Consider the following 71,621-nt stretch of genomic DNA (forward strand, 5'->3'; position numbering starts at 1 on the left):
GTCCCTCTGTACAAAAAGGTTGTTTGTGAGGATGCTGATCCCTCTGACATGTTAAAGCACCTTGTGAGAGATGCTGATGCTCTCCCACAGCAGGTTCAAATCTAAATGGGACTGTCAACCACCTACACCCAACCGCCCATGTCCAAAACGCGCTGAGCCACCTGGTTTATAGTATCCAGCTTTGACACTAGGGATTGAGTTTTGCTGTTCCTTTGTCTTTATCGAATCAGGAACTATTTCTGCCGTTGCAGGTGTGTGGCCGGGAGCCCTTTCCGGAGCAGCATTTAAGTTACAGATGAACATCTTCTCCACGGCAACCACGCTTCTTAGGTAACTTATGGCCTTGGTGATTTACAGCCCCGTCACCACCTTCTTCCATTTGCTTTATTTCTCCTGCCACTGGCAATTTTCTTCCTTGAAGAAAGGAGATTTATGCAATTGCCTTTTTTTTTTTTCTTTTTTCTTTTTTTTCCAGTATAAGTTTGTCAACCTTCTGACCGGTTTTGACCAAACTGAGCTTTTGGAAACTCAAGGTCTGCCAAGTTTCACGGCAAACAGCGACTGTGTTAGGAAAGAAAAAACCTTGTTAGTGCCGTGCCCGGGAGAAAGGCAGGGAAATCTCAGCCCTTATCAGAGCTGTTTGGCTTCCTTGGCGGTGGAAACAGTGGGCAGCTGGCCAGCCCCTGAACCAGTCCTGGCATGTGCTGCTCTGTGCCCAAAATTAAAGTCAAAACAAAGTAGATTGGGGACGTAGAAAGGAGCTTTGGGTATATCAGAAGTCAGCCTTGGAGATAGAAAAGGAGAGGGGACTGTGTGTTTATCGCAGCAGAGAGGTGAAGGGAACGCCTGACACAAATCCACACAAAAAAAGGAGCTTAATTAATTTTCTGTTCATAGAAGAATTTCTCTCTGAACACAGTGAAAGATTCACAAAGAGAGTGCTGTGCTGGCTGAATAGCCTGGATCTGTTTCCAGGTACAACATGCCTGGAACACCTCCTTATCTTTCGAAAATATGATGGTAATCTGTTAGCAGCTCTGCATTGTCTGCAGCGGGAGTCTTCTCCGTTGTATCCACTCCATGACCGGCTTGAATCTCAAACTGATGGAACAGCGGAGGGGGGGAAAAACCAACAAAAACCCAAATAAGCTGCATGTCTGCTCCAAGCTGGGAAAAACAAGGACAGACGAGGCAAGAGGAAGGTTTCTGTGAGCCCACATCTATCATTCCTGGCAGGAGGGCTAAGTGATGGGAGAGGTGTCTCACCTGGCCGGGGACACCAAACCTGTTGAGGTGGGAGACGTGCCCAAGACGCTGAATCACAAACACCCGCGGCACCGAGACCGTTTTGGCCTGTAAGATGGACAACACTGCTGGAAAGCAAGAGCGTGTGTTGGTGAGGTGGGACCTCACGTAGAAGGGGTCTGCAGTTGAGGTGTACGGGGGTAGGAACAGGGAAAAGTATCGAAAAGTGGAAGTGAAAAGAACCAGAGCGTCTCCAACAGACTAACAGCAAAGGGGGAATGGAGCTTTTCACCCAAAAAACCCCAAAGGATAGCCCTTAAACGCGCGTCTTGCGGCTTCCATCCCTGGAGGGGTTGAAAATACAGAGATGAGGTTCTCAGGGCCACGGGTCAGCGCCAGGGGTGGGTTGTGGTTGGACTCGATGATCTTGAGGGGCTTTTCCAACCAAAACGATTCTGTGATTCCCACTCGTCACATCGACAGTGGCTGAAAACAGGTATTCGGGTCTTGGATTTCGGGTGTGGGCACCTCGAATGGGGTTCGGCTGCCTCATTTGGTAGCGATTCATCAAGAGTTGCCCCGAGTCTGGAGCACAAGTGTGATGGGAGCGGCTGAGGGAGCTGGGGGTTCAGCTGGAGAACAGGAGCTGAGGGGAGACAGGGACACAAAGAAACGGCCTCAGGTTGCACCAGGGGAGGTTGAGGTTGGATCTGGGGAACAGTTTCTTCCCCAAAGGGCTGTGGGGCATTGGAACAGGCTGCCCAGGGCAGTGGTGGAGTCACCATCCCTGCAGGGGTTGAAAATACACACAGATGAGGTTCTCAGGGACATGGGTCAGTGCCAGGGGTGGGTTAATGGTTGGACTCGATGATCTTGAGGGTCTCTTCCAACAGAAATGATTCTATGACTCTATGACAGCCCCCAGTTGTATTGGAGGCCGCAATTCCCCCTCAGAGGAGCTGGAGCGAATGGAGAGAAGGGAACGGAGCTGGGGAAGGGGCTGGAGCACAAGTGTGATGGGAGCGGCTGAGGGAGCTGGGGGTTCAGCTGGAGAACAGGAGCTGAGGGGAGACAGGGACACAAAGAAACGGCCTCAAGTTGTGCCAGGGGAGGTTGAGGTTGGATCTGGGGAACAATTTCTTCCCCAAAGGGCTGTGGGGCATTGGAACAGGCTGCCCAGGGCAGTGCTGGAGTCACCATCCCTGGAGGGGTTGAAAATACACAGAGATGAGGTTCTCAGGGACACGGGTCAGTGCCAGGGGTGGGTTATGGTTGGACGCGATGACCTTGGTGCTCTTTTCCAACCAAAATGACTTTGTCATCCTCTGAAGGTGCGCACTACTTTTTCTCAGCTCCCACCCGCGCGCGGAGCGGAAGGATACGAGGCCGGGCGCGGCGCAGCCACGACCAGCCAGTGCGGCTGCGCGGCCGCGGGTCACACAACCCCCACTCCCCGGCTCCTGTCGAGATCAACCACCCCTAGCGGGCGCGTGGCACAATGAGTGACAGCACCGCAACCAATGAGCGGCGCCTCCACGCCCCCGCCGCGCGGGGCACGCAGCCCCTCCCACCCGGCTCCATCTCCCTTCGCCTCGCTTCTTTTTTTTTTTTTTTTTTTTTTTTTTCCGCCGCGGGCACTCGATTGGCGCCTCGATCCGCCAATCGGCGGCGCAGGCCGGGCCTCCCCTCCCTTAGCCCAATCCCCGCTCTGTCTGTTCTCAAGTGACGGGCGCCGCAGCCAATGCGCCGCCTCTCCGCCTCCCGCCGGGGGCGGGGCGCGGCGGCAGCCAATGGGCGGTGCGGAGGGCGGGCGCGCAGGGGACGGCAGCGCTGAGGGAGGAGGCGGCCGCGCAGCTCGCCGAGGAGGAGGAGGAGGTTGGTCCTGGGGCGGTTTCGGCGGGCGGCTCGGCCGCGGGAAGCGGGGGAACGCCGGGCGGCCGTTCCGTGGCGACAGGGAGCCCCACGGGGTGTGGAGGACGCCGGGCCGGGGCGGGGAACCGGGGGCGCCTCCCCACGCCCTACACCCCCTTTGTTGTGGTGGGCCCGGGCGGGTCGCGGCCGGGGGAGCGGGAGGGAAGGGCGGCGGGAGGCGGAGGGGCCGGGTTGGGGCTGGGGCTGCGTGAGGGGAGTCGGGGGTGGTCAGTGTCACCCCCCGCCGCCCACACGCTGGAACGGCTGCCGGGGGAGGGTGGGGAGGGTCGGGTTGTGCCTCACCGTTTGTGTGTGTGGGGTAAGCGGGGTTAAAAAACAATAAAGTTCTGCTTCTTCCTCTCCCCACCCAGCTCTGCCCTTCTTGCGGAGCTCAGGTGTGCTGGGTTGGTGGAGAAAGTTTAGCAGCGAGTTGTAAAGAAGCGTCGAGGGTCGCAAAGCTTCGCTTGAACCCTTTTGTCTGGTCCTGTCGTGGTGCAGAGACACGGGTGTGAAATACACGCTGCCTACACGAGAAACGTCCGTGCGAATGGGGATCAGTGGTTTTCTTCATGGCTCTGGTTTTGATGATGTAGCTGTCTCTATGCATTGTAAGATGTCAACAAACACGATCTGTTAAGTGTTTCATCTACCCCGATAAGTAGAAGTTGTGTTGTGATAAATGCAAATAGTCGGTGTTCTGCAGAGTTGTAGAGTTCCTAGTTGCATTTTTTTTTTTCTCTGTTGGGAGTGGAAGGGAAGAGAAATAGTGACACTGGTATTTTTATTTTTCAGTCCTCGCTCTGGGGAAATAAAAAAGGGTGAAGAGCCCTTGTGATAGTCTTCGAGAGCTGTTGAATTGAACAGGTGGGATTCAGACTGCAGCCTAGTCTAGTGTCTTTTTGGTTGTCCATCGCCGTTTTTGACTAAAAAAACCCCAACAAACGTGTGTTGTGCTCTTTTCAAACACTTAACAAGCAAGTGGATAGCATTAAGAAAAAGTTTTACATGCTGGATTTACCAAATGAGTATTTCTGAAGATGCTGCAACCGGTGTATATGGGGTGTAGAGCTCATGTTATCACAGCCCATGGTTATAAACGAGTCAGATTCCATCTGTAGCAAGAAGTTTATAATGACAGCTTATTAGGAGACCGCACGTAACAGCAGGTTTGTCCGTTCTTAAGTGTTCCTTTCTTAGCCTGGAGAGCTGTACTTTCAAACTGATTCATGACATTATTTCTGTGGGGGCTGGATTCTGTAGTGAGAGACTGATTCGTCTTTACTCTGTTCTCCACACTGAAAAAAAGGAGAGAAAAAAAAAAAACCCAAACAAAACCTCTTGTTGTTAAGGCTTCTCTTAGCAGAACAAGGTTGTTTTTTAGACATTCCAGTGTTTTATCACAGTGTTGGAGCTTGCATGGTGTGTGAATAGATTTTTTTGTGTGTGTGTGTTCTGAAGTGTAGCTTAAAAACTGTAGCATTTACAAAATGTAGGGAGTTAGAGAGGAATAACAATATAAATGAAGAGGAGGTTTTTGAAGTTGCTTCCCCCCATTTGTTTAGCACTATCCTGATGAAAGATAACATTAGTTACAAATGCCTTTAAAGAGAAGGAGGTGAGGATCTCATTTAAAATGGTTTAAACTGAACTCGAAGATGAGTCTAAGCATACATTTAAGAATATATTGGGCTGTTTAAAAGAGCAACCTGGTAGTTGATTGTTTTTTGCGGTTGTGTGGGTCAGACTCAGAGTACCCTGACAGTCACCAAAAAGAACAAAAATGTTTGAAGTTACAGTTTTCTTCATGGGAAGAGCTGGATGTGTGTAATATAATCTTGGAGAAGAACTTGAAAAAAAATGAGCTTAAAAAATTGGTCTTATAACTGATCTCTTCTTTTTCTTCCCCCAGAAGTTAGATTCATGAACAAAATCAAAGAAGTTTGAATTACGCAGTGAATCTCCAAATGAAAGGCGCTCCTGAGTCCTCCATTTTCCTGTTACACTTGATCTTTCAGAAGTGCTGAGCACCAGTTGATATAATTGAATTTATTGGAGCTTAAAGAAAAATCTCTGCTTCTGAGAGCAACTTTAAAACCCAAAACTTGTTTCCATCTCTCTAATCCCTTTCCCACAAAAGTACTGGGAGAACAGGCTTTGTAGTAGGTTCTGGATAACAATGAATCTGAGCTCTGCTTGAGACTGAAGAGAATTCCTCAGTTTTGTTTGTATAAAGAACAGTACGCAAAGTTTTAATTATTATAAAAAGTATTCTAGAGTTTTCAAATGTATTCAACGCTGCCTTAATGATTGTGCATGTAAATGCCCTGTAATTGAAAGCATCCATTTATGGGCCTGACTTGCTAAGTGAGCTGTAAATTCTGCTTTTCAGATTGGATTTAATGACTTTTATCATAAAGCCACAAACTGGTTGTGAACTGTGCTGAGAGGCAAACAATACCTAAGCTTACTTTGCCAAAATATTTGTAATTGTTGATTTGTTAAACTGAATTGCTGCAGGTCATGCGATGGGATTAGGTTTTTTGTAATAGAATGGAGAGTACAGGCAGCCCTGTGTTCAATCCTCTCTGGGCCAGAAGAAATTGGCTACTGCAGAAAACCTTCCTAAACACTTTTCTCCACTTCTAGGAGAGAAACTGTGTTACAGGCATTATTCCAGATGATATTTTATTACGATTATGTGCTTTTGACAGCCATAGTGTGAAGTAAGACCAAGAAGAGACTGCGGGAGAGCAGCTCCTGGGTTTCTTATCAGTTTAGTCTGGGACTCAAGCTTGATTTAATTATGCTGGAGCAATATGAGCTTAACATAAGACGCTCTTTGGTGCAGAGTGAACTCTGCTTATCAGGGAGGCGGGGCGGAGGGGGGGCAGGCTGGCTTGTTTGAAGAACATTTACCTTAGGCCTGTATTGAAAGTGAACTTGCATTAACTAATGGTTAAATGCAATTGTTTGTAGTTTAAGAAAGTGGAGAAGCTGCTAAGCTATACAGAAAAACTGAAAGAGCTACCTGCTAATCAGTTCTGTGAATATTCCTGTCAGATTTAGCCCAGGAGTAATTTTATTTTCTAAAATAGTGGAACTGACACTTGCCTGTTACACATGGAAGATTTTAGTGAAAACAAATGAGGTGAGAAGGGCTTCAACTGCTGTGGTTTGAAGTGCTTATTCAGTGCTTTTGTGGGGCTATTAAGATATTTTAGTTTTAAGGAGCAATATTGTGAGGTTGTTCATAATACTAAGTAGGTGGAAGAAGTTTGGTGGTTTGCAGAGACAGCTGGATTGACCGACTGCTGTTGTGGTAATTTTCCTCTTTTGTAATTCTAGGAGAGTTGCTAAAATACATTGGTCCTATTAGTAGTTTGATCAAAGGTCAGTAAAATTAACATCTCTTCTTTCTCATGTCTCCAGTTGCATGCAATTTTAGTATACCTTGGATACATGTGTTACAGTGTGCTAATTTTCTAATAGCAATGTAGTTGTCTTTATTACTTTTGTCTGTAATTTGCAGCAGTCCTTAGTAATTGAAGAAAAATCCAACTTCTGAAGCTTTCACAACACCACGATCAAGGTTCTTTTAGTTCTGTGTATGAGAAAGATGAATTTTCTCATTTGATTCATAAACAAACTTCATTAAACGAGTGAGAGGAAAAAAACCTGCTTACAAATTAGGTAGGTAATTCTGCTTTCAATGAGCCATGTAAAGATAATACAGTTACACAGAATTTCAAGATGCAAAATAAGCCTAAAAATTCCTGTGGAAATTGAGTCTGTAAATAAGCACGTTACAAAATCCTCATGCTAAAGCTGACCCAGAGGAAGAATTTTCCTCACTCCTTTCCCCCCAGATGACAGGCAACCTGCCTTGAACTTCATCAGCTCATGTCAAAGCTTCAGGAAAGTATGGATGTGGCTGCAGGTTTGAGCTTCTCTACTATGACAAAACCAGGTCTTTTTAGTATGTGTGTGTGTAGGGGAAGAAGAAAGAATTATCTCTTCTGAAATCTCAAAAGACAGTTTTTGGAGGGGGTGTGGTTGCAATAGAAGTGAAATACCTTGTCTTGTCAGTTCCACTGAGTTATTTAACTAGAACGTATCCTAAGTGAAAGGGAAAAGACTGGCTTTGATTTTACTTCTAACTTCATAGAGAATTCAGGTTCCCTGTGAGTTGAGATTGTGAACATCAGGAAAACTTTCTCAGATTCTGCTGTGAATAAACTGTCTCCTCGTTGTTTGGAATAACACAGCCTAAAGTATCCAGAAGTGGACCATAAATTAGTTTTACTTCTGTCCAATGCAAGGTGACATACTTGTTTTATCATTTCTATCGGTCTTAATGACTTTGGGTTAATACAGAAGACGTATGCAGTGCTGCATAAGCTATGCCCTTTAAAACTTCAGCTCTCAGTACTGTTTAGCCTAGCATAAGGTCTTGGTACTGCCTTAATTAGATGGTGCTTCAATTAATGTTGCCTTATTCTGAAACCACTGTTATCATAGGGATGCCTGTGAAGGGAAAGGGTGGATATTTCCTCCTCTCCTGAAAGATCTGAAATATTGTGCACTGGGTGAAATCAAAAAAGAATCTTGTCCAAATTCCAGGACTAATGAAAAAAAAACATTGCCTTCTCAAAAAAATCACAAAACCGGGACTAAAATAGGGAGGAAATGAACTTGTAGACTCTCTCTCAAATGCCACAAATTATTTTCCTCGATCTTCTTTCCTCGGGAGCTTAACTTCTGTCCTCTTTATTCCAGAAGAGCTCTCGCAAATGAAATTTCTCTAAGCCAGAATACTTCTAGTAAAACCAGGAGAGATCAGATTTCTTTATTTCAAGTTTTAGATAATAAGCAGACTGATATGAAATATGTTGCATGAGGCTTTGGAATAAATTAGCCAGAAATCACTTGATATTTTTGGTAGCACCAGTGTGTTTGTAGGGCCTTACAGATGCTCAGGAAAGGAGAATTTCCCTTGAAGATTTTAGTCTGCTTAGCATGCTGCCCTTAAGGTTTTCTTCATCTTTTATGCTTAGTTATTACTGGGATCATGGACTTAATATTTAATACTTGTTCCAGAGAGCCACAGTAGAATGGAATAATAGCAGACATGACTCAAACTGTGACTTTAAAAGTTGCCAACTATGACACCGTTTGACCAACTAATGAAACACGTGCGCATCAGGAAGCGGAGATACACGACGGGGTCAGAGATGAAACAAATACCACCAAAGTTAGGCAATTTGTAAATTTTCCAGTATTAATCCGTTGGGAATAACAGCACGTGCTCCCTGTGTTCCAGCAATCTGGAGAAACACTTGGAACTCTCTGGGCAACAGAGTGAGTCCTCCTTTGAGTATTCGGAGCTGTATTTTTAAGGCATAATCCAGAGAACATGGAAGGGGGTAAAACAGTGGAAGTTTTTTTTGCTCTGTATCATACTGCTGCCTTGATACTAATAGTTCAACTATAGTTGAGCTCAGAAAGGGGTCTCAAAAATCTTCTTACAGTTACTTACAGAGTCCCAATATGTTGATACGTTGTAGTGGGAATAGTACATAGGAAGGTAAAAGATCAGATTTGGGCTGTGATGTTGGGCCTCAGTAGAAGAGAATGAGCAAAGGAGAGACAATGCAAAGAATAAGCAATGGCAAGGCACATTTAGTGTCCTTAAAAGCAAAGGCTGTAAATGGGTACTTGTTTTTTGGAGATGGTTAACTGTAGACTAGAAGGAAATCACAAAAACTATATTGCAAGGAGGAGGGGATGTTACATATTAAGCATGTATTTAATCTGTGGCCATTTTAGCAATGTGGAAATGTTTTTGGCAATGTTGGCAAAGGTTGTTTTCTGGGTGCATTTGGGGAAAAAGCAATCTTTTTTTTTGTGGATGAGGAAAGTGTACATGGAAAAAGACTAGAGGAATGTTTTTAGTAAGAGGCTATTGTCAAAAGACAATGTGTGAGATGGTGCTTCTTCAGGAACAAAGATCAAAACTCTTTATATTATTGTATCAATTTGAAGGCAAAAGTTACAGGTGATGAATTGAAACGGGATTTACTGGTCAAAAATGAGCTGCAACAGTGACTCCTAAGCCCCTTAGTATAAACATGTTTCCAAGACCATCTAGGTGGATGCCTTCAGAACCCAATGCAAATTTTTATTTGAGCTCCTGCCAGATGTTCAGCAGCAGGTACATGCTGTCCCTGTTCTATCTCCAGATTCCTTGTGAGGTGTGGATTTCTTTGTACTTATAATGTTGAGAGCTTTAGGGTAATATATAAGTGAAAATATAACCGTAGACTGATAGAATTTTTCTGTGGTCTTTAGATCAGTCCTTATGCAATATCTTCAGGGACTTGTAATTAAATGGAGGTAGTAAAGCTTTCAGGCTTGAGATCTGACCAGAGGAGCTTCCAAAACTGTATGAGCTGCGTTCAGATACTTTCTTTGTGACAAAAGGCTGATAGTCCTCTCTTAGAGAGAGGGATGTGATTCAGATGTACAGAATCCTGAAGCTTGTGGACGACATGAATACACACAGTTCTTTAGCAAAGCTTGCAGTGGTAGAACAAGGGCCACTTTCTGATGCTAGAAAGAGATCAAATTAAAACAGCTAAAAGTACTTACTTAGGCAAGTGGGCAGTTAAGCTCTGGTGCTGTATGCCGCAAGAGGTTGTGGAAGCTGGTTCAAAAAGTGGTTAGATGAATTTGTGGACAGCAGGTCCAAAAATGGCTATTAAAGGGAATAGGTAGGAATGGAGGCTTTAATTTCCCACTGGAACAGTTTAAGATGCTGAAGAATTACGAGGAGAATGGGCAACATATAACAGCCAGTTTCATGCATTTTCCTTGAGCAGTGAATCCTTTTGCCACCTTTGGAGACAGGACTACCCAATAGGGTATTTCTTCTTAATTTCTTTCTTGCTGCATTTTCCTTGCGTAATTTGCATGGATAAAAATTGCTCAGAATTCAACCTAACTGTGCCTTGTACTTTGCAGTGCCTTCTCTAGGCTTGGAGCAGAGTGTCACTTTTGCAGAAATTAAACTGGCTGAAATATTCTCCTGTGAGCACTCATCACAAGCGGCTGAAGTATTAAACCAAGTGAAGTCCTGCCCTACTTGTGTCACATTCTCTCTGCTCAGCCTCTCAAAGATATGGGGCCAATACGGGAAGAATTTAGTGAAATTCTTATTGATACCCCTGGCAAATCCCTGACATGGCAAAACAATAGCTAGAAGGAAAAAGTTAGTTTAAGCTTCTCAAGACTTCTAGTCTGCAGCTGTGGTGTATGTTGATTTTTTGTTTATTTTCTTTGATTTTTTTTTTAAACAGCTGCTAAGCCGCAATAATAATTGTAATAAAGGGCTCTTTAAGCGTGTCCCTTTATTTTTTATTTTTTTAAAGCTGACCAACCTGTGCTTTCTGACAGCTTCTGCAGGAGCTGGATAAGCAAATCTCTGTAGGGGAACTGGTTAAAACGAAGTATAATATTTGGAAATTTCAGATTAGTTATGTCTGCATGGACAGTCTTTTGGAAATGGGAAAAGAAAGATTTTTTTTTTTTTGCCTCTGAGTATGTCAAAATAGTATGGGAATTCAAATATAAAGGAAAACTGAGATGTATGGGATTTCTAAATTTTCTTCCCTGCTACAAGACTTAAAATATGCATTCGAAGCAGGAAAGCAAATCTTAGTTTTAAAAAAAAATAAAGCACCAGAGAATCCAGATAATTGTATATAGATCAGTGTTACGTCTTTAGGGAGAGAATACTGCAAAATTGGACACCTCATCATGAGGGGTATTTTAAAGCTGAAAAATTAGATAAGAGCAATGGGGATGTTTCGATGGCCTGGAAGAATAGGCAATTTACCCTAGTGGTAAATGAGACCCTTCTGAAGTGCGTATTTTATAAGGCTGACAATCAAAGGAGTATTCTGGGGAATTGAAAGGTGTCAAATTTGAAGCTAAAGAACAGGAAATATGTATATTATATGTCAGTGAGCTTGGCAAACGGGAGAAGAATTGGTGTGTGGATAAGCAATGATACTAGGACTTGGTGGTGTGTGTCTGTCAGCATTGAATTCATGGTTCAGATATTAAACCACCAATTGGTGGTGTTCAAAACGGGATCTATTCTGCGGAAGAAGTTATCGTCTTTGGTTTGGTGTTTTTGAATTTCTTGCCTCTGAAGCATCTCACGTTGGCTTGTCTCAGACAGCAAAGTCTTTTTATAAAAGTCTGAGTGACTGCGGTTCCCTCAGGGAAAAACAAAACAAAACAAGACACCCCAAACCCCTCAGTTAATTAGTTTTTACTTAGTTATCTACCCGAGTCTTTCTGGAAAGGTGTTAGCACTGGTGCCGAGGTGGAAAGAAAGGATGGAGACCTCGGCTTCTTATGGCCAGAAGCTGTTGTGTTGGCTTGGCTCCCCTCGAAACTGTACCCTGAGTGTCCTAGTCAGTGTTTAATTTGAAAAATTTTGGATATTGAGTTTATTTTTCTTGTGTTTGTAGCAGCCAGGGGTCCTGTGCAATGCTTTTGTGATCTACAAAACCTGTAGTCTGAAATATTTGGGACAATTATGTAATAATGTAACATTACTCAAAGAATGAAAGTTCTTTTCATATTATAGTTTTGTGTGAAAAAGCTTTGACTTTTTACCAAAGCCTGTACTGACAGGACAAGGAACAAAGGTTTTAAACTGAAAGACTAGGTTTAGATTGGATATAAGGAAGAAATTTTTTACTAGGAGAGTGGTGAGGCACTGGAACAGGTTACCCAAAGAAACTGTGGATGTGCTATCACTGGAAGTGTTGAAAGTCAGGTCGGACAGAACTTTGAACAACCTGATACAGTGATCCATGGCAGGGGGTTGGATTAAATTATTTTTAACTGAAACCGTTCTATGGTTCTCTAATTTATAACAGATTTTGAATGAGTTATATCAAGTTACCAGTGTTAATCTTGAGTCCTTGTTAATTGGAACCTCTGTCTCCTCGACCTCCGAAAACTACAATTCTTGCTTCAGTCATATTTTTAGGTGCTCTCAGCAGCTCATTTTTGGAGGTATATTTTAGTTGAAACTGAAATGTCATTGCTGCTGAATGTTCTGTTTCATGGAAGTTGGAAAGTTATGATTTAAAGTTACCTGTAGAATAGAATTAGTGTTCGTTTGACCTGTTGGTCCTCACTGAAACTGTGAAGACATGACAAGGCATAAATTAGCCATGAACACTGTAGCCTGAAGTATCCCAAATAATCCATGCTGTTTTGCAGATGGAAAATTTCAGTAAAACGAAGTTGTTACATTTTAGGTAGAAATGAGGCATGTGCCTCTACACGATAGGGAAACTCTTGTAAGCTGCCTTCAAATCTCAAATTAAGTAGCCTGAAGGTAGTGTTAGCTCTTAGCAAAACCAAAATATTTTCAGCTGACCGAACTAATTTATACAGCTTGGAAATAAGGTAACTTTCTGGAGTTCAAATACCCATTTGCTGCCTGGAAATAAGGTTGTTTTTGACTTCAACCCATAGGGCCATTATGTCCTCAAGCAATTTCTAACAGCTCTCTGCCTGAAATAATACAGTTGATTTGAGGCTTATGTCTTAATACCTCAAACTAGCCTAATAGAAGCTGCAAACCAAGATTTTAAAAAAAAATTTTTTTTTGCCTAGATGGCTATCATTTTTCTTTAAAATGATTTGAAGTGCAAATTGCAGTGAATGCTAAACATAGCCCAAGTTTCGGCATCCCTTCTAATCTTTCATTTTATATAAACATCCTGATCAGGTAGTTGATACTATCAAAATTAAAAACAAAGTTGTACTACTCAGGTGCCTGCAAACTAAGATTTTAAATATCCTTTAATGAATTTTGAAAGACTTGATGATTTTAAGTGCTGCCATTTGTGAAATTTCATTTTCTGTAGGCCGTTGAACTCTAGAGTGAAAGATGGGAATAAGCTTATTACCAAATTTATGAGAGAACTTCAAATCAGTGTCCCCAGTGAAATGAAAGTTGGTAGTTATTTAGAATATGACAAACAATGAGAAAAGGCTTGTGGAATGGCTGCCTGTCGGAAGATTTCTATCAAGCCATAATGACTAAATGACATTCGAAGTGCAATTTGGCTTGCTAAATTAATTTGGAGATGGGCAGAATGTGCATATATGTGTATGCAATTTGTCAATCATGTGTGGAAATTTTTAATAAATGGCTAAAACGAACCAGCCTAGGTGCAAAGTTAGACTCAAGTTAACTTCTGTGATTTCTGGAGTTGACTTTAGGCAGGAAAGACTTGCAGAAAAATTAAATGTAATCCAACAATAGCCTTAACTGTTGAAGAGTCTGCTGCAAACTTGCATTTTAACTTTGTCTTCATCATGGTTCAGAACTTCACCAATAATTTCTGAACTATTATCTGCCTTGTTTTGGGTTGCAGTGTCCTGTGGCATTTGGTAATGAAAGGTCCTAAGCAAGGTATTAATATTTGTTTCATGTGAAGCCTCAGTGCTAATGTGTCTGTTTTGGTTTGTGTTTTTAGGGATCGGACAGGAATCTCTAATTTATTGCTTGCTGAGCGTTCTGTCTGCTGAAAGTCATGTCATCCATATTGCCATTCACTCCACCAGTGGTGAAGAGACTCCTGGGGTGGAAAAAATCTGCTGGTGGCTCTGGAGGGGCTGGTGGCGGCGAGCAGAACGGTCAGGAGGAAAAGTGGTGTGAAAAGGCAGTGAAAAGCTTGGTCAAGAAGCTGAAGAAAACAGGACAGCTGGATGAGCTTGAGAAGGCAATTACCACTCAGAATTGCAATACAAAATGTGTGACAATACCAAGGTAAGTACTGTTGTGTTTGAAATTGTTACAACCATTTAAGAAACAACTAGATGGATATTTAGGCCATCCTGTGAACAAATGACTAAAAAAATATCAGTTGCATGCTTTTTGTTCTTTAAAACATGTTTTGGTTTTACATAGTGCTTGCTTTGTAAAGTCACAGTTTCTAATGGTAACTTTACATTTCAATTTTCATTACGATGTGGATTCCAGTTTGTATTGTATTCTGGTGGTGCCTAGCACGGCTCTTAGTTTGTAGCTCTGCCTTATGCTTTTATTTAATAACCCTGTCTGTAATCGGGGGGGCAAACTTTCATCTACACTCCTTTAAAAAAAAAAAAAAAGACTAGTTTTTCCTTGGTCAACACTTCAGTCATCTAATTATTTTCAGTTATATATGGTAGTTTTATTTTAAGTTGTACAACCTGCATCCATTCTCCCTTTTGAAGGGGAATTTTCTCTTTAGAGGCAGATTGCCTGAAGACCAGTTTATTTACTGTAATTATTATTTGTTATTGGTTAACAAAAGTGCTTTTTATTTAATTACCTGGAGTATTTCTAGAACTGCTCTTCTGCTTCTGATATGTATATACATCTAGGTGAACGACTTGCATTCTACCCCTTTGAATTTCTCAATTCACAGCAACTGCTGTGTGAGAGGCAAGGGTTATGTTTGTAAGTATAATGCAGTCTGCTCTCGATTCACGCCGTACAGAAATCCCACTAAGGTGCGTGTGTAAGCTCATTATGTGTGACATAAGTGTGTTTTTCTAGGAAAATTTAGAGGATCTGGTGGCACAGGAATATTCTGGGCACTTAGCCCATTCACACTTATAATACTTTCTAGGGGAGAGAAAAAGCATCTGGTTTATGAACTTAATTTCCCTATTAGCGCATTCATCCCAGCTACTTTTAAACTTTGCATTAATCATAGCGCAAGCTAGATTTGACTGGTGTCAGTAATGATTTCCGTATATCAGATGTGTTATAGCTGTTAGATCTGATAATGGTTTTAGCATTCTCTTTTAGATTTGACACAGCTTTCTGGGAAAAATCATAAGTACATTGCGAATGAATGACGACTTGAATTCCATTCTCTCTCCTTTCTGTTCACCTTTTGTTTCCTATGCTGCCCTCTGCTTGTATTTTCTTCCCTAGAGCAGTCCTAAAATTCTCTGGGTTTTCCTTCTGCTTTCTTCCTTTTGCCAGCTGGAAAAAAAATTGGAAATAAAATATTTGAGTTTTCTTGTCTTAAGTGTATACCAGTAAACTGAGATTGGAACCTGTAGGGACATGGACTTTTTGAGTTGACATGTGATGAATCTATGATTTTTAGCAAGTATTTATCATGACAGAGACAAAATGCTTAATTGGAAGGTGTTTCATATGACAGAAGGTCCATATGTCATACAGAGCTTCACTTGATATAAAATGTATATCTAACTTTTAGACCTCTTGGGGAGGCTTCCTAGAGCTCTCCTGCAGAGGTACTGGGGCAGTAAATGTTATTACTTCAGGAGAATTGTTGTTTAAATTTAATTTTGAAGATGGTGTTGGGAGATACAAACTAAATGCCAATTTATCATTTTTTTCCTAGTCCACTTGTCGTCTGTATTTGACTATCTCCTCCCACATGCGTGACTGTTTTGCGCTAGGGTAGATATAGTAAATAATTCTTTAAGACAGACTATAAAACTCGGTTTTACTCTGTATAGGTTCCGTGTTGTGACCAGCAATCCTTGCTGGGCTGTGATGGGCAATTTTCCTCTACCCTCTAGTCCGCTGTAAAAAGGACTGGACCTACGCTTTATTTTTCTTTACTACCTTAGTAGAAGCTGGTAGCTTACAGAGCTCTTCACGTGGTTTTGACTATTACACAAGGTTTAAAATTAAACTAAGAAATGGCTTCAGTATTAAGGGGTGAGGCTTGCCAGCAGCGCTATACAGAATTCTTGAGTTTCATAGTTGGCTTTTGGACTGTTCATATAATTTCACTTTGACAGCAGTAATCCGGGTTCCCAAGAAAGAACAAATGTCAGCTCAGTACTGTAATGACTTCTGGAGATTCTTGGTCTTGGATTTAGTAAGTTAATGAAACTGCTGCTTGAGACCAACTTTAATGAGTGTCTTTAACGATCTGCGGATCAGCAGGGCTAAATAATAAAATGCTGAATTTGAAACTTTTTGTTTTCTTCCTAGTCAGCAGGAAGTTTGAGGTGCTAAGCTTCTGAGATGTGGGTCTGATGTGACCGACCTTTCCATGTGTTCTGCGTGGGGAGGGTTTTGTGTTTGGTTTTGTGTGTGTGTGTGTTTAGCCTTAGATTTAATTACTAGTACTGTTTAACTCAGTGTAGATATTACCAACTGTTGTGAGATGCTTCTGTTTGCAACTGCTGCATTATTCCCTCAACGGAAGTTTCAGTTGTGGTTTCACAAAATTCTGGTCCCCTTGGAGATTTCCAGTGAATTTGATACAGTACTTTATACTTTTTCATCATTGAAACCTAAAACAACTAAACGCCTACAAGCTTTTTTTTTTTTAAAGAAATTGAGAGCAAAAATTGAATTAAATTGCCCCTTAAGAAATCTGAATATTGTCATTGATAACCCTGCTGCGATTGGGATTGTTCCGCTTCTGCGCTGTTTGTCCAGGTGACTACACGTTCAGTGAGGCTCATACTGTGTGTACTATGCAAAAGCCGCTCGTTTGGTAATTAACACAATGTGGGCTAATAGAGGTTCTGAGAAAGCAGAGGCAAACAGATGGAGTGGGTGTTGGCATCGCGCAGCGGGGGTGCTGAGCTCTTCATAAGTGGGTCAGTAATCTAGAGCAGAGGCTAAATAAGTACAGAGGTCCTTTTGACGCTGGCCCTCTAAGTAATTTGTAGTTATTTCGCTGAATCCTTCCAGCGAGCCAGTGGGATTCTAATCGCATAATCCCTGTGTATCCTGAAACTAAATGTTGGCACGTGAGTTCACTTTTCTAAAATATATGATGAATTTGGTAGATTTTAAGATGCCGTCTTTGCGCTCTCCCTTGCAGTTTCAACACAAATGGAGCACAAGAAGGAGTCAGTGAAGAAACAGAGCACGAGCATCCATCTATAAAATAATTCTTTGAAGGGAGCAGTTTCTTCCTTATTAGCATGGGTTATTCTGTTGAAATAAATACTTTGTAACTAGGGATAGCTAGAATCAAGCCTTTAACAAACCGAACCATGTCGTGAATAGTCAACAGGCGTATTCATAGTCTGTCTACATTATTTAAGAAGTCATTTCAGTGGTGACAGTACAGAATATTGGAATCCAAAGTAGGGAAACACAAATCACTCATTTCAGTGTCCCAGTTTTTGGTGCCATCAGCTTTTCTGTCTTAAAAAGAATACAGTCATGCTCCATGCTTGCTTCTTGCTGCCTTTAAATGAGACCAAAATGCACTTGTTTTCGTAAAATGCCTGATACTGTACAACTAACAAGAGTTTAGTGGGAGTAGGTTTGGGATAATGCTGACCTGGGACGTTGTAGCTCTTCTATTTTGAAAACGTTAAAAAAAAAAAAAAAGCTAAGGGAAGCATTGAGTTTTAAGACTCCTTTGTGATGTTTTAAGTTTCCTCTAGAGCATACATATTTGAAATCTAATGCAGAACTGTGTCCTTCCTAAGCTGTCCATCTATATCCAATGTTGAATTCTGCTTCCATGCCACCATTTGGGAAATTCGACAACTGTGGTATGGTCTGTTAAAAGATGCGTCTGTAACATTTATTTTTCTCTTCCCAGATGTTTGTGTACTCATCTCAGTACTGCAGAAGGGTTTGACACAGCATCAAATGACTTCCTGATTGCTAACTTAAGAAACTTTCTTCTTGAACAGATGATTTTTTTTGTTGATCTTAGTAGTAGTAGTTACATTATAGTTATTACATAAACTTTTGATATCGTGTGTGGAGTGGTACTTAATGCCTGAATCTGAGCTTTAATGGGAGTTTATACAGGGGAGTTAAATTTTATCACTACTTTATATTAGAGGAAACTACAGCGCAAAAGCAGAGCGATGTCGAAGGTTGATGAAAAGTGATCTGGCAGTTCACTGGCAGAAATAAGGTTTTTAGACCAACTTCCTGAAATCCCAATTCAGAGAATCTTTGCTGGAGCTCTAATGCCATGCAAGTGCTTTAGATTCTTAGGCGAAAAGCAGGGGCTGCTTCCAGCGCAGAGAGAAGGGTAATTCTCCTGTCAAACTCTTGCTTTCCAGCCTGCTGTGCTATGAGAGTTTTAGAAAGTATTTTCTGAAATATGCTTTTTCTTGCTTAACAGTTTAATATGTATGTAGAAAATGTAGTCTTACGTGTGCCCTCTGTCCTCCTTGCTTAACATGAGGACAGCATCCCTGTGCTATGTTTCCTGTTTTTCAGAAGCTTATTTTTGCTTTATTTTCTGCAGCTGCCCAGTTCTGACTTAAGTGAGAGTGTGAGAGGGGCTCAAATCCTGCCATTGTTTTTCGAAGAGTGTAGCTGATTTGTGGGACTTACTGTCAACAGTTAGACTTTGGAAGCATCTGGCTTCTGCTTCAGAAAAGTTGAATTCTGCATTTTTTACTATCCAGAAAAGAAACCCTCCAATGGGTTCCATGGTTTTGGGGATATGGAAGATCTTCAGGGAGTGTTGGAAATGTGAAGCAGACAGCTGCAAGTGAAGTGGTTGGTTGACGTTGAAAGTAGGAGCTACTTACTGGCCAATTTCACTATTATTGCTGTTTCTTTGAGCTTGTTAGGATGAAATGGTAGTATTTTAAAGCCATACCTGTTGCGTATCTTTCACTTCAGCCAATAGTGAAGGTGGGTAACTTTTTAAACTGCTGTTATGGAATAAATCACACCCTGATTCTCCCAAAGAAATAGCATGCTGGTGGTATTTAAGCATTGTGTTCAGAATACCTTTTTAATATTTTTTCCTTAAGAAAGTAAAAATGTGGTAGTATATATTGACTGCTTCTGAAGGCTGTAATGTGGTGGGTTTTTGTGAAGCAAAAATCTACAGGAGTTTCTTTTCCATGTGATTTCTGAGTCTAAAAGACTGTTACTGATGTTAAAATGAATAGTGCTATTGACACTTGACAACATTTCTCATACTTGTTTACAGTGTCCAGGAAACAAATCCAGTACATCTTAATATTGTTGTCTTTCTGATGTATCCTGCAAGGATTCAGCTATTAAGACTGCAGAATCTGGTGAAGGTTCATCATACATGTGAGGGCAAGACCATTCGGCATGGTCAGAATTCTCTAAATAAATGTTTTTCTCCATTATTCTAGTGTTATTCCTTTGCTTGCTTGTCCTGTAGCCCCTTGTTCATTCCTTGCAGTGAATTAGTGCTATGGATAAGACTTAACAGCCTAGGCAGAGTTTACGGCATGTGTTAAAATTGGTTTTTTGAGGGCTGACTCTCTTTATTAGTGTAATAACCAGCCTCCGTACATGGAAATTTTTTTTTTGTGTGCTGATCAAAGTGTCTACAAAGGAGTTAACAGCAGAAGTAAACTGGGCAGAGAAAATATCTTTTTCAAGATGGGACAACGGGCTTGACCCTGCTGTTTAAAATAAAAGCAAACGGATCTTTTTAAATGATGGCACTTTGACGTCTTTTTCTTCACATCACTGGGTAAAAAGTAATATCTGATTTAGGTGTACAAGGCACAGTTTTACTTGAATATAACTTGTGCTACCAGTTAACGTGTCTCTTTGAATTCCTTGGGAATATTTGTTGGAAAAGTGATCACATAGGTGCATGCAGTAACCTAATTTTAAGGATGCTTTTGATCACCCATAGAGCAGAGTTGTCAAGCAAATGTTGCTTTTAGAATAGATTGTTTTCAAGCTTTAAAAATCTTTCCCCAAAATAGGTTACTTGAGAGGATAGCAATACAGAAATTCCTGTGTTCCTTCTCAAGTTAAAGCTGTAGGAGATGGGTGATTTCAGCAATTACACCGTGGGGGGAGATTCTTCTGGAAACTGTTTTAGGAAAGTTCCCAACATCTGCTGCTAAGCTGTGAATGAATTTTGCTGAGGCAGTTGGATTGGCACAGCAAATCCTAAAATAACGTTGTTATCCAGACAGAGGTGAAATCTCTTTTCCCAGAAACAGAGCTTGACACTGTAGGTTTGTAGCAGAGCTGGGATAATTCACTCTTCAAGTTGGGGATGGGTGTTAATTCTTAATCCTAGGTCACAAGTTGTGAACTGCTATGTATTAGAATATAAATATAAATAATATAAATATAAAGAATGTCCTCAAAGCGTATACCGTATTTCAGTCTGGATGCATTCGCTTATGTAAATTGGTTCTATAAATGTTTGAAGACTACAGTTGAACATCTTAAGCTTTCTAAAATATGTATAGATATGTAAGGCAGTACATCAGAATACACTAAAAGCACAATTTTTATTGCTGATATTATAGGAAAAGTGGGCTTGTAAATTGCTTTTTGATAAGCTGACTCTTTTTCCCATAGGATGCACCAGAGCCCCCTCTGCTTTTCTCTTGTTGGAATTTCAATAAAAATAATGCTTTAGAACAAAGTGAAAGGGATCTTTCCTGGAAGGATGTCTGAGATTTTGAGGAGTGTTGACCAAGATTAGCTTCAGAATCCGGTGATCCTCGTGACACCTGGTGCTGTGAAGACTGGATGTGTTCGCTGGAAAGATGTAGCAGGAGGATCAAATTGCCCTCGCTCTTCTCAGTCCTGTAGTTTTGGTGGGACTTGAACGTTGTCTCTACATCTTCCGTAAAAGACTAAAAGATGTTGTTGGTGCTTTCTAAGTGTCACGACAGGCTGTGGCCTCTGCAGAGCAGTAAGGACAGAATGATGGTGCTTTGCAGTGGTTTCCTGTTGCGCGTGACATCTCTTCATCTCAGAGTTGGCCCGGTGCATACGTATTCCTCTGGCAGCTTGCCATGTACCTTCCTCATAGTAAATGGTGTTATGCAACCTGGATTTCGAGCCTAGAAAACAGCCAGGCAGCTGCTGGCTAGGTGAACAGAGTCCACCTGCATTGCCTGAAAATAAAATGTGAGAAGATGATCCTGTAAGAGAAACAGTCTGCTGTTGCTGAGAGTAGCCAGTGGAAAGCAGTTGACTCCAGAGGTGTTTTTCTGGCATTTTGCAGTGTCTTCTAATCTGTGTTGAGAGTTTCTTTCAATAATTTTACAATGACAGCTTTCAACTGGTCCATGTTCTTTAGTTCAGAGAGAGAACAAAACAAAGGGATTCTGAGAGATTGCACCAACTTCATTGAAGTCTTTCTCGGAGCTGGTGTGACACGAGCAGGCACCTGGCTTTCCAAGACCTTTTCCTGCTCAAAGATAAATGGGGCCAGGTCTCCTTAGTTTCTAAATGTTCAGAATGGTAAGATTTTAGACAAAAGGATGCTGGACTTAATTAAATATGTGTAAAATGACGTGCAAACTCTAGGTTGCAGGACACCTTTAGGTGCTGCATGAACATATAATGGGAAATTAAAATTCATGTCAAGTTTGACAGCAAGCCTCTATGAAAATCAGTTTCTAAACTTGAGGTTAGCAATAAGTAGGACAGTGTTGGTGACATTACCTGTATCTGTTTAAAAACTACTTTTACACATTAACTACAAAACTATATTAAAAATTATAGCCTCAAGTTACGTCGTGCTTACTCTCTCTTGTTTGATCAATAAAATCAGTATATTTGATATGTAGAATAAGACACAGGATTAATATAAGCATAAGATAACGCTTTTTTTTAATAGCATATTTTTCCTCTACCAGCTGCCTTCTAATGCAGTGTTGATTGAAATTAAGAGTAGTGATTGTGTTCAAGTATGAGATTTTATCAAAGGTACTAAAACATAATTGTTGGTTTGGTTTGCACAGCTGTGACTAATATTGAGGACTGAATTGCTGCATCTAAGGTTAAGCTTTAGTTTAGACATAGCTCAGGTTACAGCATCTTATAAGATTGATGTCATCCTGAAAAAGGAAGTCTTACAGTATTAAACAAAGAAACTTAGGGCTGCCAGTTTTAAGCTCGTGCAATTCAGGAAGCCATGTGACTTACCCACATCATTTCTTACAGAGTCGGTATGCCAAGCAGAAAGTATTGGCATGTCATTTGGAGTAGGTCAATGTGTAAAAAAAATAAGTGTGCAAGATATTTGGCCAATAGTGAAATGCTGCATAGTTGGAAGGAGCTTGCCTGGACTCAGAAGGAAAAATTTCTGTCATTTTTCAGTCTATATATTGAGATTAATTTTTGTGATAATGGCTTCACCTCCCTGATCTAAGTTGAATTATTTGGTTAAGGAGTGTAAGTTTAAGGCATTGTTCCCATCGGAGTATCAGTGATATGGGAAGCAAATTTAGGGGTGTTGGAAGTTGTTGGAATATGTGGAAATTCTTTAACTTCAAGGTGCTGTTGCTCCTCACTAGGACTGCTCTAATGGTAAGAAGCAGGAAGAGTTAGAATCAAAAAGAAGTGTTTGAACTTGGTTGGCTTTATATGCCATTAATTGTTTGGTAGGTAAACAACTGATGCTGGGGCTGTTGAACTTTAAACAAATGAAAAATATCTACTTGTGGTTAATTTAGAAGTGTATCTGCTCAGCGGATCCCGCTACTGAGCTCCAACTAGGAATAGTAATGTCTGTATCTGACATTTCATGCTACTGTTAAGAAGGCACATTCGTCACCCAAGAAAAATAAGTTGACCATGCTTTATTGTCAATATTGAACCCCAGATTATCTCATTAATAGTAGTTATTTTTCTCCAATAAAATAATCAGGGCTTTAGTTAGACTAAGTCAATGCTAAACTATTCTCTGGCTTACTGTGGTAATTAGTGTCTTTATATATGGTGAAGATTACTCTCTCCATTATATTGTGGTGTGGTGGTGTGTTTTTTTTTTTTTTTGGTAGAAGTCAGCCAATTACGTTTTCTTGGTACTGTTTTTGCTCGTGTGAATGTTTTATGACAACCAGAGCAATTTTACAGGAAAAACTTCCCAATTGTGTAGCTCAGGCTTTTAGTCTGGGAAGAATTTATAGGATAAACAACATGCTGCAGTTCTTTTACTGCTGCAGTTTTTGAACACAAATAACTAGTTAACAGCTTCCCTACTGATTTAATCCTGTTTGGAAGCGACACCTCCTAATTTAATAAAACTAATTCCTCATGTTTTGTTTACTACTTGTTTCTGTTCACTTACTCTGACTTGGTTGCAGCGCTGATTGGTGGAAAACTTCTAAAATTTACAGTATACAATGCCGTAATATCATCATGGGCGGCTTTCATTGGCTTCTGTCACGCTGCATTGTTTGAAGCAGACCGGCAGGATACGAGAGAACAATCGGGAGCTGGAGTAAGTTCGCATCTCGCTGCGTATGCTTCAAAACTGGCAGAAGAACAATGAAATTGGGGAAATCCCCTCGGACAAGTGCTGTGCAGTAAGCTGACCTCAGCTTTTGTTCAGAAAAGATCCCCCAAATTGTGGGGTTTTTTAATTCCGAAATGTAAAAGCGAGTTTCAGTTGGTCAAGAGCTGAAAGCTCTCAGTTGGAGTCTTTTTTCCATAATTGTAGCGAAACGGATCATTTCTTTGGATGCTTTGGGTTATCTTTTCTTAGGTACTGGATAGAGAAAAGCCTGATGCAAAAGAAGCAGACTCTGAGTTTTGCTTAAATGCAGAATTTCAAACTTACTGTGTAGTTAAATTGGTGAGTTACATCCCAGAACTGGTCTTCACTTCCTCTTAGTTTTGTGGGAGGCTTCAAGTCAAGTTCCTCTGTTGATATTTGAAATAATTTTAACTCATGCAGTAGTTTTGAAATTTCGACTGAAGAATGTGAAATCTTTCAGCTTTGTGGCCTGTAAAGTTGTGTTTAAAATGGTGTTTGTCTCTAGGGTGTTCGGTTGAAAAAGTTTTTCTTTTTAGTAGATAACTCAAATATTAATTTCATGGACTCCAGCTACAATTTCTGGGAGCACCTTGCTGTGTTTGTGTAGCCCATAGCAGCGCAGCTTCCAGTCGCCAGAGCTAATTGATAGTTCTTTACTGTCTTTCTGTAATAAATCTCCCCTTCTGTTATAGTAGGAGGATTTAAATGTAAACTTCATGGCCGTATCAGGGGAAAAATTCAAGTGTGCTCATTCCGATGAATTCTGGAAAGCTAGTATGAAAATACCTTTCGTTCCTTTATATCTAAATTTTGAGTGTTTTGCATCCTGTGTACCTGTCTTGCAGACTGGGGCCTTGTCTAAGCATGGTTAGTAACCAAAAATCAATGTTTTGCTGTCCCCTGTATATCTCTTGTAAGCTGCATTGGTGGCAGCCATTTAAAAAATGCCGTAATAATCTATTAAATGATAGGAAGACATCTTTACTGGAGCTCAGTGTCAGTGTGTTTGTCCATCGTGTGGGAACCCTTCAACGTTTTGGGCAATAACCACAGACATTCCAAGAAGGATTTTAGCAGCTCTCCTTGCAAGAAGCCAGGTAACCTTTTACTCAAAAGCTAATGGTCCTAAAGCCTTTGAAATTCTCTCTTTTTTTTGGCTGCAATGGGGCAGAGAGTGAGCAGGGCAACTGCCACCTCAGCAGAGGGCAGATGGTGGTAGATCAGAATTGATTCTTTCTAGGTGGAGTGAAGAAAAGAAGCTTTTGGATCCCTTGGGAAAGTGCTTTAAGTGTTAAGCAATCACATGTGAAGCAAGAGGGCTTGTGGGCATCGTCTTGAGGTGCGTGTTGTGGGTGTGGATCGTGAGCGAGATGCCAAAAAATTCAGGACTTGATCTTAACACGTGCTTCCTGGCCAGCTCTAGGCAGCAGAGCTCTGCAAATAGATTTTAATTCTTATTTTTCTAAGAGTGTACCCTGCATACTCAGATTTTCTGTCAGTAGTGCCTAACACGGGGTCCTATATTCTGCTCCAGGCCTGAGGAGAGCAGAGGTCTGTAGTTGGGCAGCTTGGCTATTAAGTTACTTGCTTGATTTTTGCTTTTTGCTCAGCACATAAGGCAATATAATGTCTCAGCAAACAGGCTAGGTTAATTTTAAAAATAAAATACCACTTTCTTGTATCTGAAGACTGAAACTCTTCAAGCCTTTTAATACTTCCTTGCTAGTTGTGAATTTTCTCTAATATTTCTCATAAAATATGGACATCGCTGTGAGTGGTGGTAATGTCATCACCTGACTTAATTTTTTGCTTTTACTTATTTATGGAAATGGCACAAGTGCCATTCAGTTCTCTTCCCTGATATGTTGCTTGAGGAACCTTCCTCTATGGCTCAAACCTTATTTGAAATATCTTATAGGAAATGCTGCATGCCTTAGTTATATAACAGTTGATATTATATATTCTGTGTTCATTTTTCCTCCTGGGTTTCTCAAGATGGGTGTGTAATTCATAAGAAGCTGTCCAGAGGCAACTTCAGTTCTAAAAGAGGCATTAAAAGTTTCTGTAACTGTTGTTCTAAGAGTAATATTTTGCCAAGTTAGCATAGTTTTCAAGCAACGTGGACAAGATAAATGTCTTGCAGAGCTAATGCCTCCCCCTCACTCCCCCAAATACCTACTAGTTGGAGAAGGTTAATCAAAATGTCACGTCTTTTTTCAGCTGTCCATCAGTTGCAAACCAGCCCACTTGTGCGGTAGCATCAGCCGCTCGCCCACTTGGAGGATTACGGACTATTTCAGAAAAATTATTTGACGTAGCCCTTGGTAGCTGTACCTTTTAGCTTGTGGGAAAAGTTTTCACCGCACCTACTATGACTAATAGTGGTTAGAGAACTTGAGATAAAGGTCATTTTTTTTAATATCTGTCTGGTGCTAGTCCTGCAATGTGTATGTTTATGTCTTTTGAAAGTATGATCTTCCATGAGATTCCTGTCTGCTGTTAACAAAGCAATTTGTTGTGGATAGATCAGCCAGTATTGTGAGGGATATGTCTTCCTATAAAGATCCTCTGTCCTTTGATACTTCTGTTTAGGTCTGTTAAGGGTGATACAGAGTGTTAATCTGTGAAACTGCATTGGGTGTCATCTTAACCCACTGCATGATACCGCTTACTAATACCAACCAGAAAAAAAAGTAGTAACAACCACATGTGGTGTGAAATGAAATTGAGATTAATCTGTTGGGTTCTTCATTCCTTATGTAACTTATAAGAAAGAGATTAACAGTTTGACATTGCTCCGTACTAGTCATCTGTCTCTTTAGTTGGAGCTTTTCAGTGGTAATTTAAATATTAGAAAGGAATTGCTTGATCAACCGTTTTCACAGGCATGGCATAATGAATGGAGGACAGGTGGTGATTTCTTTGCTAGACTGGGTTGCTGAACACATTTGCTTAATAGCTGCTTGCTACGTGACGTTGTGCAACATCTCACTAGATATCCAGAGCTCTGATTCTTTTCCTAAATGGATGTTTTTGGAGCTTGTGTTCCTGGTTATGCTTGTTTTACTGTGATAGTATAGTTTTGATCCTTTATTTCTTTCAGGAGGTGGTGGTCTTGTGTTCTTTGAAAAGCTTGTGTCAGAAAGTCTGAAGACGTTCTCAGGTGTGATGTTCTCAGATGAAATACAGATAATTAATGTTGAAGATAAGTTTGCTCAGACACATAATGAACACAGTGCTTTCAGCTGTGGGAATTTCAAACTTGGAGCTTCCATCCCAGCTGAAGAGCTGTATTTACATTTCTGAAGATACTGTGAGAAACTGAAAAATAATACAGCCATCAGAAAGCCTTTATTGGATATAATAGTGTAAAAAAAAAAAAAAGCAGTAGGAACTCCAAGTTACCATTTCAGGAATGCCATCTTAAAGTACAAACACGCATTTCCTCAGAGCTTGTGGGCCCATGTGACAGTCTTTTTTTTTTTTTGTCTTTTTTTTTAAAACTCACCTGGTTAGTCTGGAGAGCTGCCATTGTGAATGCTGTTGTACTTGCCATCCTCACTGGATGCAGCGCATCTAGAATCACAGATGGTTTGGGTTGAAGGGACGTTCCCAGGTCCCCCGGTGCCACCTCTGCCATGAGCAGGGACATCTGCACCAGCTCAGGTTGCTCAGAGCCCCGTCCAGCCTGGCCTGGGATGTCTCCAGGGATGGTTCATCCACCACCTCTCTGGCCAACCTGGGCCAGACTCTCACCACCCTCAGGGACAACAATTTCTTCCTCATGTCCAGCCTGAATCTCCCTCCTGTAGTTTAAAACCATCACCCCTTGCCCTATCACAGCAGGCCCTGCTCAAAAGTCTGTCCCCATCTTTCTTACAGGCCCCTTTTAAGTCCGGAAAGGTGCAATAAGGTCTCCCCGGAGCTTCTCTTCTCCAGCTGAACCCCCCAACTCTCTCAGCCTGTCCTCTCAGCAGAGCTGTTCCAGCCTCAGATCATTTCTGGGGCTCCTCAGGTCCATGTCTGTCCTGGGCTGAGGACCCCAGAGCTGGACCCAACGCTGCACTCACCAGAGTGTTGCTGGTTTTGATGGCTTTTTTTGAACATGTGATTGAGAGGAGGAATAAATCAGTGTTGTGGTTCATCCTGTCTCTACTAAGACTGTTTCAGAGTTTGTGCGACACAAACTGCAGCTGCTGAAAGCTGTGGTGTTATGTTGAGAGTAGGGAACTGCAGGCCAAGTTTCCCAGTGAAGCTCTTAGCTCGTGATTTCCATAGGTGGCTTTTGCACGCTCCTGTCTTCAGTCTCTCTCCATAAGACTTGTGACCAGCTCCCTGCCGACTCTTGAGTGAGACTGAGCTGTGTTGCACGCCTTTTATTTCTCAGTCCTGAACATACTTCTGTGCTGCTTGACCTTGCCATTTATAAGCATAAAAGTTTGCAGGCTGCCCTCCACCTGGCCTTGAACAGAGAGTTAAGACTCCTTGGTAGGGTCTGCATCTGAACAGACCATATGGACAACAGGAGAAGAAAGAAATATTTTACTTCTGCTTCATTTCCATGGCATCCTGGAAAAATTGCTCTTGAACTTTGAGGTGCTATCCTTCCAGTATCATGTAGTATTGAGAGAAAAATCAAGGTAACACTGATTGTTGGCTGATTTATTTTATCTGACAGCACTGGGCTAGCATGTCAGGATTTGGGAGAAGGGAGGAAGATATTGAAGAGTCCCACCTTCTATCTGTATTCTTGCTTTTGTAAGGAGTTTGTTGCACATGTGACTTAAGAAGTGTGTCTTTAAAAAAGGCAACAGAAGCATATACTGTTTGTCAGGACAGCTTGTTGGCGCTCTGCAAAACTGGAAGAAACCAGCTCCTGGCCGTAAAATGAGCAATGGGCAGCTCAGATGTTAGGCTTAACAGAGTATCTTTTGTGCCTCATATTCCGCTTTTGCGTCCCCTGTGGACATCCTTAAAGTTTAAACTGAAGGGGAGTTGCGCAATGACTTTTTTTTTTCTTTTCCCACTGTGTTAGAGAGGTTAATTGTATCCTGTGCCTCCTGCTTTTCTGCCGGTTTTGATGTGTTAATTTTTTAGCATACATCCATTTATAAGTAGGTTACTTAAGTCATTTTCTTCGGTTCTGATGCTGCATTTTGTATTTGATGTAGTAGTTTTCAATGTGTTGTGTAAAATTCTATGTAAACTTTATTTGTAAAAGGCTTATGATTGTGAGGAATTGGGCAGTGGTTCCTGGTTTATATTCCACTGAATATGCACATATGTAAACATTTCTTTCTTGGATCTTGTATGTCCTGAATGTGTGTGTGTGGGGAGGAGGGAGACAGAGGGATAATGTACAGTTAATGTTTTGAGCAAATAATCTGTGTTGCATATGTTTGATAAAAAAGGTCTGCTTTTGTATTATGGGGGAGAGGGAAAACTAAGCTTTTTTTTTTAATGTGTGTAAAACCAATTGCTTAAATATAAGTGAATCTAAGGGGTTGGGGACGCACTCAAAACTGCGGGAGCTGAGTGTCCCAGCTGCCAGTTTTACTATTGTTTTGTTGAGTTTGTGCTGAGAGAGAAACCTGGGCTTTCAGTTCTGTGAGAGATTTCTTTTCTGGAGTCCAGAGCTCTTTTGGGCATTACTTAATATCCTTTTCCTATTTTTAACAGGCTCTGTTTCTCCTTTGAAGAATGGGAGAATCTTTTAGCAAGCTAACTACCCACCTGTGCTTAAACATGTGTAAATATCCATTTACTCTGGTTGCTAATATTACCCTTTAACAGAACTTTTCTAGGGGTTTGCTTTTCTAACCCGGTGTTCATTACAGAAAGGTTTCCGTGGAAGAACCTTGTCCAGCTCTTCTTAAAGATGAGTTTTTCAAAAGAATTCACACTTGTGCTTTTTATTTGGCATTGGTTAAGATATTAGCTTATCCCTCTAGTAGGTGCTTAGAAGAAAAATTATTTCATCCTGAATTAGAGAATCTTTACATTTTCATTTGCAAGAAAATGAGATCAGGACCTCTGTGTTAACATAACTCACAAGCTGAAATGAACTGTTGTAGCTTTGAGTCATGCCATTTGATGAATGTGCATACCTGGTTGTGTACATTTAAGTGGGTAAATGGCATTTTGCCGCTGTAATATGGGATGATGGAAATGTGAGTAAACAGATTGGTCAGTTCTGCAGGGATGCAAAATGCTGTGAGATTCAGAGAGCAGTAGGGTAGATATAAAAGTAGCTTAACATTTGCATTGTTATTGCAGATCTCTAATGTTTTCTAGGTGAGCATAGTGCAAATAACCTTTTCCCTGCCAACCCCAGTGTGGGGCAAAAAAATATCAGTAATTGAGACACTTAAGCCAGCAAAACTACATTTTACAATAAGCTTTTGTTCAGACAACTGACTATACAGCTAACTGAGGTGCTTTTTGCAAAGGCAGGTAGTATAATACACATTGCTTCTGGCTGGTGCAGAGACATTTTAGGCTGTAATAGGGAGAAATGCTAATTGCCAGTACATAGAAAGGTCTGTCAAGTCAGAATATAAAAGCAGCTGCACGTATTTTCATTTGAAACCCAAAATTAAAGAAACCATGATCAGGCAGATTTGGTAGGAACTGTAGTCACTGCTGAATATAATACTGTATGTAAGCCAATGCCTTGGGTTCCTGTTCCATATGTTGCTGTGTGAGGTCTTGGATCTTACATAGCAAGATTTGGGGGGGGAGGGGGGAAGTTAGTACACAAGGTACAGGTCTTCAATCTGCATATGTTAACCTGTTTTCTCAGGCAAATTTTACAGAAGGAGCCATGTGCAATGTTAAAGTGATGGCATTTGCCCATTTTTTTAAATGAGAAAATGGGATTCCCTAAATCTAGTGGCCATCTTTCACTGCTCTAACTCCATTTTGGATAGCTTGGTGTAGCTCTTGAAGCAAATTCTGCACGTTTTTTCTGCCCCCTTGACAGAATCTCAGTCAAGGCAGTAAGTCCTGTAGATGTTAGGCTGGTATAAATGTGTGTGTGTGCCTGTGCTAAGTGACTTCTCTAGTTCAGGTGAAAACCTGATTGCTTTTTCTCTTATTGTTATGTTTGTCTTCTTTACTCTTTGAGTGAAAACATGAGTGGGAAAAAAAAGGCTTATATCTATAAGGAAGACTTTGCATGCAAATTCTAGAATTTGAAAACTAACTCTCATTCTCATTTCCCACTTTAAACTGTTAATTGGGGTTCTATTACAGTTTGCTGAAATGATTTTTCAGCTCCAGCACTACAAATACCTCTGAAAACGTAGGGGCAGACAAATTAGACTAATTGGAAGAAAGGCTTGTGATGCAGGAGACAAACAAATGGAGAAGATTGCCTTGAACATGGACTTGCAAACTTGTTGGTAGCTGTAGATTCTGAAAGATACGAAAGATTCAGGAAAAATGTTAGGTTTTCAGTGTAATGCTTCACAAATAAGTAAGTTAAATATCCAAGACCATTCTATGATGATTCCTGCATAACCTGGGCTTTGACTAGCATGATGATATTTGCGATTTCGGTTTTATTTGTAATTTTTCTAGTGCTGCCACTTCAGGTAAAGAAGAGTCTGTCAGCTGAACTCTGTGCCTTTTAGCTCCTTTAGAGCTGTTCTACTTTGCAAGACTTTGGAGAAGCAAGTGGGATCGCAATTATGCATGAATTGTGACAATATGTAACAACTTCTGTATAGAGTTTCTGGTACTTCATATGTCTTTGAAGTGGTTCTGCTTACTTTAATCTGATGGCGGACTTGTTGCAAGCACTTCATTTAGTACAAAATATACCTGGAGCGTGCAGTGTTGCTGATACTGTAGCTTGTGCTAGTGGCAAGATAGTTGTTTTGTTCATTCTGTCTTGGTAAAAACTGCTAATAAATTCGTATTAGCAACAACCTGTAATATATAAATACCAGTCTAAGCATGTATGTGACAGTTTTAGTACACACAGTGTACTGTTTAAAACTCTGCTGGCTTCAGGTTCTTTCGACTACAGCCTCAAATACGTGTCTCTGTAACTGAGTATGATTGACGAGACCTACCACCTTTATCCCTTATTCTATCTTCTTTTTGGCAGATGCACTTGGAGAAAGTACAAGGACATCTTAGAGTGTGTGCAGTGCTGTCATCGTTTGGACAGTACTTGCTTATATGTTTTTGGATCTGCAAATCCTTACATCTGCCTTTTAACTGTGCTGAACTTAATTATAATAAATGGTCTAAGTTGAGTACCAGCCTGAGGTGGCTCTATTAATTGGCATCTGGACATCAGTGAGGGGACTGTGGATCGTTCTGTGTAGCTGCATCTCCATCTACTCAAGTTTTTAATTCAGAATTACTGACACTGCAAGCCAAGATTTCCTGTATTCAGTAAGATGAGGTTGTACTGTCCCAGATTTAACATTAATATGCTGGTTGGCAATGGTAATTTTATCCTGTTCAGCCTTTTCCTGTTCCTTTTTTTCACCTGGATGGGTCAGCATCCTTTGCAAATGCCAGAATTGGTTTTTGGGCAGTGTGTTCCAGTTGAGATGATGTCCATCTGTATTTTTGGACTCTTGAACATGACTATGGTGTGTTGCTTTAGGCTTGTTCGTCCCATGTAGCCTATATCTGGTTATTACAGATTTTGATAGGGACTTTGATTTCTCTAATAGGGATATAATGCATTAAAGCAAGCAATCATTGCTTACTTATGAGTTTGCCCATGTTCATTCTTCATGGGCACATCAATAATTCATTTGTATTTAAACTGAGACTTGATAGTCCAGTTTTGTAGTAGACTTACAGATACTGTTATTCCACTAAGATAATTTTCACTGATGCTGATTGAGAACATAATTTGTGTTATGTAGACTAGACAATACAAATACTTTTTGGTTATCTTTGATATTTAGGTTTTTCCTGTGTCCACATTTTTCTTGCGTGTGTCACTATTTTCTGTCTTACTCAAGAAAGGCAGTTTTGGTGCTTGGTCTCAAAATTGTGCAGCATTGCTACAGCTCTTTGCTGTTGAGGTAATTTCTTGCCCAGAGTGGGGTTTTTTTGGAACTCAGATTTTTTCCTGTGAAAGGAAATGATGAAATGGAAGAAGTGAGGGCATACCGTGTGCTGTTGCATGCTGATAGCCACATTAAAGATTCTTCTTGCCAAAGTTATACAATATCACCCGAGATGTTGCTCCTTATAAGCAGATAAAAAAATCAGGTTGAAACGCCAGCTCTTGCAACCCTTTGCACTTACGGAAAAGCTCCGATGGAGGTTACTTTGATTCCACCCGTTAATAATTTATCTGACCCTTTCTTTATTACATCAGTCCTCTGGTCAATCCCAACATAGGGATTGCGGGGTAGCAGCTTAACCAGATGTCTGCTAGACTTCAACTTTTCCTTAAAAATCCCTGGGTCACAAGAAGTAGTTGTTATTCCTTGCAAGTATCCTTTGAACGTTACATCTCTAGAAAAGTTTTCTTTTGTTAGGACTTCAAAACACCTGGGAAATTGAGCCAATTTGATGCTTTATATCCCTGAAGTCCCTTATAAATTCACTTATTTTGTGAGGTCTGCAAAAGCAGCAATCTAGTATTCAAGCAGGCTTGCTCTGGGAGTGCTAGAGGCCACAGAACACAGTGATTTGCTAATCCAGGCTAGTGTTGAAAAGATAAAAATATTAGCTTTTGTATAGCTGACCTCGTTTCTGTCAACAGACCACTTCTTTTGAGAACAGCAATGAAAATGCTCCTTGGAATGAAAGTGTCCGCTCTGGTGGGAGGAAGTATATTAGCTTTAAGCTTGTATTTTTGAGTGTATTTAAGTGCTGTCTACACAGGAAAGATTTAAGTAGAGCTTGGATGCAGGAGCCAAATTATATTTTGGAAACAATGATGCCTTACCAGTGCTGCAGTATACAGTGAGTTCAAAACAAAAAAAAAAACCCCACCCTGTACGGCTGGAGAATGTTCTAGCTGCTTTCTAGCATATATGACTGTGTTCCAGGGCCTGGGATTGTTTCCAGACAAGATGTCACTTCTGAGTATGGATCTTAGTCCTTGATGGTTCCGAATTCTTTATGGACTAAGGCCCAGAAGGACTTTTTGTATTACAAGGAATTTGGGACACTTCAGAAAGGTAGATTTAGGAGAGAATGCTTCCTATTTGTTTTGGGGCAGTAATTCTGCGCTACTAAGAAGTCTGTGCCTCCTGTCTTCCTTTTAGATGGTTTTAGTGGTTGTCTAAACATCTTTCAGAATTCAGTCACCTTCTTTCCAGCCACAACCTTTCTGGGATGCGTAGGAGTGTCTGCCCTCCCTCCGTCAGGGTATTGCTTGCGTATGAATGAACACACTGTGGCTTTTCATGGAAGTGCTGTGTATGAAATATGCTTTTTACGGTTGTGAGGAATTTAATTCTGATTTGGTGTGCATGCGTGTGAATGTTAAGAGCCCTAGTTTACAGTCTGGGTGAAGTGGTGGGACAGTCTGGCATATTTTGGGCTTCAATGTGAGCAGGAGAGTGAGGAGACCACTTTTGTTTTCTCAAATGTTTCTTCTAGTGAGCAGTAAAAGCATGTTGAGCTGACTTTATTGATCACACGGGATGATTTCCTGCAGGCTCCTCTTCAGTGTTTGGTTGTGGATTATTGGAGTTGGTGTATAGTCCTAGTGTAGATGAGCCAGTAAAACACTGTTATTAATCCCAGCTCTAAGCAGGCATACATCCTGGAAGACAACATCATGTAAGCTGCTGAAAACTGGAGCAGTTTTGCTCTAACTGATTACTTTTTTTGTCCCTCCTGGCCTGCCCTCCCTATGCGGTGTCCTGAGTTTCATTGCAAGATGTGGCTCCATCACATGTGTCAGGATCCTGTTTGTCTCTCCGTAGCTTATGGAATATGCTGTCAGCTTTGATAATTTGGATATTTATAAAGAGGTTAGCAATATGAAATACTGTTCTTGTTTGTTGTGCATGCCCAAGGACTACGAAATTTTACTTTTGCGTGTGTTGGGAAGCAAACACGTGGTGTGTCATGCTCACACCAGGGGTGTGCCCCACAATTTTGGGAATGTGTAGTCTCAGCTTTGGAACACAGCTTTGTACAAAAGATCCGTTTTTCAAAGGTCATAAGGTGTCGGAGCTGACTGTGCCAATTAATATGCAGCAGGCTTTGTCTGCTGATTGTTCTTCTAATTTAATGTGCCTGATGATACTACTGTCTTCCCAGTAGTAGTGGTGCGTATTTAACGCCACGGTTCAGTGCGGGGATGCTCCCTGGTGTCCCACAAGCTGCCAGTGTGTCTTCAGGGCAACTATTTCAGTTCTTAAGCAGCTTCTGGCAGCCCAGTGTCCTGGAGGCATCTCAAGAATATGAAGAAGAGAGGTTTGCAGGCTCTACCCTTGGTCAGTATTCCTCTTCTGCCCACTTGGTTTCTGGAGAGCTGCGATGCTGCCCATGTCCGAGAGGGATGTGTCTTGTCCAGGAGAGTCAACTCTTTTGAAGACCTGGGTTTATGTCAGAGAATGGGCCTCTCTGCAGCTCTCTTCTTGATAAAAAGTCATCTGCTGCAAGATTTTACCTGTGTCTTTAATCAGTAAAATGTCAAAAGGCATATTTTATTTAATGTTTTTGGCTGTTGCCAAAAACGATGCTCTCAGTCCTGTTTTGTGGTGCTCGTGTAGCTCCACGGTGAACAGAAAAACTGATATGGCTGAAAAATAACTTTCAAAATGTTAATTTTCAGCCACATTCTATGGTCAGACAGCCAGCTCATTGCTTTGGGTTGCTGCACAATTGGATGGACATTTCAACCTCCATGGGATGGCAATAGAAATGAAGCATGTGGGACAGGGCGAGAAGAGGACAAGAAGCATTTGGTCCCTTTTTCAGTAGCCCACACTTAATGCTTTATTAAAGTCACCATGGAATTGAGGTGGTTGTCAGCCCTGAAAGTGATTTTTACCTACAGTGCTGTGCTCTCTGCTCTTTTGTTTCATAACACTAATTTTATCTGTGTAGGGGTGTGAAATTCAGAATACCTGCTACATTTTTCTTCAGTGTACCACTCAATCCAAATTTGTGAGTGCATCAGCTAAGCTTAGTAGCTTAAATTTAACTAGTAAAACCTGTATTTAAAACCAGGAGTTTGGTGAGCTTGGATTCTTTTTGTTGAGACTTTTTGGAGCTGTTAAATTTAATGTGGCAGCCAAGCTTCAGGCTTTGTAAGTAGGGAATGGAGTTTTAGGTTGCTTGTGAAGCCAAATTCTCTTCATTTCTGAGGTGTGTTACTTATGTAAAATAAACTGTTGGTCTTCAGTGGTCACAGAGAAAGTCTATGGTAGAGCTGAGCTTAATTTATGCCTCTGAAAATGTGCTGCCAGTTTACAAGTCCGTGCTGTTTTCTTGCTTTGCCTAAATCTACTGCTGCTTTTAGTTTGTGTTTATGCCCTGAGGCTCCTTTTTCCTTCCTGTTGTAATCTTGTCATTCAACCAGTTTGGTCAAGAATTAGTTGTCTCTCCTTTCCTCCTGCTTGATTTAGTAATTAAGTTTTGTTATTCTATGGTTAAGTCTTAAAATACTATACTGCAAAACTCCGTTAAACATTCTGTTTTGTATACAGTGGAAAATAATATTTAGTTCTTTAATCGAGGAGAGTATAGAAAACTCTGAGAAGTGTCAGCTACAATCTGCTTTTCTTTGGAGTCTGAATTCTACTGTTTTGAGAAAAGCAGCAAATTAGTATGTGCATGGAGATATTAGATTAATGCTTAAGTGGGTGTACTGAGAGTTAGATTGTGATGTTTGGTTTCGGGTACATGTGGCCTTTGTTTGAAGTCTTAGAGAAGCTTATGTTTAAAAACAAACAAAAACAAAAAAAACCCAACCCAGAAACGACCCTTTAAAATCTAATTTTGTCAAGAGCTAGGCTGAGGAAGTTTTGCCTGTTTTAAGGAACATTACAACTGTATTGACTACTTAAAAACCAGAGAACTTGTTCACCTTTTAAAAACATGATCATTTACCTTTAATCACGTGTTCCATTTTGATAGCCTCCTTCATATAGAAAATATAGCATGAGATGTCAATTCAAATGCGAGTCTTACAATGCTCTATCTTCTATGTGAAAGGAAGTATTCTGTACATTTTTCCATGTTTGACATCATGGTGTTTTGAATAACCATGTTCCATATTCATATCAATTTTTTGTTTTTGTTTTCAATTTATGCACAGCACTTGCTCTGAAATTTGGGGACTGAGTACACCAAACACGATAGATCAGTGGGATACAACAGGCCTTTACAGCTTCTCTGAACAAACCAGGTGAATATTCCGCCCTCTCTCGCATCGTAGAAATCTTGTGGGAGGGATTGGCTTTGGAGGGTCTGTAAGGGGTTGCTTTAGCTGTAAAAAAATAGCCTAAAATGCTTCCTAGGCCTCTCATGGTATAGCATTTTAAAATATTTGCTTGCCAGTGTAGATCTCTGAGTGTTCTCAGCTGATGTTTTGACCAATGAAACTCTAATTCTGGAATATTCCTTGTTCACGCCAGTGCCATTGAAAGAATGGGAAGACTTGTTAAATGCAAGCTCTAATGTGATTTGGTATTTGTATTAACAAAGTTGGGATATTTAATTCTTTAGACCTAATCTTACAAAGTGTTTAAACTGCTTTGTATGCCACAAGCTTTCAGTTAAATCTCGCTAATTGGCTCAGATAGGAGCTACTAAAGAATTGTTTGTAAATTCTTCAGTAGTTAATAGTGGGCAAATTATAAACAGGGTCTTTATTTTTTTTCATGTCACATTACTTGATTTGTGTATTGAGGTTTGTCTCCCATCCCATAACAATCATGAACATCTGCATTTGTGTAAGCATATGCAGTCTGTCTTTAAAACTAGCAAAATGTTTTCAGCTGGTAGCAAGGCAGATGAAGTCAAGAAGATAAACTGTCCAGCCCTTACAAGATGTGCATTCACACTTTCTTGCACTACAGTTATACAGCTATGTGGATCACTTGGGCAGCTGACTGCTTATAGGCGTATTTGCAGTCCTGTGGGAGTTCTTATGCTTAAAACCATAAAATATCCATGCCACAACAAAGCCTTGAGGTTTAGCAGTGCAAAGGGACTATTAAGTGTGTGATTATCGTTATTTATTTATTTATTTTTTAAACAACTGTCTTCTGCATTTAAAAAAAATAAGTATGAAGCAATCATCTTAAATACTTGGTTGGAGGTAAAGTGACTTTTAATGAACTCTAAATTCACTGGCAATAATTTGAGCAGCTCAAAAATAAGTTAAAGACACTGCTTGATACCATCATTTTTATCACATTTGAAGCCTTTCAACAAGAATATACATAAATGTCACGAACAGTGCCATTCCACTGAATTCTGAGAATAAATAAACAACTCATCCCATAGGTGTACATTGTTGCTTGAGTGATTTAAGAGGCAGCATGCAGTCTGTAAATAGCTCTCCAAATCTTTCTCCTACAGATCTCTCGATGGCCGCCTACAGGTATCTCACCGTAAAGGATTACCACACGTTATTTACTGTCGTTTGTGGCGCTGGCCGGATCTTCACAGTCACCATGAACTTAAAGCTATTGAAAACTGTGAATACGCTTTTAATCTTAAAAAGGATGAAGTCTGTGTAAACCCTTACCACTACCAGAGGGTGGAGACGCCAGGTAGGAAGAATTCTGACTGTCTTTAGCAGCATCTGTACGTACTTGTCCAGCATAACGTTTTAAATGAAAAATAGAGAAAGGTGATGCTTTCTCTTGCCAGAAGATTCTTAGAGATACTGCTTTTGAGAATACCATCTCCTGGAAGTTTTTAACAGTAAAAATACTGAAAAATCTTTAAAAATGTCTTGAATACCTCTGATAAACGCTTCAGTACCGTTAGCAGTTTCCAGCTGGTTAAGTATGGTCTGGACTGAACCTTTACTAATGTGGAATAGTTTTACTCAAGAGATACTGCAGAAATCTGATTATTCTATGAACTAGCAGTACATTTGCAGTATTAGTAGTGCTGAGAGTCAAAATTTCAAAATGTATTAAGAAATTTTTAAACGGTTTCCTTTTTTTTTTTTTTTTTCCTCTTGGCTCTTGGTCTGTATTTTGAGAGTCTTACTAATGCTTTGCATTTTGCTTTTCCAGTCTTGCCTCCTGTACTAGTGCCGCGGCACACTGAGATCCTAACGGAGCTTCCACCTCTCGATGACTATACCCATTCCATTCCTGAAAACACTAATTTTCCAGCTGGAATTGAACCACAGAGCAATTACATACCAGGTATTTTCTTAACTCCCACTGTAAATAGTACGCTTAACTCTGTGCCACTGGGACAAAGATGGTGATTACATCCTCCTAAGTGATTGAATTAATTGAAAGATGCACCAGTGAATTAAATGTAGGTTGATTTTGTGTATTTATTCCAATGGAAGTACTTGAACACTCATGGCTTGCAGAACATGATCCTATGTGAAACCACATTGCTGTGGTTTCACAATAGCTTACTTGGTTTCAGTAGCTTATTTGAGATTCAAAATTCTAATGAGTGCAGAGTAAACCTTCACCTTGTGCTTTAAGCCTGTTTTACAAACATATCGGGGTTGCCAAATGCTATTTATTGGAGATTTGTTTAGTTAACTGTTTCGCAGTCTCACCATGTGTATGTGGAGAAAACTTAGTTGCAAAACAGTGACTTAAAAAGTGTTTTGTTCTGTCATTCGTAGTTGATCAAGGTCTGCTTTATGGATTTGTTACTATAGTTTGCCTATAGTTTTGCCTTTTAATATGAAAGAACAACCCAACAATATTGAGCATTTAAAGAATTCCTCTTCCCCACCCCAAAACAAATACTACTACAGTGCACCCAAAAGCTTGTACCCTTATTGGAACATAAAATCAATGACTTTTGTTTCCTGCCCAGCTTCCTGTTTCCTATCTCTTCGGGAAGTTGCCTGGAGTGTAAAACCAAGCAAAGCTGAAGTTTTCTCAAGAACGTTTAACACAGCTCTGTTACAAGCAAACTGAAAATTCACATTTGGACTCTTGAAGAATAAGATGCCTTGAAACTAAATTATATGCAATGTACAAGTTGTATCTCCGTGTCTTAAACAGAATTTTGCTTATGTTTTCTTTACACGTATCCAAGAATTTAAATGGCACCAAAATATTTCAATTAATTTGATCTCTTCAGTTTAATTTGTGCCACATTTGTTGCCAGCCGATCTTTAAAGAGCAATTTCAGGTGCTAGAAGCTGGTGTTGTTTTCTTCACTTATGTATACTCAAACTGAAGGCTTTTGATAGCATTTGCAAACAACTTACTGGAAAGCCACCATTAGAAAAAATGAGCTAAAGCAATTGGGTGGTTATTTGCAGGAAGTTTCTTCAAGGCAATTGTGGGTATTCACAAAATCTCCAAATATTTATGCAGCTAAGCACACCTTGCCTCCTTTTCTTTGTCACCGACACCCTCATGTTGTATTCATATGACATCTTGCTTTATTTGACCTTGCAAACAAAATCTTGAATATTTAGCTAGGTTCTGCTAAGTGTTGCATCTGGGCAGCCTGCTTCGGAGATCCGTTTGCTTTAGGCCAGGCTTAACAGCCACTGTAGTTTTGCACTGTAAAACTCTCTCCATACTTGGTCTACAGAGAGGTTGGTTTCACCTAAAGCTGGGAAGAAGATCGAAGGTGCATCATGTGGCTTTTGGGGCTGTTCATTTCCTTCTGAGTCACAAATGCGCTGAACTGCAATATTCAGACTTTTGGCAGCATTCAAACTCCACTAAGAATTTTTAACGCTGCACTTGAGCATTGATTTCCAGCTGTGGCGGTGCTCAACCTCTGGCCCTAAAACAATATTAATAGTACTAGGTGGAGGAAATATCTGTTCAGACAGAAACTAGATATGGAAAAATAATGTGTGTCAAAGAGCCAAGATTAGCAACTGGAAACAGGAGGTGTGAGTTGCGTTGGAAATGGTTATTGATCTTTTACCGTGGCTGTAGGCTTAACTATAATGAGTGATTTGGAGAGGGATGGAGTCCTCTTTATCACGATAAATTATCTAAAAATATTCAAAACAAGCATCATTTTTTTTCATCCTACTTCTTGCTAATAAAGATTTCCCATAATCTTCCTTTAAAATTCTCACTTCCATTTTGTCACATCTGTGTTTAGCACGGTAGTTTTATAGAATCAATCAAAGATATAATTCTTTTGATTCATTCTTATTTAATCAACCAACTTGATCCAGTTTCCTCTTGCTGTCTTCCTTCTGATCTTACTATATTCCTGTAAATCTCAGACATGATATTGGATATAATTGGATTTTAATTCTTAAGCGAAAGACCTTATCTTTAAACTTCTGCTGTTTGGTAATAATGTAATTAAATGTGTTTAATCTCTCAGATGTCTCAGAGACAATTCTAAGGTGATTTAGAGATAGTTTAGCTTCGAACACTTTCACTAAAGAAATCCAGGTTTTGCCTTTAATATATAGGAAAAGACATCTGCCCAGTTCAAAGAAAATTATTTCCTGAAACGCAGTTAGTTAACTTGTTATCTAGATTACAAAGTACATTTTGAATGGAGAAAACAAACAGCCACATTCTCCTGTTTTTTTAAGATATTTCTGTGGAATTAGACAAGTTTCTGGTATCAAAATGCTTCAAAATTGTTATTGAGTTTAGTTTGGTCTATGAAACTCCATCTTTAAAGAAAACGTGTTAATAGAGTAGATTATTGTTTTAATAGAGCTTAGAAGTAATAATAATTGTAATATACCTTGTATAGTGTAACTAGTTAGATAAAATAGTTAGTATTAATGAGTGAAATCAACTACTGAGTATGGAAGAAAAATGGATTTGGGGACTGAACTGAAAAATAACCTTTAAATCTAAACACTTCTATAAGGCGTGGGAGGGTATCTGATCTGATGGTTATTCTACATAAAGGCAGCTCGCTTTTTTCTTGTAGAAGTCACCAGATGGGTGGGTTTTTTTAATTTGTAATTCTCCTAAATGTGAAAGCTGTTGATCACAATTGCAAAATTGTTACTCATTGTAGTGCAAGTATCTTGTATTAAATGGAACAAACAAGGGTTATGTGTTAATTATATAACATATCTGAGCAGTTGACTGGCAGACAAGAGATGATACGTTTTCCATAGGCAATAAGGCAGGTAATGGGTTTGAAGTCCTGCTGGAAGGCAAAAAGGGACAGCAAAATAAAATTCTAATTCAATATTCAGGTATATGGAGCTTGTGAAAGCTTGAGGACAAAACTCCCGAATGCTAAGTATTACACATTTCCCCAATCATTGAACCAATATGTGGATTTTTTTTTTTTTTTGGACAGAAACACCACCTCCAGGATATATCAGTGAAGATGGAGAAACAAGTGACCAGCAGTTGAACCAAAGCATGGATACAGGTAACATTTATTTTTTACTACTTTCAAGGCTTGGGCATTAATTCAGCCCAAATGATGTTGGCAGTAGCTCTCTATACAACCTAGTGGGTTTTGTTTAAAAATATCACTTTCAGTCTTTTGTGAACCAAATAATTTTTTGCGAGGGGAATGCTTTTAAAACATTCTGTGCCATATTAAGTACCTTTTGTTTTGTAACAAAAGCATAAAGGTATAATTAAAGTCCTCATCAGAAAGCCTTAAAATAGATTTTAGTACCTGGCTTGTTTCAACCTACCTCTGACGTCACCTTCTGGAAATAGATTCATCGAAGCAAAATGTTTTTTGGCCTAAAGTGACAGAGATCCTGTGTCTTGAGAACCTCTTAACTCTGACAACCTTATCGCTTCGGCCATGTTTCAAATTAATTCTTGCATGGAATAGTTTCTAGGTAATCTGGTTGGCCTTAGAGTTGGACAAAGCACATTGAATGTGCTGGATAAGAACCTCCTACGTGCTGGCAGACTTGGGTTTCTGTTTGGTTTAGCTAATGTTAGCAACCTTTTTCAGTTAGATTGGAATTGCCGCACTAATTTCTGTAAGAACTGCAATATTTCCCCTCTGTGTGACAACAGGTACCTTAATTAAAACACCCTGACGTCAGCAGTCATTGTAGGAATGTTTCTGTGCTAAACTTCTCTGTATTTTCAGTGTAAAAATTGTGTTGGAGAGTTCATGGAGTTTTTTTTTCTGAGTTTTTTTCCTTCCACCTTCCAGGAAAGAATAATTTCCTCAAATTAGGAAATAAATCCAGCTTGTTCTTTTCTAGAGATAAACCTCTCCTTTGAGAATAGAGAGGTAATATCTTCATTGTCTTGGCCACTTTTTCTTAGCTTTTTTTTCACTGAATTTGGGAAGAAGTCACTACTTTCTCACATAAATGAAGTTATGTGCACAGAGGGTGCATGAAGCGAGAGCTCTGCCAAGATACAACGCTAAGATGATAATCGACTGTTTATGAAGAGGGATAGGTTCCCAGGAGTCTGGAACATTAAATGCAATCTTAATTCAGAATAAGCATGTGACATGCTGGAAAACTGGTTGTAGGATTTCTGAGATTTCTTATTCCAAAGAATTTTAGTGTAAAACTGTATCTAGATAATGGTTATACCTACCCACCTGAAATAATGAGAATTATTTGCTCTGAAACAATCTGTGTTGCTTCAACAGGATCTCCTGCAGAGCTGTCTCCTAGTACTCTCTCCCCAGTTAATCATAGCCTGGGTAAGCTGGAAGTATTTTTAATTGTTTCTGTGTGTGGTGACTACTATTTATATATGTAATTACATTTAAAATGAAAATGTACTTTAAAAAATAAGAGCTGTATTAGGAGGAGACTTCTGGGTTGGCTTCCTGATGATAAACATAATAGGGCTGGGTTAATAGCTTGTTAATAACTATTTCTGTAACTATTGAGCTTCTAGCAAAGAGAAGGAATAATATAGTGGTGTGTACAGGAATAGTATTTATAAAATAAATATTTTAAAGGATGTTAGCTTATCCTTTGTGTGGTTCAGTGTTTGATAGTTTAATCTTTTCTTCGACGTTGCTGAAATGTTTGCAAGTTATAGAAAGGCAACAGAAATGTCTCCATGTCTGGCACTCACAGTAACATCGGCTTAATCATTTTGTCGAGCAAAATGCAAGTGCTGAACTACATGAGCTATGGTCAGATTAGCTCACCCCTTCCTCTCCCCCTCCTTCCCTTGTGTGGAATCTTGCATTACATTCTGTTTACTGGGGTAGGTAAAAATGACAGCAAGCAAAATATAATTGAAGTAGTTTGAGGAAGAGACGAAGAGCAGGGCAGATTTCAGCTTCAAATTCTGTGTTAATCTCGTTTTTCAATTATTATATTTTTTTTTAGACTTGCAACCAGTTACTTACTCAGAGCCTGCATTTTGGTGTTCGATAGCATATTATGAATTGAATCAAAGAGTGGGAGAAACCTTCCATGCATCACAGCCTTCCCTGACCGTAGATGGCTTTACAGATCCATCAAATTCTGAACGATTTTGCCTAGGTCTGCTTTCCAACGTTAACAGAAACGCTACAGTGGAAATGACAAGGCGACACATAGGTAAAAATCTCTCATCTTTTAAATGTTTGATTTCATTTTAGCCATTAAATGATCTGGAATCACCCAGGTAGGATGAACAGATCTCTGTGTTGGAATCCTTGTGGAATTTCTTTCTCTTAAACCAAATCATCCCAAGGGGCAGGTTTTTGGCTTTCAGGCTCCTACTCTACTTTGGGTAGCATTTATAGTCTGAGTTGCTTGTAATTGAAATATAAGCTTTAATTACAAATTATTCACATTATTCTAATATATAAAATGCAGGATGGACATTGGTGGTACTAAATTTGAACTTAAATTATTTTCTGAAATGGGAAAAGCTGCCTTTAAGATAACACACGATCAAGATTTTCTTTGTAAACTGTTTTCCACAATGCAACATCTTGGCTTTAAGTTCTTCAATAAATTAGTTTTATTTTTCCTTTTTTTTCTGGATTCTTTTATTTAGCAACATTTGCAATTTTTTTTTTTGTTTTCACTTTTAGTAAAAAAATAAAGTTTAACTTCTTCAGTAGAATCTTCTGACTCCCTCTATGCAAAATCCAAATGTTTGTTTAATAAAACTTCAGATATACAGAAACCCAGGCTATGCCTGTGATGAGTGATCAAAATGGTCAATGTTGAGGAAAAGCAAAAATACAAGGAGCTCTCATTTTTTTTTATAGAGCAGCTTGCATTTCGTTTGAAAAATAGCTTTAAAGAAAGAGAAACTGGCCTTTAAAGGACCTGTTCATTATTAATAGGCTTTTTTTGGGAGATTAATTGCACATTATTTCTCTTCTGCTAGAAATAACTCATACAGATTTTTTTCTACTCAGAGAGCAAGATCACAATTTAAGAGTGAACAACAGGATTTCTTATGGGTATTTTTTTGCGATAGGGCTAAATGAAGTCCTGTTGGTTTTGTCGATGCAGTGGGTTGTGAAATGGTGTGGCGTGAGCATTGAAGCGATATACTTGTGTTTTCCTTTTTTTTTTTTTTTTTTTTCCATAGTGGCCTGTGCCACCTCACATACAACACTTTAATGTTAGCACAAGTTTTAATTCTGTTGAATCTCAGCTTTTTTATTTTCATTTTGATATTTCTTTAAATGAAAAAGTTATTTGGTAATAAACTTTGAGATGGTTACAAGTCATTACATAGCTAGAAAATTCTGTCTCACGCTTGACCAAAAATTATTCTGCTTCTCCTTTAAATATTGTGCGTTCCTGGGAGAAAAATGCAAGTTAATTGTGTTCTGTTTCTGCTACAGCTGTCAGCCCAGCAGTGTGGTCCTGTAGATAATTGATTTATGTTTCTGTTGTAAAGAAAAACCTTGGCCTTCACTGAAACAAAATACTCCCTTGTTTGTTAATCTGCTCTGGTCGTATCATAACAAGAGTTCCTTTGAATTTTGCTACAGGAAGGGGAGTACGTCTCTATTACATCGGTGGAGAAGTTTTTGCCGAGTGTCTAAGTGATAGCGCAATTTTTGTTCAGAGCCCCAACTGTAATCAAAGATATGGCTGGCATCCTGCAACTGTGTGCAAAATTCCACCAGGTTAGTAGCCTACAAAAGATCTCACATAAAAATATCCAGTGAATATATTCATTTGCTTTCCTTTGGATAGTTTATTCATAGTTTCGTCAAAGTTTTTTGCTTCCTTGTAGCAAACACAAGTATTCATTGATTGTATCCTTTTGACATTTTTTTTTTCTTTATAGGATGCAATCTAAAAATCTTTAATAACCAAGAATTTGCTGCTCTTCTGGCTCAATCTGTGAATCAGGGTTTTGAAGCAGTTTATCAGCTTACTAGAATGTGTACCATAAGAATGAGTTTTGTTAAAGGATGGGGAGCTGAATACAGGTAAGAAAACCTTTGCTTTAAGAGTTAGCTGTTTTTCGTTTTTCACTAGTACACGATTTCTGTGTGCCTTCAAAGCCATACGTAGTAGTTTCTTACTACTACTGTAGAAATATTGTCTCCAAGTTGAACCCATATTTTCCTTTTTCTCCCCCTCCAAAGTCATAAAGACCAATAAACTGATTTTAGCATTGCATTGAAGTCAACTGTTGAGCAACAAACGTTGTTAAAATTCTGTTTCCTCGCTCAGTCCTGCTCACTTTTTGTGGTGAAAACACTGACAATACCTAGAAGTTACACAGTTTGTGCTATGAGATTATTTGTTGGTTTGGTCCCTGTCCTGTTCTATATGGAATATAATGAATCTATTAGGTTGTAGTGTGGGATAATACCCAACAGAAAGAATTGGAGTTAGAGTGCATTCTGCAGAACAAACGAGCTAGAGAACACACATTTAAAGGACATTTTGGAACTTGTAGCGGAAAAAATTTTTGCAGGAGTAAGATGACTGTGTAAAACTGCTAAAAACAGCTTCTTGAGTGCAAAAAAATACGGTTTTTTTTAGTCTGCTTTTGAATAAATTCTAATTGTATTCTCTATTAGCATAAACTAAAAACTATAGTGTAGGACTCTGCCTGTTTTTAATGTAGTACAGTAATTTCGGAAGAAAAAGCATTGACTTCTGAGCACTATTAAAGATTTTATTATTTTGGAGAGCCAGATTTTTAAATAAATCCCTTAAACCTCTAGAAATTGTCATCTGAAAGAACAGAAGTCTTGACCTATACCCTGTTTCCATTCAGAATGATTTTTTTTTTTTAAATCCTTATCATTTCTGAAGTTGAATAATGGCATGTAGATTCCACTGTAAATCCTTGGATTGATTCTTTTATCTGCTCTTGAAATATATACACGTAAGTAGTGGCGTCAGTATGTGGGGGAAGCTTCTTGGCTAAATGAGGCCAATTTTGTGAAAGCCTAATTAGATGAAATGAGAAATTTGAGTAATGGAATAAATTGGTACCTCTTTGTGAGCAAGAAGTACGAGAGAGAATCTGGCTCAAGTTTAAAGAGCTGTTGGATTTGGCTCAAAAGGAGTATGTATAAACTTACACATAATTAAATACAACATTAAAATCAGAACAGAAGAAAGGCTTAATCAGTCAGATTCTATGGAGGCAGCTTGAAGTGAATGGAGTGTAAGTGCTGGGTTAAAACAGTGGGGGAGGCTTTTGGTGAAGTGATTTCTAAGGAAAATGTTGGCTATTAGTCCATAAACCCTTCAGAGATCATTGGGTTGAAAAAACACCAGTGAAAACTCTACCAGAACAGCACAGAAACTGATATTACTGACATAATGCTGAACTAGTTTCTTTTCATCCATGTTTAAGATGCTGCTAATAAATTACTGATACACAAAACTTGTAAGTTATGCTGCAGTTGTGATTAAAGCAAGAAGGAAGAAGCTGCTCCTCCATCCACAACCTTGGATGTAAATGAATATATTTGGAATTGCCAAAATAGACCAGGAAGCTCCATAAAATCCATCATTCTTGTTAAAACTTCCATGCTGAATTATTATGTCAGAAACATTTCTCGTAGAACTGGCTTTGCCAAAGAATTACTTGCATTTTTGGGTGTATATGCATAAATATGGAAAGGTGGTAGATTTTATAAGCTTGGTAGACAAAACGGTTTATAACTTTTTGGTAAATATATGTTGGTTTGAATCGTGGTAGAAGTTCAGATCAGCAGATAAGTGTTGACGTTAACACATGAACTATCCAGGTTGAGGGTCATCTTCTGAAGAAAGTTAAGCAGAGATAATAACAGCAAAGAGATTTAGTGATACATGAACTGGAAATTCACAAGTAGGAGCAGCTGTATTTTAGCTTTGAGACATCTGCTAAGTGACCATTGCTATTTCAGCAACTTCTACCGGTGTAGTGCAAAGCCAAGGTTGTTGATCAGATCCAGTTAGAGAATTTTGAGGAAATGTGTTGTGGAACACATGGGAGGGGAGTTGACAGTGGTGGAATAATGAGCTTCCTTTTTTGGGAGAGGATTTGAGGCTAAATGTAATTATATTTCCTGTGGTTTAGATTGTTCTTTTATTGGATCACTTTGTTTTGGCATTGGTGTTCAAGGCGAAGATAACTTTTTTTTTTTTAGAGCGAGCACAGACCCTCACCAATTTTTCCTCCTAGAAAAATGTGAAACCACAGACAACTTTTGAAATCTATCCTTTGAAATCCATCCTCTTAATCTTTCTGCCATTTCAGTTCCTCTGTTTATGTAAACAGATTTCCTTCAAGCCAAGGGTTGCAGTGCCAACTGTAAAAATGTGTCTGACTAATCAGCTGCCTTGAAATCTTAACGCCTCCTTGCTTTGGCTTTGGGATAGCTAGAATTATTTGGAAAAACTGACTTGGCAACACAAGTCTTGCCAGTCTCTTTTGGGAAAACTCCCATGCCTGGAGTGGATACAGTGAAATAACAAGATTTCTCAGGCAAGAGGATGGCCAATAGTGATTTCTTGATTTTGGAGATGAGCAGAAAGATTTTTGAATAACAGGTCTCTGAAACAAGGATATGTGGAAAAGTGAGTAAAGCTTCAGGGTTGACAACTATAAAGCGTCACTGAGGCTTTCTAGGTGGCATTTAATTACTGGCTTCTGTGGTGGAAAATTATGAGTAAGATTATATAGAAGACAAGGGAAACGCAATTTTTACTTAAACTGAGTGAGGATGTTACAGTGCAAAACACATGTAGAAATGTAAGATTACAGGAAATCAGAGGTGAATTTTTGAGATAGTATCAGTCAGCGCAGCTCAACCACGCTTTGACGTAGCGTTTCTGACAACATCTGCCAGTTTCCTTAGACGTTTCTCTTGTCCATTGCTCCAAAAAGCCAGACCCGATGGTTGCAATAGTGTTGTGTAGTTTGGCAACACCGACAGTGCAGAGCCAAGTGTTTTATTCCGTATTTCTCAGTAGATGTCTACAAAATTCAAACCCTGTTATGCATACAGGCCTTTCAAAAGCTGTGATATAGCTGCATACAGTTATCTCTTTTCTTGTTGTTTTAATTTTTTTCTTTTTTTTCTGCTCCCTCCTTTTTTTTTCCTGCTCCCTCCTTTTTTTTTCCTGCTCCCTCCTTTTTTTCCTTTTTCTTCAAAGACTGTCTGAAAAAAGCTTAGTAACACTTATGGTAACGGTTGCAGATTTTTATACTCCTAAGTAGTAGTTATGAATGGAAACATATTTGATCATATGATGGAGAACTTTTTGGCAGCCAGAGCTCCTTTCTGACTCTCCTATTTTTTATTTCCTAGGCGGCAAACAGTAACAAGCACTCCTTGCTGGATTGAACTTCATCTGAACGGACCTCTACAATGGTTGGACAAAGTATTGACTCAGATGGGCTCCCCTTCAGTACGCTGTTCCAGCATGTCGTAAAACTCCTTCCTCCCTTACCAGTGGGGCTAAATATTGAGTCCAGTCAACAGACTTAACAGCTCGTCTGTCGTTAGTATTTGTGTGTGGTCCCCATGAACTGTTTACTATCCAAAAAGGTTTTTAAAAAAAAAAAAAAGAAAAACAACAACAAAAAAAAAGAAAAACAGCACTTGAGGTCTCATCAATTAAAGCACCTTGTGGATTCTGCTTCCTATACTCTGATACTAGATGAAAATTTAGTGTATAGAAATGCCTTCTTCAGAAAGAAGAAGGGACAGTTCTAAAGACTCTTAATGGTGTTTTTATTGGGTATATAATTGAGTGTCCTAATGGTTTATCAATAACATGAATAGCTAAGTATATGTACAGGTAATGTATCATGATCTCAAATATCACAGTATTGTGCTGTTCTACATTTTAGTTCCCATAAATAGTAGTTTGGTTTTTTGATTGGGGCAAATCTCTCATAAAATTCCAAGACTCTACTCCTTTATTCTTTTATATTTTTTTATATAAGCAGATTTTCAAGTTGTCCTAAACATAAAAAGCAGACTTTCCTTGTAGAAAAGCTTAACTTTTTGCTGCCTTCTTAAAGAAAAAGAAAATCCCTCCATTGGAAGGGAAAGAAATGTCTTGAGATTAATCTGTGAAATCTTAAGACACTTTATATGCTTAATGGGGCCTAAAATGAATTCATATTATAAATTCTGAGTATCCATCACACTAGGAGTCTATTTTTCCTTACCCATCTGAGTTGATGCATCTGTTGCCAGCAGTATTGCTGGCACTGATGTAATTTGTGACATTTTTGTACCTTGAATCATTGAAATCAGTGTTTTTTCTCATGGAATGAGAATTTACTGTAGCATTTTAGATACCGGATTAAATAGACAAGGTTACTGGCTTACCCCTTACATCTGTATTTTTTTCTTGAAACAGATGTCACTAAAAATAATGGATTTTTTTTTTTTTTTTTTTAGTTTTTTGGAGCCAAATACCTTGGGGAAAAAAAAATCCTTTCCCAGGGTAAACTAGACTCTTTCGTATAGGTTTTAAATAGACGCAGCTTCTTAACATATTTCAGTAACGGAATTTAAATTTCTGATCGGAGTGGCTTTGTCTAGCTTACTTACATACCAGATCATACGCATTCATTACGTCATAATGGGCCTTGTTATTAAAAGTAGTTGCTTCTGCAAAACCTCTAGGATAGTGGTTGCTGAGGTATGACCAGCGAAGAAGGACTTCTAGGTTCTTCGTGACAGTGCATGTTATTGTGAACCCTTGGACACTACAGCTGCACCATATTAAAAATATTCTGAAATATATTCTACAGATAAGTCTGGGTTGGGGAAGGGTTGGGGAACTGTATAGAAGGGTTATTCTGACTTGAAAAAAATATCTTACTAACAATCTTGTGATCTAGCTGTCTGTCATTCTTTTGTTATTGTGGCAGTAGCGGGATTGCCTTTGTCTGTTTTTTGTTTTTGTTTTTTTTCCCCCCATTGTTTCATCCATTACACTAGTTCTGTACTTTGTAAGTACAACTAGTGAGAACTTTAGCTTTGAGAACAAAAATGTGGCCAGTGTTACAGCTTTTAATCAGTTGACTGAATCGATAGCGATGGATATTTTTATGCCATAATGACTAGGGCATAGAAGCAATACCAAAAATCAAGCCTTGAAAAAATGGGCCAGACACCTTTATAAAAAATTGGCAAAGCAGTTACCAGTTTGTGTTAGTTTTACCAGTAGACTAATGTATTGGTAGAACTTGTGAACCTAAGAAATATGCTTCATGCGTGTTGCATTTGCCTAATATGTGAATACACTAATAAAAGTTTTAATTCTCATGATGGTTGGGTTTTTTCTTAATTAATTGCTGTATATATTTTCTGTTGAACGTTAGGAATCATTCTACAAAAGAAACGGCACCTGTATCCTGCATGTTGTGGCTGGAAAGCTGCTGTTTAGATGGTAAAATCAGTTCTTACGCATCTGTCATGGAGGTTCTGGATCCGTATGTGTTTAGTGATAGACTTCTACTCTAGATCAAGTTTACTAAAGCCGGTGCTTTTGTCTACCACAATCACATTCTGTAGTCTCCATCCTGTGGATTTCTGTACGTGTCCATTCGGTGACGGTGACCTTAATTGCTTTGCTGTGAACATGGTAATAACCTTGACTTTTATTTTTGGTTGGCGCTTCCAAGTAGCGTACAAGGACACTGTGGGCGTTATCTGTGGACCTGCGGAGCTGCCTGCATGTGAGGCCATTTCAGTGTGTGCAGAAGTCGCTTTTTTTGACTTTTTGTACCACTGAAATATTATCTCCTGCCGTTACTGTTTCAGCCAGAGCGCAGTGGAACAAGGGAACTTTATCTGCATTTGAAATGTTTGCTTGCCTGTGTTTCATTTAAATGCCTTTGGCATTTTGGTAACTTTAACCTACTCCTGTTTCTTAATCCAGTGCCCTTCTGACTTACCCACTGCTGTTCCGCTCTTCTTCAGGATCTGACCAGTGCCTGCTTGAGCATCTTAATGCCTGTGGTATGTAAGGAATGTCACTTCATCCCTCCTCTCTTCTGCCAGACAAAGTACTGATGTCCAGAATACAAGTGAAAAGTGAATTATTTTTTTCAATGAGGCTGTTTTGTTAAATAAAATACTTACCAAGCAGGGAGTAATCAACTTTAAGTGTGGTAGCCAGCCGCTTATCTATATCATGAAGCTGGAAAAAGCTCTATATACTGTTGCCTTTAGTTTGGACTGGGATTCCATGTGCATGGGTTCTGATCTCTCTTGTTGTCACTAGCCCTGTCTGAGCTTGATTTTCATAGTACTACCAAAGCCAAGTCATCAAAAATCAGGTAATGTAAACAGCTGAGCCTAAAAATTATTTTTGATTTGCCTTTTAGCAGCTTGGATGCACTGAGCTGACATTTCAGAACCATTCCCACTCCAAAGAAAAACTTGATTTAGTTTAGAAGTTGTTCCAGGTCTGAGGCTTTAAGAACAATGCCGAATGTCTGGACTCTTGCACCGTTAAACTGTGAGAATTGATAGTAGAGCATCATCTCTGTGTGTTTCTTCCTTCCTTTTGTGCATGTTTCTATTTAGGTGGTAAATTCTGGAACAGGAATTTTCTGCTGTTACTTTAGCATCTTGCAGAGTCCTTTGACTTCCAAGTGCTGTTCTACAAATCCAGAACGTGGTGAGAGCTGTGGTGGTTTCCTGTTCTTATCCAGAAGTTGAGACTGCAAGAAAACAGCATATATGGTTTTAACTTCAGACTCCCTGTATACTCAGCAGGGAGAGGTAAAATCTGAATTTGAGGCTCTCAATTCCTCTCTGCCTGATTTAAGTGCATAAAGTACAAATATCTGCCTTAAAATACTCTTGGGTGCCATCAAAGTAGTCAGCTTAGATGGTTAGGAATAATATCTTTAAACTAATTTACACAGTGAAAAGTAGATATCACAACTACCGTATTTCACTAAGATTTTTATTTTTATGTGTCCAACCTGATTTTTTCATGTTGAAGTGGGAGGGTGTGATGTTTGGGGGTTTGATAATCGTCTGCAGCTCTAAACTGTTGGCACAGTGAACTGTAAGCATTTTGTTTTAACCTTCAAACTTGTCATACTCCGTTGTGGTTACAGCTTTTTTTAGCTTTGCAAACTGAAATTTTACTGCAGCTGGGTTTTGAGTTAAAATATTGTGAAATACAGGATTTCACTATACTCCACCCACACAGCATTTTACTTGAGTATGGAGCTGTGTTCCTTTTACCAAAACAAGTTTGACTATAACCTAATTTTGAGGACACTGAAGCTTCATCAATAGCTCTGAAGAATACTGGTGTTCTTAGAAGAATTGCAGATATTGCAGGTAACACACCAGCTATATCAGAAAGGAAGGACCTGCTCAGGGCATTAAATTGCGGCTGGTCTGAAAGTTTATTAAGAAAACATTAATGAAATGTGTGTTTTCCTGACTACGTGGCTAGGAAATAACCATAATAAACTGTGTTAAAGGAGGCTGTTTAAAAATAAACTTTGGTCACATTGGTCCACTTTTCCATCTCTCTTTTGGGTAAAAATTGCTCTAAATGAGGTTGCTGTTTTCTTCTCTTGGGAAAGCACAGTTGGTGGAGTAAGTTTCTAGAATTAGACTGTCACAGCTACAAAAACGAGAAGGCTTCAAAGCCAAGAAGAGTCTTTGATGTTACATTAGCTATTGCTTCATTACCTGTAATCAGGATTAAATCTAGTTAGTTGGCAGAAGAAAAATGAGCGGCAAGAAATGGATATGTAAAGATGTCAGAGCTTGATGCTCTTGATCCTTTTCTGCCACGTAGAACATTTAGTCAGGATGGATTCAGTAAAGCCCAGTTGCTTGTTCTGTTCCTTTTGGAATAGAGTCCAAAGTGCCAATGGATAAATATATATTCCAGCCCTACTGTTGTGGGGTTTTTTAATTTTAATTTGCAACAGGGGAAGTTGAAACAAAGCTGATTTTTTTTTTTTTCTGTTAACAGCATATAGATATTTGCTCATCTAAAGCTGTAGTAAGGTATCATAAAAAATTAATGTATGCCTCATGAATTTATTGAGCTTATGAGCAACGCATACCTGAGGCTGCAGATTCCATTTGATTTTCAAACTGATCTTTGCTTTAAAGTCTTACTTACTTGTGTTTTCGTTTAGAAGTAAAATTTTAAGAACAGGTATTGTGGCACCAAGCATAGAAAAATAATTAAACTTAAACTGCAATTGCTGGCAACCTATCTTCGGGTGAAGGGGCGGGTGCTGCCCATCGGTTCTTATTTAAATATTTGAAATTTTTGTTTAGGTGTTTGGTTGCCTTTGATAGAGGAATAACAAAACAGGGAGGCTGGAGCCTCGAACATGCAGCCGGTTTACAAGAAGCAGGTCAAGCCGTAGAACCATATGTTGGACCAGAAACTGCAGAATCCACAGGGTTGTTTGTCATGTGCTCCAAAATCTGCAGAGATGTGAAGGAGTTAGACAGGGAACAGAATATAGGAAAGCTTAGGTTGTCTAGATTCATGAATTACTTTGAAATAAAACCAAAGCATAATGAGTTTAGAAATACTTCAGAAGTCCCATCTTTTCTGTTTGCGTTGCATCTCCTTGAAGAGTTGATCTGTAGGATTCACAAAGTGAAGCTGAGAAAAAGATGTGCTTAAGCTGTTGAGATTTGGGTAGGAGTTATTCAGCATGGACTCCTCAGGGCTTTCACAGCTAGGTGTTGGTGTAATTTTTTTTTTTTTCCTGTGAAATCATTGATGGAGCCTGTGGTTTAAAAAAAAAAAAAGCCTCAGGCAGCAGAGACAGGCTTCCCAGGAGAGGAGCAAGACTTGATCCTACTATAACTCTGAGAAGAGCAAAATTTATCTTGCCAGGAAACAGTGGCAGGCAGTGCCGAGATCTGTGAGTTGGTGGAAATCCAAGTGACACGGCATGGAGAAGGACCGGGGGATGTCAGCTCAGTGAAATTCCTTAGGGACCTGAGCCAGGTTGTGCTGTGTGTTGGTGCTGTGGCCTCCTCACATCCTTGGTTCCCAAACCAGATGAAGCTTGGGCTTGTCTCTGCTGCTGGTGGAGATGGGTAAGAGCTCCACAAGGTCCACCAGAGGGTTGAATGAATGTTCGCTACCTAGACTTCTGTCTTAAGAGTGGAGAAAGGAGTTAGCTGCTGTGAATTTTTGTAAGTGATCTGGTGGAACAGCAAAGAGCATCCATTTTGGTAGAGAAGGATCTGGGAAAAAAATGGTTTGTAGTGGGGAACAAATGAAATGGGCTTTTGGATGAGGGCTGTGGTGCGTCTGAGGAGCTAAGTGGTGTCAGAAGTGAGGAAAGACTGTCGAGCTGTGGGTTGGGAAGGGCTATGGTTGCTTTGGAGAACATCAACCCTCCAGGCTGGACATGCCTTGCAAAAGAGATGCATACACATATGCCAACATAAACCTTCTCTTCTCTTTCTGTAGTTAAACTTTGTAAATTATAACATTAATTTAGGAACAATAATCCTGTTCTAGACAAGTTCACTTGTCTTTTCTCTTCCAGCTTCAGAAGTCTGAGAGTCCAATGGGAGAAAAAACCACAGCTATTAGCAATGCTGATGTTAGTACTGATGTGAGGGGGAAAATATCTTCATAATGTGTTCAGCCTTTGAGGTTTGTATCATGTGTGAAATTAAAACGGGCAAAGAGCCAGGGCTGAGAAATAACTGAGGTTTGGTAGAACAGGAAAAGTGGTAGAGCTGAAAAAAAAAAAGTGGCTGATGCTCAGCTTCAGCAGTGATATGTGGTCACCAAAGCACCCTGACCAGTTATCTGAACACTCTTGATTATGTATCAGCTAGTTAAAAGGTCATAAAACTGGTTTTCCTTTTGTTTCAGCACTGACACAGGAGCAGGCTTAATGGAAATTTGAGCTGAGCACAACTCTAGTTTTGCATCTCTTTTTACTGTCAAAGCTAAGACTTAAATTAGTCCCTTGAGGAGCAACTTGAGCTCAAGACTGAAGAACTGAAATAACTTGTTCTGCAGCCTGGTACTGGATGGAAGAGACTGTTACCTGACCCACAAGGAGAAGCAGTCTTACAAATAAATAGTAATAAAAAGCCCACAAGCTCTGTGAGAAGAGGTTTGCTGTAATATCTACATGAATTTTGATTTCGGAGAAGAGTTTTGCTTTTTCTTTAATGAGAGCGCTTGTACAATCCCTGTGAGTGTTCAAGTACTCCTCAGCAAATAGTACATCTCATCCTGTGAAGCAAAAGTGTTTTGTTTTGGGAGTTTTTGGTGGTATTTCTTTTGTTAGGGACTGAGCAGAAAGTCTGACTTAAGCTTTGCAAGACTTCTTTGTCTCCTGATGTCATTCTAAGAACACTTAAATCCAAAATTAGTGGATTTTTGCGTGACAAACAGCAGCCATGCCTGTTAAATGCGGAGAAAACACTGTGTTCTTCTGAGAAAGAATATTAAAGAGGATTTTTTTTTCCTAAATGCTTATTTGCCAATAGCAGGAAGTCCTGTTAGAAGGAGGAAGGAAAAAACAGCTTCAAAGTTATCCACTTCAAGAGGAGGGGAGGTAGGAAAGGAATTAGTGTGCAGGTAACAGTCTAAATATTTTAATTGTTTGGATTTAGAATTCTGGGTTGACACCTGCCTGGCTGATGGACTGAAGTCTCACTGAACTTCAGCTCGAAGAGGCTTTATTTCAAGTGTAGGGCACTTGATCAAGAATTTGTGTTATTTTTAGCTTGTCATGTCAACAGACACCCTTGTTTTGTGCAGCTATGTTTGGCTGACACACAGTATGGCAAAGGTGTCCTGTCTCCAGTGAAGACATCTGAAAACAGGTCAACCATCAGCTGAGTTATTGATTTGGTTTGAGGTAATGAACTTGATAGATCTGAGAAGGCAGTTCTGGTCTTGGTGCCACCCCAAGGGCACAAACTAAAGTGCAGCAGTTCCGTTTTTCTCATACCTTTCAGAAGGTGCTTTCTCAGGACCTTATTTCTGGTCATCCAGTTGAAATCAAGGGGAACTACCAGTAGGCTTTGCTGTGGTAATACCATAATTACATGATAATGACCATAATTTGTGTTTTCTCTCTGAGTTCTACCTTCTGTTAGTAGAGCTGTGGCCAGTTTACACGTGAGCGGACGCTATATGGAGTCAAAACCCTTGAGCCTTGTCTTTGTTAGGGAACCAAAAGGCGACCATAAAGTTCTGGGGATCTGTTTGTCCCCAGTGCTTCCCCTGGACATGCTCTGAGAGCTTAATGAGCAGAAAGAATCATTTATTAATATCATGACATTGGGAGGTTGTGCAGGATTTTGGGAAATTGAATCTCTGACCTAGGGTAAGCAAAGATACTTCTCCTCTTGCCTCCCACCAACACCTTGTGTCTGGTGCTGTCAAAAGTTCTGGGTACATTTAGAAGACCTAATCGTGCTGTTAATTAGCACTGCAGTAGGTAGCACTGGCCACAGTAATTGCTACCATCGGGTCTGTTATGTCCAACTGGGTGGCTGACAAAATACAGACAGATGGCGATGGATTAACTGACTTTTTGACCGTGGTTCAGATGCTGGCTCGAGGAGCTCCAGTCTGCTTGCAGAGGCTGCTGGTGGGCCAAATTTGCTAAGACCTTGTCAAAAGCCAGCTTAATGAGTTAGCTAGGTATTGAAATGCATTTGTATTTCTTAAATATTAGGCCCAATTGTTGAAAGACATCTAGTTAAAAAAACCTGTAGCTGGATTAAAGCATCAGGTGAGGAGGGAGGAATTGGTTGACTTCTTGCCGTGGTGTGGGATGTTTGAGTGGTTCCAGTTCAACCCAAAATTCATGCATTCTGTGCTAATCTTGGCATGTCTGCAGCTGTGGAGCTCTGGCTATGATAATTTCCCCAGCTGTGATTGAGCTAATTCCCAAACTAATGATTTCTAAGATCTTTTGAGGTGTACAGGAGCTGTTCCTTCCCTTGGTATTCATAAATGTCCTGTGCTGTAGCTGGCATCCGTGAAACTTGGCCTTTGACTGAGCAGTCTGCGATCTTTTTTGTGTTCTCATTATCCATGTGTTTAAAAGATGCATGGACAAGGTTCTTAGGGACATGGTTTAATGCCAGTTAGGTTATGGTTGGACTTGATGATCTTAAGGGTCTTTTCCAGCTGAAAAAATTCTGTGATTGTGTGTGGTGAAGGCATTGTCCACTTTTACAAGCCAAGTCCCTTGGGGCCTCTTTCCCACAGAAAAGATCTAATGAAGTGTGAAGATTAAAAAGGGATGAAATGCTGATACTGAGTATGATAAAAAGTAACATGATCAGAAGTAAAAAAAAAAAAAAAAAAAGTAGGTCTTCTCTGCCACTCTCCCTGAAAAGGTGTTTGCAAGAGTTGTTCTATATAGCAGAGGCATCAGGTTCCCTCAATGCGGGTGTCAAACCTCCACTATGATGGAGGAGGAGGGGAAAATGATCTGTTAGAAGTTTGTGTGGACGAATGCTGAGGGAGCAGAGCTGGAGAATGACGTAAAGATGGAAAGCAGAGGACTACAGCCAGTGGGTATTTTCTGCTCTTGTTTTCCTAGAGTCCTTGGATATTTCTTGTGTGTGTGTCAACCCAATATACTTTCAAATAAGTTTAAGCTTGTGAGGAATTTCTTGGTTGTTTTTACCTGGTGATGCAGCAGCAGAGTCGGCATTAAAACCCGCATCTTTCTGCTTTCAAGCCTCAGGCTGATTTCACTAAGCCACAGTATAGTAATGGTTTTAAACTAAAGGAAGAGAGATTCAGGCTGGACATGAGGAAGGAATTGTTGCCCCTGAGGGTGGTGAGAGCCTCTCCCAGGTTGGCCAGAGAGGTGGTGGCTGAACCATCCCTGGAGACATCCCAGGCCAGGCTGGATGGGGCTCTGAGCAACCTGAGCTGGTGCAGATGTCCCTGCTCATGGCAGGTGGGGCACGGGGGGATCTGGGAAGGTGCCTTCGACCCAAGCCATTTGATGATTCTGTGAGTATTTTTTTGGACAGGGTACCACTGTTGGCTGGCAGCCCATAGCTCTGAGTCATGGAAGCATTGAAAAGACTTGTGACTACAGGGACATTTTGCTTTGTGTCCCCCTTCTTTTAGCTTGTGGGATTGTTCTGATTCCAGCCCAATGACACCCATCAGGGTGGTTTTCTTGTCCTTAGTTCATGAGGCAGTGGTGGAGGTTCTATGACCAGAGTGTAACTCAAGATGGCCTTGGCCTTCTGACCAGCTGAAATAAGAAAGTATCTTCTTCAAAGAGGCAAAATAATGAGAAACAGGTGTTTGATATTTATTAAACTAGTCATATATCAGTTGACCGACTATTTTTGTTCTTAGGAGTCTTGGAATTTGCAGATTTGACACTATTACAAGCTGCCCTTGCTTATTGTAAGGATAAAGTACAGGGCTTGAGGACCCCCGCTGACCTTGATTCCTTGTGCAAGACAAGCTCATTTGACCTTGGGCATCAACCCAAAGCCATCCGATAAACAACCTGCTCTTCTCACCTCACAGAGAAGGTGGGTGAGAATGACCAGTGACACATGCTGTCCCACAGCTAGCAAGGTTTTAAATAGAACCTGACGCTTGTGAGAGTGAAGAAGTTTGAAAGAACAAAAGCAAATAAGCACCTTGACTTCAGTTGAGAATAACTCAATCCTTTGAAAATTACTACTCTTAAAAAAAGAGGGGTACCTTTGATTACAAGTCTTTAAGGACTTATTAATAAAATATCAATAAAGCCTTTGTTGCACAGTGTTAGGTGATAATTTTTATCCCATCTTCATAAAAGAGGTCACTGAAATTTATTAGCTTTGGATTTTTAAATTTTTTTTTAAAAAAGCCAGGCACTTCTGACAGAGTCGAAATGTTACATGGAAAAGTGTTGATTACATGGGACTGTTGAATAAAAGCAAAGCAGACAAGTTGGTCCCTTGGTCATCTTTCCAGCCAAGCAACCTCCCTGAGCTTATGTCACCCCATGTGTCTCCAGCTATTGAAAAATTATTTTTTTCTGACAAGTCTTCTACTGAATATTTCTCACTTTGAATTTTCTACTCCCAAATAACATGAAAATCACCTGCCTCCCTTCACATAGGGTAGACATTTGGTTCTAAAGCTCCTCCAGTTGTTGTTACATACAGCACAGTAACTTCTGTTAGGATGTGGGCATTTCTCTTTTTCAAAGCTGTTGTATGAATTCAGGCCACTTCTAAACCCCTTCACGGTTTTCACTCCTAACAACCGGACTGTCTTGTCTTCCCAAAATTTGCTGTGCTGTTATTTAACTCCCCAGCCTCATTATCTTACAACCTTGGGAAGCAACCTCTTGAGCTGCATCATGGAGAAGTGTCATTTTTCCCATATCATACAGTCATTTTGGTTGGAAAAGACTCTGAAGATCATCAAGTCCAACCGTTAACCCAACCCTGGCATTAGCCCATGTCCCTGAGAAACTGATCTACATGTCTGTTCAACCCCTCCAGGGATGGTGACTAAATCACTTCCCTCTCAAGATTGTTTGTGCAAAACCTTGGGTCTCCCAAAGCCTAGGACAGCTAAAATCTGGGAAAAGGCTACAAAAATATGTTTTGAAGACATCCTACAGTGGTTGCAGGTGAGACCTTGTGGTCTCAGGTGCCAAATTTGATTCAAATAGTTTTTGTGAGCATGGAGTTTGTTAGAGAACCTTGTCAGGCATTGGAACAGGCTGCCCAGGGAAGTGGTGGAGTCACCATCCCTGGAGATGTTTAAAAAACACGTAGATGAGGTTCTTAGGGACATGATTTAGAGGTGGACTTGACAGTGTTAACAGTTGGACTTGGTGATCTTAAAGATGCTTTCCAACCAAAACAGTTCTATGATCTTGTGACTCTTTAGCAAGGCAACCTTAACTTCCTATGGGCAAGGTTTCTACCATGCCAAACTTGATTCTGCAGTTGACCTTTCAGCCAACCACCATGGTCAGATGGTGTCTCTTACCCTTGGGCACATGGTCTTTGTTCTTCACATGAGGTTTCATACATAAGCTTTGCTTCAGGTGTTCCCAGATGGAGCTGCACTCTCTTTACTCTCCTGCCAGACTTTCCCACAACAACCTGGTCACCACTTGCGCTGCGGCAAGACTCGTTGGGTGGTTGGGAACAAAAAACCTGTCTCTCCCCAGGTTAGTGTTAGTGAACACCATCTTTTCTGGTTGGAGTAGCTCATACAGGCAGCTTCAGGAGCTTGGGTTTAGTCCTGGTAGACACAGAAATTTCACATTCATGCACTAAAGCTCCAGGCTGTTTTAAAAAGCGTTCATGCAAAGTTTTCTGGTCTGTCAACCGCAGTGAGCTGTATCAAAAAGATTTCCTTTTCCTCTGTCAGGCGGTCCCAGTTTCCCTGTGGCTTTGGTGTAAAGACAACATGATTTGCTTGTCTCAGCAGCTCCCCTCCCGCTCGTCCTTGAACGCTCTAGGAGATGAATTGAGTGGAGTTTTGCTTCTCCCAGGTAGGAGATCTATTTTGAAATTATTTTGAGGGCATGTGATGTGGAGTTAGCCAAATGTAAATAAACCCAGCCAGCTTATTTCCCATGTGACCAGGAAACATTGATGCTTCTGCTTTTGAGCGGGTTTGTGCCCAGGGTCTTTCTCAGGTGGCTCAGATTGCACGGCTGAACTTTCATGGAGTTGGTCTCCTGAGCTTCACTATTTCTTTGTGAAGATCTGAAGAAGACGGGATGATGCTGTCATGATTTTGGCCAGTGAAGCAGTTTGGAGGCAGCCTTCATGTTCAGATCCCTGAAACCCATCTGGGACAATCCGTGACCACCTGAGCCAGAGATCTGCCCACTTGATTCATTCCGAATCTTAAACACTGTTCCTCACAGCTGGGGTGTCCTACAGGTCTCCTTGCTTGCTAACTCCCACTCCTCTTCCCCTGTAGTACCAGGGGTCAGAGACAGGGAAGGGAGGTCTCCTAGAACAAACTTTCCCTTCTCTCTGTTACAGCTCCTGACTATTCTGGGATACCTGATGGAATGAGCACCCTGGGTTTCCCCTTTGGCTCTTTTAAGATCCGTTTTGTCCTCATGCCTCGTTGTGGGTTGGACATTTGATTCCTTCAAAGAACCATCGAATGGTTTGGGTTGAAGAGACGTTTCCAGGTCCCCCAGTGCCACCCTGCCATGAGCAGGGACATCTGTACCAGCTCAGGTTGCTCAGAGCCCCGTCCAGCCTGGCCTGGGATGTCTCCAGGTATGGTTCATCCACCACCTCTCTGGGCAACCCAGGCCAGGCTCTCACCACCCTTAGTGTAGATAAAGGAAACCTGATTCTTCATGGCTGACACAGCTCAGGTCTCAAAGGAGGAGTGTTCCTTCTCTAAGACTCTGTCTAATTCAGCCAAGAGATCAACGTAGTTTCCTTCTCCAAGCCTCACACCCTTCATGTCAGGGTAGTTCTCCTATTTGAAGGTCTTTCTGGTGGGTCATGGGCAACTGTTGCTTCAGGGTAAGAATTTGGCAGTTCCAAGCAAAGGAGGGTGCCTTGAGGCTTCCTGCCATATTACTGAGGTGCCTCCACCACCAGGCTCAGCTGCCAGGTCCTCATTCAAACTGAAGGATCTGAGATGCTTCCTTCTAGAGCTACAAAGATGCTGAGGGTTCCAGAGCATCTTTCTCACAAGGAAAGGCTGAGAGTGCTGAGGCTGTTCAGTCTGGAGAAGGATGAGAGGGGATCTTATTTATGCTGATAAATATCTCCAAGGTGGGTGTCAAGAGGATGGACCACACTGTTCAGTGGTGCCCAATGACAGGATGAGGGGCAACGGGCACAGACTGAAACACAGGAGGTTCCATCTGAATATGAGGAGAAACTTCTTTTCTTTGAGATGCCAGAGCCTGGACCAGGCTGCCCAGAGAGGTTGTGGAGTCTCCTTGTCTGGAGACATTCAAACCCACCTGGACACGACCCTGTGTGATCTGCTCTGGTGAACCTGCTTGAGCAGGTGGGTTGGACTGGATGATCTCCAGAGGTCCCTTCAGACCAAACCAGTCTGGGATTAAGTGATTCTCTTGCCTGCATCACAAATCATCTTCCATATCTTCTCCAAGCCGTGTCCCATCCCTGAAGCCTTGAGGGTAGATGCGGTGTTGGGCTGAGCAGCTTTGTGGTTGGAGGTGTGGAGCACTGACCTTCTCCCCTTTTAATTAACGATGTAGGGAAATTGCTGGGATTAGGTGGGGGTTGTCACCCGAAGATAGGATCCCATGTGGGTGAAACAACGGTACTCAGGGAACACATGTGCTGGTTGGCCTCGTCCCACCTGCTTCCATGGAGTTGTATCTCTTTATGAGAGGAAAATGCAAGAGGTGTGATGGACCTTCATCTATCCATGCACTGAGTTGTGGGTAGTTCTGCTGCTGGTCCAGGCTCTGCAGAAGTTACCACACCATTTCGATGTCTGCAGAGCTTGTGATGCAATCCCTTCTCACAGCCCATGAATAAATATATAAAATATTGCCAAGTGCATCATTTTTTCTCATGTAACCACATGAGGAAATTCAGCTCAACAGCAACAGAGGGGTGGAAAAAACCAGCAAAAAGTTTGTGAAAACACTTTAAAATTACAAAGTACTAAAGGCCACCACACACCCCAGGAATTTATGGAGATGATGCACACCAGAACAAACTCAATGAAAAGTATCTGGGTCATGTTTGGCTATTTTGTTGTGATTATGGCCAACTCTTCTTGGAATTTAAATCATATTTAATGGGGAGAAAAAATTCTGGTAACCCCGAGCCATGAAAATTCAGATTTCTTTTTTTTTTAAAAAGAAAACGTGCAGCAAAACTTGAAATGAAAAAGCTAATGAAACCCATACCCTGCAGAACGTTTGCACTGAAACTTTATACATGTGAAAGAAAATATTCAGAGAACGACTTTCTGTCTTCTGTTCTGGTAGGATTTGGAGCATGCTGTATTTCAGGCAGTTGGGAAGATAATGAGATTTTGATGTCAAAGGATATTTTTTCATACGTGTTACTTAAAGCAGTTCGGTCCAGATATCAAAACACCAGTTTCTCTTAGTCGCTGCATTGGTTTTATGCTGCCTGTAAGGATCTGGCCTCCAGAATTTCTAGGTTTGGGGGTTTTTCTCTTTTTCCCCCCTCTTTTTCTTTTTTTTTTTTCTTCCCTCTTTTTTTCTCTTTTTTTCCTCTCTTTTTTTTCCTCCTTTTTTTCTCTCTTTTTTCCCCTTTTTCTTTTTTCCTTTTTTCCCCTTTTCCTTTTTTTCCCTTCTTTTTTCCCTTTTCCCCTCTTTTCCCTAATTTCCCTCTTTTTTATTTTTTCTTTTTTCCCTTCTGTTTTTTCTCTTCTTTCTTTTTTTTTCTCTTTTATCTTTTTTCTCCTTGCTTCTCTTGCCCCCCCCTTCCCCCCACCTTTTCCTCCCCTTTTCCCCCTTTTCCCCTCTCTTCCCTTGTTTTCCCCCCTTTCCCCCCTCCCTTTTCTCCCCCCTTTTTTTCTCCTCCTTTCCCAGATAAATGTTAATATAACAGTCAGGGCTTTCATTGCAAGTAGCAGGATAAACATGTGAAGGTTTCCCAGGAAATTTACCACTCTGAAAAAAAAAAAAAAAGATGAAACCTTGAAATGCATGGGCATTATCAGTGTAATGTTATAGATGGGAGAAGCCAACAAATATTTTTTTTTTTAGATTCTTGTCAGCTGGGACAAACTTGTGTCTGAGCTCCCCGTGGCCTCGAGAAGCCGTAACAGCCCGTACGTGTGGTAGGGAAAGCCAAATAAAGGAACAGGTTTGCTCATCAACCTCCTGGAAAATATGAGGATATCAAAGCCGGCTGGATAATTAGCGTAATTACATCAGAGCGAATGCAAAGGAGTTCATCTGAAGGGATATTGTGGGAGCTTGGCTTCGATGGGTAGTGTGTGTTGCATGACAGGCTAATAGACTGCTCCGGGGAACGGAGCAGTAAAATATTGTTACGAATTTGTTTATCAAGAACGCAGAGATAGGAAGGAACAATGATAGCAGTTAACTGGCTGAATTATTGCTTTTTTAACCTTGCTTTCTGCTGATAGTCTTTTGTCAACGCCTGAGCATCCCGTTCGCTTCAGGGGCAAAGGGAAAATAGGAGCTGACAAAGGACTTTCAGGCCATGAGGGCTTTGAATATCACAAAAGTAGGAGCCGATTTCTTTATTTCTCCTCTTTATTTCTTTATTTCTTCTCTTCTTTTATTTGTCCTCCTCTTTGCTCAGCTGGTTGCCCAGCACATGCTGGTATTTCAAGAATTGCAGGCTTCTGCACTGGGGCCACTTTCCTACCTCCTCTTTCCACCAAAATGGGAAGAGAAGTGCTTAGTGACTCACAAATGACCAAAATCTACTGGGAAAATTTAAGATACCTTCTTCAATACCCTGATTTCTTGCTTTGTGCTTTTTTCTGTCTAACTTGAAAACATCTCCTGTGTGTTTTTCAGCCTGTGAAATTATGCCCACATTGTTGTTAGTCCAGGCTCCCCCTGGCCTTTTGAACTCACTCACCAGTTTAGGTCACGTTTAACAGAGCATGCTCAGCCTTGTAGGATCTTCTAGGGCCATGTAGAAGGAAGATCCATACCACAACCCTGACGCAAAGTGAGCTTGATGTTTCTATTCTGTTTGGCCCACCACTGGTGAACCAGAATCTACTGGGAGTGAGGGAGCAGCCTGGCAAGAGGAGGTGCTTTTGGTGGGAAAATACTTGTTGAGGATTTCATCTGCGATGGAAGGGGTTGAAATGCAATGGAAGATCTGGGAATAAAGCTCCAGAGGTGGATGCTCAGGGGTGATGGAGAAATATCACATATGGTGCTTGCTTTGTATAGCCCTGTACAAGGTGAGTGAATGAGTTGTGATCGTTGTTACAGGGTACTGTGCAAAAATAACACATTGGTCCACAGAATCACAAACCAGTTTGGGTTGGAAGGGACCTTCCCAGCTCCCCCAGTGCCCCCCCTGCCATGAGCAGGGACATCTGCACCAGCTCAGGTTGCTCAGAGCCCCGTCCAGCCTGGCCTGGGATGTCTCCAGGGATGGTTCAGCCACCACCTCTCTGGGCAACCTGGGACAGGCTCTCACCACCCTCATTGTTGGGTCTTGTCTCTAAGTTACTGGTGTGGTTCCAACCCCACCTAGGAGACTGGGTCCCCTTAATTAGCATCTCCCTTGCAAATCCCACCCCAGGAGAGACAAGAGTTTAAGCACTAGTGGGATTTAGCAGTTGCACCCACTTTGGCACGACTTCAGGGCCAGGAGATTTCCTGCACATGTTGGTTTAGGGGTCAGCAGTCTCTGTCATGGGATGCTCAAGGCAGCGCAGAACAGGGTTCATGTCAAATGAGACACCACAGCTTTTGGGAGATCTGCTGGTTCTGAACGTATTGGAAGTCAAGTTGCCAGCAGAGATAGGAAAACAAAGCACATCTTAATTTCCCAGCCAGCTTTGCTGAGATAATCATCCAGCAGCCAATTCTGCCCCAGACAAGAACCCCTCCTATGTAATACCACAAATGCATCTTGCTCACGATGTGCCACAGGACTTCTGAGAATTGCTTCAATCTGCAGCATTTGTAAACATTTTTTGATTTGTTTTGCACTTAACATGGAAAGCAGTAGCTAATTAAAAAGTTGCAAATCTCTGTTTTCCACATCAGAGAGGCATCACCAAAAGCCCAGAGTATTGTCTCAGTACTGAAATTTGGACAGATAACATGCTTGTGCAGAAAAACTTTGGTCTTTCAGCGAAAGAATCAAACAAGATGATGCTTCTGAGATCCAGAATGCTGTCAAGATGTTTGGTGCTGATGCAGTATGATACGAAGTGTTACCTATAACACAGCAACACCCAGTATCAGCACAGGCTGGGGATGGATGGATGGAGAACAGCCCTGGGGAGAAGGACCTGGGGGTGCTGGGGGATGAGAGATGGGACACGAGCCGGCAATGTGTGCTTGCAGCACAGAAACCAATTGTATCTTGGGCTGCATCACCAGGAGCATGGGCAGCAGGTGGAGGGAGGGGATTCTGCCCCTCTGCTCCGCTCTGGTGAGACCCCCCTGCAGTGCTGGTCCAGCTCTGATTCCTCAGCACAGGACAGACATGGACCTGCTGGAGAGGGGCCAGAGGAGCCCCAGAAATGATCCGAGGCTGGAACAGCTCTGCTGGGAGGACAGGCTGAGAGAGTTGGGGTGTTCAGCTGGAGAAGAGAAGCTCCAGGGAGACCTTATTGCACCTTTCCGGACTTAAAAGGGGCCTGTGAGAAAGATGGGGACAGACTTTGGAGCAGGGCCTGAATTGGTAGGTGATGGTTTTAAACTAAAGGAGGGGAGATTCAGGCTGGACATGAGGAAGAAATTGTTGTCCCTGAGGGTGGTGAGAGCCTGTCCCAGCTTGGGCAGAGAGGTGGTGGCTGAACCATCCCTGGAGACATCCCAGGCCAGGCTGGACGGGGCTCTGAGCAACCTGAGCTGGTGCAGATGTCCCTGCTCATGGCAGGGGGGCACTGGGGGAGCTGGGAAGGGCCCTTCCAACCCAAACCATTCAATGATTCTATGCTGCCTGTAGGGTCTTGCCAGCTCTTTGTGGTGTTCCAAATCAGCTTGTTCCTGAGAAGGGGAAAAATATGAAGGATTTTTCCATGTCTCCAGGCTCCCACGGCTTTGCCTGCATGACCAAAGCCAGAGAGTCTACTGCCTGCGGCCAAGATGGTTAAACCTGAGGAAAATGTGCTGCGATTTTTCAGCTGTATCCTGAATAAAATCAAACATCCACCTGATGGCAGCAGAGAACAGGGAATGGATGAGCTGCTGTCCATCCAGTGCTGAATGTGTGCCGAGGATTTCTGAAATACGGAACATTTTTCAGTGGTGTGGCCTTCCCAAGGTGACAGACTATCTGTCCAAGGGAGAGCTCACCAACAGCATCTCTCTGCTGTCCTGGAGAGAAAAATACCCGGTAGGGCTCAGGTACCACTTTTGAGGATGCCACAATACGATGAGCAGGGTGAAGTGCCCAACACTTATGCCAAGCGTTGGCATCTCTGAAAAACAAGTCGGGAGGGCTGTGGTGGTTGGGTGTCCATGGTGCCAAATCTGGCTGCTGTCCCTTCAGCCATGGGGACTTCTTCTGGTGGTGGCCAGAGGCATCAGGAGGAGAGTGAGAAGGGGACATGGGTGGATGTATTGGGGAATTTGGGAGTTTACCGTGGGGTGTTTGAGTTTGAGAGCTCCTGGAGCAAAACTGTGGAGCTGTTTTATGAGGGACAGAAGTGCTCGATAGCAGAAGTCTTGGTACCAAAGCGCATTTCAGGGGAATGGGTGAGACCCACCAGTGACCACAATTTGGAGCAAATACCTCTCTGCATAGCCCAAATGGCATTTTCTGTCCACACCAACAGCATCTTCCCAGGCATTGCTGGAACAGGTGAGGACTTGGGTCTTCCCATGGTGATGCAGCCATCCACGCATGTTGCATTGAGGGAGACCTGCAGCAACTTTCTTAACTGAAGCTCTTGATGAATAACCTCAATTCTTTGATTTTTAGCATCTGTTCTGCCAAACTGCTGGGGTCACAGGAGGAGAATTTAAGAAAAACTTCAGCGAATATGTCAAAGCAACACTCTCAAAACAAAGTAACCCTTTCTATTTGAAATATTTTTTATTTTGAATTTAATTCTGCTGGGGAAAATATCCTTTTAAATGCACCAGTTGAAAAAAGGTTTGACCCCCAGCTCAACTCTTAAACTTATTAGTACTTTTTGCTGTTATACTCCCCATTGTGTTGTCTTTTTTAATTGCCAGTGAATGGAAAAATCTGCTGTACATCTGTAGTGATCAATGTTGTTGCTGAGACCCTGTGGCTTATTCAACACTAAGCAAATAGATATTGAGGCAAGAAGTGAGACGAAGTTACGTGAAAAAGGAGGGGGGAAAGAAAAGAATGATTATTTTTTCTTTAAATCATTTTTCTTTCCTCTTGCCCTGTGCAGATCCCATGTACAGGAATAGCATCAAGACAGCAAAGGGGAGGTTGGAGCTTTTTCTAGTACCCCCAGGCCTGATCCTCCTGGCCTCTTCCCACCCAACTTCTTGCACAACGTGTTGCCACAACAGTCTCAAATGGGAATCAGCATCGTCTCCACCAACCTGTTATATATAAATATATAACCCTCATCATCATAAAAGCAGGTGCTGCATCTGCACCCCGATGCCTGGATTCTCCTTTTGACACCTTTTGAAGGACCAAAGGAAAAAAAATAAGGAAAAAACCCAACATCCTCTTTTGAAAACTATTGCATGCTGGTAGAGTAACCCAGATGTTATATGAACTTGAAAAACTAAATTTGGATGGTGATCGCTGCTGTTGTCAGCTTTAAAGATCTGGCTGGTCTTTGCGTGATTACTGACCCATTTATCTAAATAACTGGAAAATAGTATTTATATCCATATGACCTTTCAGTGACCAAGTAGTCAGAGCAACAGCACGTTCAATGATTTAGTGTCGGGTGAAAAGCTGCTGACACAAAGAGGTCTGTGCTTGGGGAACGCAAGCTGGGCTGGAGGGCAACCTTGGTTGAAGACCAAGGAAAGCTGGACAAGATGAATTCAAAGAGAAGCTCATTCTGCATTCAAAGCAAACCTTTAGCTAATAATATTAAATGCTCACAAAAGAGACTATGGTCAGTTATGGGTAATAAACTATTAATTAGAGCTTTGTCATAAATGACTCTCGACCTTTGAGCCAAGACAAAAAGCAATTGGGGATCCTTTGTTTCTGTGCTCTTGACTCCAGCAGTGTCAAATGTTGGATACAGGTGAGTTATGTTGTTCTTCCCCTTTGGGAAAGGTGATGCCCCGTAATTTGAGGATATTCAGCAACTTAGAAACTAATTAGTTTAAAATTAAATTTTCCACTCTGCCAGACCAAGGACAATAAGACAGGTCTTAAGACACAAGAGACCACTTTGGCAAAGAGTAAAAGGTGAATGGGCACATGCAAGAGCTGGCATGTGTTTCAGGCATATCCAGGCACCCTAATTAGGTGGAACACAAAACCATCCCCCAGCTTCTGCAGACCTGAGTGGCTGCCAGGGTCAGGGAAGGCCCCTGTGGTCCCCCTGATGTCCCCAAATCCTCCCTCTCCACCTACTTGCCATGGGCTGGTCCCTGCCTACCTCTACCTTCTGGTTCCTTTTCAACCTTCTCCCTTGTGCTGGGGCTCACCTAATGCATGCAGCAAACTAGAAGGATAAAATAAGCTCAACTGACCAACAGAAGACCACTTAAAAATTCAAAAAAATCTAAATTAATTATGTGCTGAAGTTATGGGCTTGCAGGGCACTGCCATGCCTGAGACATCACGTTGTTGATCTAACCGAAATCTGCCTTTGAAGAGTAGTAGCCCAAATCCCATCTCTTCCCTTGCATTTTCCTTGTGCCTATTGCCTGCAAAGACCCTCTTTGCATAAACCTGTTGCTCCCCACTCCCAGGGTGCCGGCACAGCTCCAGTTTTCTGGGAGGCCATTTATGAGCTCCTTCCCACCCCATGGCCATCCCAGGGCTGAGCACAGATGAGAACCAGGCTGCTCACCACAAGGACCAGGGCCACATCTTCCCTTCTTGGCCAAGTCATCATGAGATGTTCTTCAATGTGCATGGCTGGACACGCAGTGTCTGCAATGAGGAAGGTGAGGTTGGCTCGTGGGATGTGCTTCACCACCTGGAACCTGTCCACAGCATCAAAATTCTGGAAGTATTTACAGGATTGGACTCCAGTTGAGTAAATCGTACCAGGTAGGACTACCTCTTCAGTGTGACCAGGTTGTAATTATGGTAGGTTCCTACAAAAAGTAGTTATTTTTAAAACAAACAAACCCACTTCAGAATGTCATTGAAATATGATTTTAAACACACAAAACCAGAAGGGGTTACATTAATATTGCTGAAAGTCCTTTTCCATACCCCTATAAGCCCCAAGCCCCGACTCCAGGCCAGCTCTGCACTGTGGTTGTCACCACTGAACGCTGGAGAAACTGTAACTGTCCCTAAGCAAAGTAACACTTCCCAGAGTACAGTATTTGTTTAATGGATCGTTAAACCAATATAAATAACGCTGAAGCATGCATGGAAGCAATGAAGATTTAAACATAATTACACAGGGAAACTTGGAGCGTGACTGTCCGTTTTCTGAGGCTGTGTTGCAGCAGGAGTAGTATCTTCGAAGTAAGGGGATTAAGCCAAGGTCAAGAGGAGTTTTGACTCTGCAAGGCACTACTTTAGGTTTCTGCATTCCTTTTCTGCTTAAAGAGAAAATCTGGGGAGAGGGTCTGACCATTTTACTTTGTTCCTGGAATAATTTCCTCTATAACGATTCCATCAGGATCAACGAAATTAAATAAGCAGAAAAACCAACTCAACCATCTCTTCTACAGCCATGAGAGCTGATGGAAATGAATGAAGATTATCATGCCATTTGGGGCCAGTTTTGAAAAATATTTTGGTGTTTTCCTTGTGTGTCTGCCATCTGTAGATCCAATCTCTGGAAGGGAACTCAATGACCATTTTGGCCAACCTGCCCAGGGCTTTGCAGCACCATCCTTACCATCGCCCTGGAAATTCTAACCTCAGGGACATCCACCCATTCTTTTATTTATTGAG

The 71,621-nt window shown here is 40.8% G+C and overlaps 1 protein-coding gene across 3 annotated transcripts; it reads left to right on the top strand.

Moving 5' to 3' along the window:
- Positions 1-3,052: 3,052 nt before the first annotated feature.
- On the top strand, positions 3,053-51,203 carry SMAD2 (SMAD family member 2). Of its 3 annotated transcripts, none has more exons than XM_065656384.1 (11): positions 3,053-3,120; positions 13,725-14,017; positions 36,706-36,795; positions 37,974-38,167; positions 38,642-38,776; positions 41,856-41,930; positions 43,137-43,190; positions 43,834-44,046; positions 45,447-45,584; positions 45,749-45,893; positions 49,227-51,203. In XM_065656384.1, the coding sequence occupies exons 2-11, from the start codon at positions 13,782-13,784 to the stop codon at positions 49,348-49,350; spliced, it is 1,404 nt and encodes a 467-aa protein (XP_065512456.1). In that variant the 5' UTR covers positions 3,053-3,120; positions 13,725-13,781; the 3' UTR covers positions 49,351-51,203. The 3 variants fall into 3 exon arrangements, with proteins under 3 accessions (XP_065512456.1, XP_065512458.1, XP_065512457.1); XM_065656385.1 differs by lacking the exon at positions 3,053-3,120 and adding an exon at positions 3,967-4,020; XM_065656386.1 differs by lacking the exon at positions 36,706-36,795.
- Positions 51,204-71,621: the final 20,418 nt, after the last annotated feature.

The sequence above is a fragment of the Caloenas nicobarica genome, chromosome Z, assembly GCF_036013445.1.
Source record: "Caloenas nicobarica isolate bCalNic1 chromosome Z, bCalNic1.hap1, whole genome shotgun sequence".
Classification (NCBI taxonomy): domain Eukaryota; kingdom Metazoa; phylum Chordata; class Aves; order Columbiformes; family Columbidae; genus Caloenas; species Caloenas nicobarica.

Bases quoted from the DNA above. Each gene is read 5' to 3' on its own strand.
- SMAD2 (XM_065656384.1), top strand. From the start codon at position 13,782: ATGTCATCCATATTGCCATTCACTCCACCAGTGGTGAAGAGACTCCTG. The intron at 36,796-37,973 runs GTGAATATTCCG...TTTCTCCTACAG, and splicing joins AGCTTCTCTGAACAAACCAG to ATCTCTCGATGGCCGCCTAC. The intron at 41,931-43,136 runs GTAACATTTATT...TTGCTTCAACAG, and splicing joins GAACCAAAGCATGGATACAG to GATCTCCTGCAGAGCTGTCT.